This window comes from Ornithorhynchus anatinus, chromosome 2 (assembly GCF_004115215.2).
Source record: "Ornithorhynchus anatinus isolate Pmale09 chromosome 2, mOrnAna1.pri.v4, whole genome shotgun sequence".
NCBI classification, from domain to species: Eukaryota; Metazoa; Chordata; class Mammalia; order Monotremata; family Ornithorhynchidae; genus Ornithorhynchus; species Ornithorhynchus anatinus.
Window position 1 is genome coordinate 37,491,043 of NC_041729.1, and position 72,089 is coordinate 37,563,131.

Here is a 72,089-nt window from a genome sequence, read left to right on the forward strand (position 1 = left end):
AGCCATTGATTTTAAAGGAAAGCAGGATCAGAGTCGGACGCTGAGCCTTCTTTCTTGTCATGTCTATTTTTTTCCACGTCATTACTGTCCTAGATGTCAGAGATACAAGAATTCATTAGCTCCAACTATGATAAAATCCATTTAACATTCCAAGCCAAGTTAATTGCTCATAAAACACGTCTATGTCTTACACAGTGACTCACATAAACAAAGAGTCATGTATAAACACGGTTGCACGCACTCAGGGAAATACCCGCAGACACCGGCAAAACACTTCAGGGCAGGAAACAAACAGGAAGATACTTCCAGAGATTGTTGCGCACTGCTGCGATTGATTGGCATCCATCACAATTAATTTGCATTGATTGCTTAACTCAAGACTCTTGATTAAAGCTTGGCATAATTAAAAAAAAGACAATCAGCAGCAGGAGCAAGGGAAGAAGCCACTAATCAGAGATGGAGAGACGGCATCTTGATGGGAGCCGAGCTCAGTTGCAGAAACGGATTACCCCCACTGATCGTGGCTCTTTGAAGAGGTAGACTCAGGTGAGGCTCTTAGCTGCAGTGTGGTAATAAAAGGCTCCTCTAGCATGTTCCCATCATCAGGGGACATCAGGACATCACCCCTAGTTCGTAGCAGGAGACCCCAAACTCCTGGGTTGATGGCATGAGTAAAGGTTTTCCTCCTAGAATGGACGGATTTACAAAATATTTTTTTTTAAAGGAAAAAAAGTCCCCATTAGAAATTTACATACCTTTTGGAGGATTTGTCTTCCTCCGATAAAGAGTGAAGTCTCCATCAGCTGCCAGCTTAGAGGCAGGGTAGAACTGAGGGAGTGTCAAAGTCGTGGTTGGTTGCTCCAGGCCCAATGTCCAGTGTATAAATGGGCAAGGGGAAAGCATCGGGGCCTAGTGGATAGAGCTTGGGCCTGGGAGTCAGAGGACCTGGGTTCGAATCCCAACTCTGCCACCTGTCTATTGTGTGACCTTGGGCAAGTCATTTCACTTCCCTGTGCCTCATTTACCTCACTTGTAAAATGAAGATTAAGGCTGTGAGCCCCATGTGGGATATGGACTGTGTCCAATCTGATTAGCTTCTATCTACCCCAGTACTTAGTACAGTGCCTGGCACATAGTAAATGCCTAACAGATACCATAAAAAAGGGTGAATGAGTGAAAGTCTCTCTCATATTCACTTCATGTGGTGTTGGTATCTCAAACAATTTGTCTTAAATTGAGCTTCTCATAGCCCCTCCTACACTCATTCCTCCTCCTCCTAACTTTCCCACCTCTGTGGATAATGTCACCATCCTCCCTGTCCCAGAAGCCTGCCACCTTATTGTCATTCTTGACTCAATTTTCTCCAGCTCTCGCATTCAGTCAGGTACTGAATCCTGGATATCCTGAATATCTCAACAATATTTCTCAGATAAGACCCTTTCTTTTCACCCAAATGGCCACTAACGTGGTTCAAGCTTTTCCCATCTCCTGACCAACCTACTGTATCACCCTCCTCATTGGTCTCTTGGCCTTCAGCCTCTTCCCCCTTCAGTACTGCCTCCATGCTGCTTCTGGATGATCTTCCTAAAATAGTTACTTAGAACACATCTGTCCTCTCCTTCAGTGGCTATCCATCTCCCTCCGCATCAGGCAAATACTCCTCACAAGACTTCAAGTCTCTCCACCAGTTTTTTCCATTTTACATATTGGCTCTCTTCAGCTGTTATATGCTCTTGCACTCTTTGCTCCTTCCAAGTTCACCTAACGGTACTCTCAGCTCTCTTACTTCCAACCCAAATCTGCCAGACCACAGCTCTCTTCACCTTCAAAGACCTCCTAAAATCCCCCTCCTCCAAGAAGCCAACCCTGATTAAATTTCCATCACCCCAAGTTGCATCAACACAACAACCATTAGTTGTACTTTTGATTGACTGGAAGTCTGGGAGCTCAGCATCACAGTCCAACCATAGTTGAGGAATTCCAGGCAGTGGTGGAAATAGGCATGTATGGAATGAAAAGAATTCCTCCATCTCATCAATATTCAAATTATTTGAAAATGATTAACAGTTAGGGTGTCCAGATTTAATCATCCCCACATCAATCACTGCCATCATTGCAATCTAGACTCAGGGGTACAAGCAGAAGCAAGCAATAAAGATGAGGATTCTCCCACTTAAGCAGAAAAATTCTCTCTACTCCAAGGAATATTGAGGTTCTCCTTTCTTCATCATCATCATCAGTAGTTTTTTATGGCATTTGTTAAGCACTTACTATGTGCTAAGCACTGGATTAAGTGCTGGTGTAGATACAAGCTGATCAAGTGGGACACAATCCATGTTCCATATGGGGCTCACAGTTTTTATCCCCATTTTAGAGATGAGGGAACTGAGGCACAGAGAAGTGGCTTGTCCAAAGTCACCCAGTAGACAAGTGGTGGAGTTAGAATTACAACCCAGGGTCTTCTGACTCCAAGGCCTGTGCTCTATCCTCTAGGCCAGGCTGCTTCTCTATTTACTGAATGCCTGCAATGTGGAGAGCACTGTATTATGCACTTAAGAACTTTCTATCAAAATAAAAGGCATGACCCAGCCCCAGTTATTTCCAAGTTCAAGTGTAAGAACAGAGGAAAGTGATGGAAGCAACTACCAACCAACCCATGGGTTGAGAACACATTTCTTCTGCCTAGCCCTGCAGACTATCTTGAGCTTATAGAATTGGAATGAGGTGGCTAAGCTGTGTGACTTTGGGCAAGTCACTTAACTTCTCTGTGCCTCAGTTACCTGATCTGTAAAATGGATTTGAAGACTGTGAGCCTCACGTGGGACAACTTGATGACCCTGTATCTACCCCAGCACTTAGAACAGTGCTCTACACATAGTAAGTGCTTCACAAATACCAACATTATTATTATTAGGACGAGCATCTCTCTGAATGGCAGTGATGGGAAGAGACGGCTCTACATGCCAAATGATATTAACTGGGAAGCAACGTGGCTCAGAGGAAAGAGCACAGGCCTGGGAGTCAGAAAACACAGGTTCTAACCCCAGCTCTGCCACTTGTCTTCTGTGTGACCTTGGGCAAGTCACTTCACTTCTCTATGCCTCAGTTACCTCTTCTCTAAAATAGGGATTAAAACTCTGAGCCCCATGTTGTTCATGGACGGTGTCCAACCTGATTAGCTTGTTTCTACCCCAGCATTTAGTTGAGTGCCCAACACACATTAAGCACTTAACAAATACCATAAAAAAATCACAATGGCAGCTTGCTGATTCAGCACCCCACTTCCAGGATCTGAGATATAAGTAGGTATTACAGGGAATCAGCATAAGGAGAATGCCTTAGAATTAATTAATTCTCCAAAGCAGAGAATGATCCCCCATGGATCTCCATGAGCCCTCAACTCAGGAGAGCAGCTCGCTACTCCAGTCACCACTGTGGAGGATGTCTTTATGGTGACTGGAAAGGAATTGCTCTACCCTCCCAAGAGGAATCACTTGCAGGGTAAATAGCCAGAGGCTAGAACTTGGGTGTGCAATATTAGGGAGGAAGAGATATGCCAAAGTGCAAAGCAGTGATGCCATATAGAGGCTGGTCGTAGGTAAAGCCAAGCTACCTACTTAACAAACCCAGAGTAGTAGCAAATTTCTTAGAGAAAATCACCGTCTCTGTTCCCTTCACCATAGTTGGACTCTCTTTTGCCCACTGGTAACCTGGCTTTACCAATCTTAGGGGGAGAGTGGAGTTGTGACAGAATGGCATAGTGGACACAGCTCGGGTCTGGGAGTCAAGAGGTCATGAGTTCCAATCCAGGCTCTGCCACTTACCTGCTGTGTGACCTTGGGCCAGTCAGTTCACTTCTCTGTGCTTAGTTACTTCATCTATAAAATGAGGGTTGAGACTGAGTCCCACACGGGATAAGGAATGTGTCCAACCTGATTTGCTGGTATCCATCCCAGTGCTTAATACAGTGTCTGGCACGTAGTAAGTTCTTAACAAATAGCATGATTATTATGGGTCACCCTGATCTAATTATGATCAACGGTCTGGGCATGTCACTCCCCTTCTTAAACAACTCCAGTGGTTGCCTATCAACCTCCGCTCCAAACAAAAACTCCTCACTCTAGGCTTCGAGGCTCTACATCACCTTGCCCCTTCCTACCTCTCCTCCCTTCTCTCTTTCTACCACCCACCCCGCACGCTCCACTCCTCTGCCGCCCACCTCCTCTCCGTCCCTCAGTCTCGCCTATCCCGCCGTCGACCCCTGGGCCATGTCCTCCCGCGATCCTGGAACGCCGTCCCTCCTCACCTCCGCCAAACTGATTCTCTTCCCCTCTTCAAAACACTACTTAAACCTCACCTCCTCCAAGAGGCCTTCCCAGACTGAGCTCCTCTTCTCCCTCTACTCCCTCTGCCACCCCCCTTTACCTCTCCGCAGCTAAACCCTCTTTTTCCCCTTTTCCCTCTGCTCCTCCACCTCTCCCTTCCCATCCCCACAGCACTGTACTCGTCCACTCAACTGTATATATTTCCATTACCCTATTAATTTTGTTAATGAATTGTACATTGCCTTGATTCTACTTAGTTGCCATTGTTTTTACGAGATGTTCTTCCCCTTGACTCTATTTATTGCCATTGTTCTCATCTGTCCATCTCCCCCGATTAGACTGTAAGCCCATCAAACGGCAGGGACTGTCTCTATCTGTTGCCGACTTGTTCATCCCAAGCGCTTAGTACAGTGCTCTGCACATAGTAAGCGCTCAATAAATACTATTGAATGAATGATCACTGAATTATGCTATGACTAGAAAAGCAAATACCCAGATTTTATTATCCAAATCCATTCTTGGGATCCCTGAAAAATTCCTCTGGCTTTGTAATAAGATCAGGATGTTCTCTTCTAAACCTTCTGCTCATTGCTTTTGCTCCTGCAGGGCCAGTATTTCCTGCCTTGCTCCTGCCCTCTCCTAGAAGAGAACTTTCCCATGCACAGTAATGCCTAAGCCTCTTAATACACACAACTGGCCTCCTTTGGTCTTTTCCAATACCTGAGTGACATACCAAGAAATAGGCCCTGACAGTTTTGGCCTTCACTGGTCCCATATTGAAATTCCTTGATATATCTTTAAGATTAAACTTCAAGAGAAAAGGCAGCACACTCATGCCCCCCAAAAAAGAAACGATTGTGCTTTCCAACTGAGAGGAACTCAATCAGAGGTCCCATTGGCTGTGTCAACCCAAAGAAGGTAGAAATGCTCAGGGGAAGAACACCCTTTCCCTGCCTCACAGCCTGCACTCAACCTAATTAACCAGGACATGCATGAAACCCAGGGTTTTAGTGGAAACGTCACTGCCATTGACATATGTGGTGCATTAACTGCCTTCTAGGGGATTTATATTTGCCTAAGCTTGGGAATGGGGGAAGAGCTTTGAAAAGGATTTCACAATAGCGGTCTAAATGCTCTAAAGTGCTTAAACTAAAATCTGGTAAAGGGACAAACCAGTTAAGAGAAGACATGATTTGTCCAGCCATTTAATGAAATCCTGTATTAAAAGCAAAAATCCTCTTAAACATAGCCAACTGATTGTACGTGAAACTGTTAATTAAATAAAGCTCATTCCCTTTCCTAAAGCAATATACTTGCCTAGAAATCTGCTTTTGCACTCATGTAATAATTTAGAGAAGCTCTTAATGTATTTCCCAGATGAATTCTCTAAATGTTGAAAAAAGGGGAGATGACGTTGTCATCCTTCCTCTGCCCTTGGGAGAAGAGAAGAACGGGGAGATAAAGTGACTTGCCAAGGCCATGCTGTGAGCCAGTGGCGAGTGCTGGCAGAAGAACCCAGGACTCCTGGCTCTCCATCCAAGCCTCACCCTCTATACACCTCACAGTTGGTATGGATTGTCTATTTATATTCACATGCCCATCTGGAACTTATCCCAGCAGACAATTAGCCAGCTAGAAAAAAATAGTCTGAACTCTTCTGGCCAAGTTGTAAATAAGATGATCAAAGGCGCTGGTTGGTGGAGGCAGCCAGAATTGAATGGAAAAAGCCAGGGACCCGGGCGGAGAACACGACATCTCACCTGTGCCAGTACACGAAGGAGGCAGGGACCTACTCTTCCATAGGCTGATCCCCTGGCATCTCTCAAACTGCCCAAGCCGCTGGCCTGGGAAAGGGATATTTCTTCTCCTCCTCAAATCACCTCATCTCTTGGGTCTGTACTCCTTAAGCACTTTGATTCGCAACCTGCCTCCAGCACTCATGTACATCCTTATACTCTGCCATTTCCCTTATCTGTAATTTATTTTTATGTCTGTCTCTCCAATTAGATTATGTCTATCAACTCGTTTATATTGTACCCTCCCAAGAGCTTAGTGCAGTGCTCTGCACCCACAGTAAGTGCTCAATAAATTCGAGTGATTAACATCTGTCCTCGGTGGCACTCCACCCCTCCCCCTCTCCAAATGCAGGCAGTGGTATGATTGGAGGAGCAGGCTTGGGCTGAAATAAATCTGTTCTCAGCCCCTAAAAGCTGTGCATTCTGGGGGCAGTCTATCTCCACCTCTGAGCAGGCCTTAGGCCAGAACCTGTATTTAACAGCCAGGAAACAGAGCCTGCCAAACCCATCTCCGGCTTCCACCTTGGTCCCCCGCTCGGCCTGGGGCGTGCGGACGCAAAACCAACAGGCGTAACTCGGCCAAAAAAATAAATAACGACCATCAGTTGAGCAAAGGGCGGTGCTGCATTTATTTCTGTAAAACGGGCATTAGGAGAGCAAGGGCTAAGTAAGCCAAGTAAGTCCTTCAAAGTACTCTGGCAAGCAGCCAACCCTGCCGAGCACTGGCTTGCCAGGAACAGTCTGAATCTCAGCCCACTGACGGCAGCCTGGAAATGTGCACAGACTCTCCTGAAACCCTGCGGCCCTGGGTGAAGAAAGAGACCTATTAGGAAGCAGCATGGTATAGTGGTTAGAGCACGGGCCTGGGAGACAGAAGGTCATGGGTTCTAATCCTAGGTCAGCCATTTGTCTGCTCTGTGACCTTGGGCAGGTTGCTTCACTTCTCTGGGCCTCGGTTACCTCATCTGCAAAATGGGGGATTGAGTCTGGGAGCCCCACTTGGGACAAGGATTGTGCCCAACCTGATCTGCTTCTACCCATCCCAGTGCTTAGGACGGTACCTGGCACAAAGTAAGTGCTTATCAAAGACCCCAATTATCATTATTATTATTAGCCTCCAGTGGGACCTGGGAAAGAGCCCTGGCATGCATAGTTCTTAAAGGAATCCCCCTTCCAAACCCTCTCCAGAGGGAAAATAATGATGATAATACTTATCATAACTGTGGTATTTGTGAAACACTTACTATGTGCCAAGCACTGCACTAAGTGATGGAGCAGATACAAGATAAGCAGGTTGGACACGGTCCCTATCCCACTCCAGCCTCACAGTCTAAGTAGGAGGGAGAAGAGATATTGAATCTCCATCTTGTGTAGTGGACAGAGCACGGGCTTGGGAGTCAGAAGGTCATGGGTTCTAATCCCGGCTCCGCCACTTGTCTGGTGTGTGACTTGGGCAAGACACTTCACTGCTCTGGGCCTCAGTTACCTCATGGGGATTGAGACCGTGAGCCCACATGGGACCGGGACTGTGTCCAAGCTGATTTGCTTGTATCCACCCTAGCGTTTAGTACAGTGCCTGGCACATAATAAATGCTTAAAAGATACCACAATTATTATTATTATCTTACAGAGGAGGAAACTGAGGCACAGAGAAGTTAAGTGACTTGCCCAAGGTCACATGGCAGAGCCAGGATTAGAAGCCAGGTCCCCTGACTCCCGGGCTTGCACTGTTTCCTCTAACCCTCACCAGGTTAATTATGATTTCTTAGCCTGGGGTCTCCTGAGCAGGGGGTAAAGAGTCAGTTTCATTGGCTCTCAAATTGCGGAATAAACCACTGGCATCAGTGAAGGGGAAATGCCATCATATAGGAGCCTAGGCTAAGGGCGGAGGGGTGAGCACAGAGGGAGGAAGAGGAAGGGGACACATGCAGAATGGCCCCCCCACCCCCCCCAGGGACTGGTTAGACTGTGAGCCCGTCATTGAGCAGGCAGAACTGTACACTCCAAGTGCTTAGTACAGTGCTCTGCACATAGTAAGTGCTCAATAAATACTACTGAATGAATGAATACTAGTCCAATCCCCGCTCACCTCCCTGCTTTTTCTCCTCCATAACGCCTCCACTTCCGTGCCACCCGGAGAAGCTTCTTCTCTGCTCATGGGAGGGAAAATAAAATAAAAATCCACATCAACTCATTGAAATGCAAACAGTCCTTCATGCTGAGATGACTTGAAAGGTTTGTTTTCTCCAAGTGCTTCAGTTTGTTATCCTTGCTTCACCTTAGCACTCCTGGTGTCCTTTTTACTGTGCAAACCAAACCTAAGCAGAGATGCACCCAGGAAGAGGGTGGATAGATTCCTGAGTCTTCTGGGGTGGGAGTGGGGCTCAAGGAAGCCTTGAGAGTCACAAGGCCCTGCCTCTCAGCTGGCCATTGTGGAGCAAGGTGCTTCATTCCAATCAAGCCATTTGGCCAGACTCTACCCCTTCCTGGACCCATTCAGTTTGGATGGGGTCAGGTGCCATGCACTGCATTTAGATGTTGCTGAAGCAGTTACATGCCACTGCACTTGCTGGAAGCAAATACCTTCTTTTAATTTTATGGTATTTGTTAAGCGCTTGCTATGTACCACGAACTGTACTAAGCCCTGGAGTAGATACCAGATAATTAGGTGGGACACAATCCATGTCTCATATGGGGCTCAATGTCTTACAGATGAGGTAACTGAGGCACAGAGAAGTTGTGACTTGCCCAAGATCACACAGCAGACAAGTGGCAGAGCTGGGATTAGAACCCAGGTTTTTCTGGCTCCCAGGGCTGTGCTCTATCCACTAGGCCATGATCTATCCACAAGGCCAAGCTCCTTCTCAATTCAGCGGTTAGAAGGGTCACAAGGCCTGGGCTTAACTCCCAAGTGATCACTGATTAGCTGTGGTCTCTAACTCTCAATCCCATTTTCCTCATCTCTCCTATTGTCATGCCTGCCTTCTTACCCCCTGAAGGGTTGGGGAAATGAAGGTAAAATCCACTGAGCCCTTCGGATGAAGAGCCTGGTACACGAAGGCTTCATTAGTCGCCCTTCTCTCTAATCCCGGGGCAGAGAGTTGGGGTTCCTTTCTAAGGATGATAGAAGCAACAGCGGAGAATGCTGGGTTCACTTTTCCAGCCTCCCTTCCTTACAGCAATTGCCAAATACCCGTTTTCTGCCTCATGGTACCTTTGACTTTGACATGACCCAGGACTAGTTTAATCCCCATCTGCTTTGCAAAATGAGATACAGGTGCAGAGCTAAATCACATCTGAAGGAGATCACCACAAACAACAAAGGGACAAAAGAATGAATTCTGTTTTCACCTTTAAGCATGAATAATCTGAAGACACATTGTAAAGTAGCAATGTAAGTGAGTTTAAAACTATTTCCTACCCACCCATGAAGCCCTCACCCTCCAGCAGGCATGCTGAGAGTGAACTACATCAGCATTAACCATGGAGAAGCAGCGTGGGCTAGAGGAAAGAGCCCAGATTGGGAGTCAGAGGACCTAGTTTCTAATCCCAGTTCCACCACCTGTTTGGGAAAGTCAGACTCTGCCCCTTCCTGGACTCACTGCACCTGTTGGGAGCAGATAACTTTTAAAAGAAAATTATGGTATTTGTTAAGCGCTTACTATGTGCCAGGCACTGTACTAAGCATTGGGGTAGGTACAAGCTAATTAGGGTGGACACAATCTGTGTGCCTCAATTTCCTCACTTGAAAATTGGATATTAAATACCTGTTCTCCCACTTAGACCGTGAGCCCCTTGATGGACAGGTACTGTCTGACATGGTGCTTTAGCCCAATCCTATTCATTCCATCATATTTATTGAGCACTTACTGTGTGTAAAGCACTGTACTAAGCACTTGGATGAGTACGATTCTACAATAAACAGACACATTCGCTGTCCCCACTGCTTGGCATGTAGTAAATGCTTGATTAATACCACAATTATTATTATTAATAACCACCCCATCCATAATATAGTTACCCACCATTGAAAAGTGAACAACTACTTGCAAGGCTGTCAGAGAGTCCTTTAGAGAGAGGCAAGAGAGGGTGGACCCTCAGTCCTGTCCAATTTCTTTTTATCAGTCAGTGGTGTTTATTGAATGCTTGCTATGTGCAGAGCACTGTACTAAGCAGTGGGACAGTATAAGACAATAGATTTAGGAGATACAATTCTAGTTCTCAAGGCACTGACAGACTAGTAACATTCTTAAGGTTCAGCTTTTAGTTGCTGAATCCTTTCAAAAACCTCCAAGCAGCGTGGCTCAGTGGAAAAAGCACGGGCTTGGGAATCAGAAGTCATGGGTTCGAATCCCAGCTCTGCCACTTGTCAGCTGTGTGACTGTGGGCAAGTCACTTAACTTCTCTGTGCCTCAGTGACCTCATCTGTAAAATGGGGATTAAAACTGTGAACCCCACATGGGACAACCTGATCACCCTGTATCTACCCCAGCGCTTAGAACAGTGCTCTGCACATAGTAAGCGCTTAACAAATACCAACATTATTACCCCGACTCCCAACCCGCTCAGCGGAAGGGACAGGGATCAGATCTAGTCTGGTCTCGTCTATCAGGTTGCCCCAGGCTTGCAAGTAACTCCCAGCCCCCGGCAGGGAGGCCAGCACTCTCATCAGCCACAGCCAAGGACCAACAGGCAGGAGACTGCTGGGGAAGGGAAGTAAAAAGTCATGATGCTTGATATTGCTTTTCACTTAAATAAAATGAAATGCAAACCCACCTCATGACCATCACCATTCAATTGTTCAGTGTTGAGATGGGGCAGAAAGAACTTCTCTATTACTGGTAGATTCTTTTTTCTTCTTTTCTTTTAGGTTTAGAGCGAGAGCCCTGGTTTTATTGTGGTTGGATCCCAAAGTGCTTTCTGCCAACAGAGGAGTAGGCAGGGGATTTTGACAGGCCCATTCCTGGGAAGGTTTCTCTGAAGCCCACGCTTTAGTGAATAATAAATTACAGAGAAAAGGATTTCTATTGATCCTGCCCCCCATTGCCTTAGAGGAATGAGGGAAGCAAAAGACGGAACATGAGGAGGATTCACCATAGGTGGAGGCTGCGGAGGAGGGGGTTAGGGGAAAAGCCTCAAAATGCCAAAATTTTCTGTCCCGCAAGATTCTTCTCCTTCACCTCACGTTTCTCAGAGGGCCTCTTTCTTCAGTCTAGGGAATCCCAGCTCCTTTGGCCAAAACAGGAAAGAGACATTAGACAAAAATCACAGCCCGAACATATAACCAGGAAGACTGTGGCAAAACTAAGAGCACCATAATTTTCCTTCCTGGACAGACCAGCTGCATGAACCTTTCCAGGTTTCTTCATTTCTTCAATGGTTAGTTTTTCCAAGCCCTTCCTACAGAGGCAGCCCTTTAGCACCTCAGAGGTCACTGTTTTCTTGCATGGGGGTCTTCCCTGAATGTGTCTATTGTTGTATTGTTCCAAGAACTTAGTATACTGCTCCGCACACAGTAAGTATTCACTAAATACCTTTGAATGAATGAATGAGTGGCTCCCTCACCAAACCATCCAAAGAGAAGCCATGCAACCAACAAACTGGTGGAATAATAATAAATGATAATATTTGTTAAGCACTTACTATGCTTCAAGCACTATACTAAGCATTGAAGATCTAAGGTAATCAGGTCAGACACAATCTTTGTCCTAAATGGGACTTGCAGCCTAAGGGGGAGAGAGAACAGTTCTTGAATCCCCATTTTACAGATGAGGAAACCGATGCACAATGACAATAAGCAATTTGCCCGAGGGCACACAGCGGGTATGGCAGAGCTGAGACAGAGAATCGGTGTGGCTTAGTAGAAAGAGCAAGGGCTTGGGAGTTAGAGGCCATGGGTTTTAATTCCGCTTGCGCCACTTGTCTGCTGTGTGGCTTTGGGCAAGTCACTTAACTTCTAGAAGCAGCGTGGCTTAGTGGAAAGAGCCCGGGTTTGGGAGTCAGAGGTCGGGAATTCTAATACGGGCTCCTCCACTTGTCTGTTATGTGACCTTGGGCAAGTCACTTCACTTCTCTGTGCCTCAGTTCCCTCATCTGTAAAATGGGGAGTAAGACTGTGAGCCCCACGTGGGACAGCCTGATTACCTTGTATCTACCCCAGCACTTAGAGCAGTGCTTGGCACATAGTAAGTGCTTAACAAATACTGTAATAATTCTTATAATTATTGTTAGAACCCAGGTTCTCTGACACTCAGGTCTCGGCCCTTTCTAGTAGACCACGCTAAATTATGAGAACTAAGAGGTATCTTCCTCCCTGCATCTCATACACTGCGGTTAGATGAAGCAAGCGAGTGTTGTGGACTCCCCTCTCTTGCCCCCACTTTTCCGGGAAGTGGCTAACGGTAGACCTTCAATCCAACACAAATGGCCAACCTTGTCCTCACTGCCTTCTAGGCACTACAGTGACTATATTCTCTATTCTTATTCGGGGCCTGAGGTTTTGTCCCTTTTACCTTCTGTAAATGTCCTAGCCTTTTCCCTGACTTTCTTTCCTGACCCAGATCTCCTAGAGGCCGCTGTCATAAGTGAATGCATTGCCAGATCTCCTGAAGTTGAGCAGGGAAGGAGGAAGCTAGTGTTTCAAACCACTTCTATGTGCAAAAGAAACAGACAATTATAAATAGCTAGAAAGAACTACCCCCACACCACCCACATTTCCCCGCTACCAAATCTGGCAGTTGGTTTTAGCAAATAGGAAATTTTTTCCTCTCAAAAAGCATAACGTACAAAGAAGATAATCTGTCCATCACAGCCGTGCTTGGCATATATGCGTGCTTTAAACAAAGTAGCTTCATTACTACAGCAGGATTTTGCATTTCTATAGCTTAGTGCGTAATCAGATATCCCAGGGTGCATCTGCTAATGCAAACTCAGATATAAATAATAGCTTGGGTTTGAGGAGAGAGTATGTGCGAGCACATACACATACAGAGCAAGAACGTTACAAGCAGGCAGGTAGATAGATAGAGCAAGCCTGAATCTCTGACAAAAATCACCAAACCCTCTCCCTCTGCGAACACTAAATTACTGGAACTAAAAACAAAAGACACAAAGCAGGCTGGAGGCAAGTAAAAGCGTGTGCTCACTTTTTCCTCCCTCCCCAAGATCTTATCACAGCAGAGATGATGCTGCAGGCTGCCCATGACTCTTCATATCAAAACATAATTGGGTCATCTGAAATACAAACAAGACACCTTTACAGCACTGGGGGCTGCCAGCTACCAATCAGGATGGATGTTCATGTTCCTGCTGAACCCAGCTCTCACATCCACCCCCAAATCTCGGTGTAGGAGAAAGTGTTAAGGCAGAGCCAGTGTGAAGGGCTCATGTAGGAGGAGACTCACGTGCCAAGGCCACAGGACTTTTGATCAGTGGTAGGCATTTGAGCTGGGGCTTCTCAGAATACCAAGAATGGAAATACAGCGATCCCATTGGTCCAGAGTTTTTGAACTCTTCAATTTGAGTCTTTTCTTCATTGGAGCCTGATGATCCACCAGGATAGGGTTGAGCACTCTCTCTCTCTCTGCTGACCACTTATCCTCAGCAGCAACAAGCCTCTTCATCATCAGCTCGTATCTGAGGGTGTAAGTGCCCAGAAAATGCCACTTTGCTTCCACTTTATACATGTCCCAGCTGGAATTCTAGTTGTGAAACAGGGTAGTTTGTAAAACAATATATCAACCTCCTCCATTTTCCCATCTCAGTTTCACCACACTCCTCCCCACATATTGTTTTCTTGGTCTGCTAATTCCAACTATTAATATCTTGGATTCACAGGTACAAGTCACGCACACACACACACACACACACACACACACTCCAAGTGTTTGACTTGCAAACATTAAGGGGAGGAATATTTTTCTATTAGGAAGCCATTTACTTGTCATTTGCTCTAGAGCTGTCGAAAACTAAGGAGCTCTGAATCAGAATTAGTCTTTATCAGCTCCTTAGCTCTGGCAAAGCTATTCAAATAATCTTCTGGGACCATAGTGGGGCCATAACAGAATGGAAATATTTGGAGATGGAGTGGGAGAAAATAATCTTTTCCCAGATTGATCCCCTGAATGGACCAAATAAAATTGCAGTGAGATATAAGAAATACTCATCTGTTAAAGGTGGCAGAAATGACAGAGAAAAACACAATTTCCCTGCCCACTGCTGCTTTAGCTCCTTCAGGGCCTCTACTCTCTTTTCACCCTTGCTCATCCTCACGGCTCTCCTCATTCAACTCAGCATGTATCTTTCTATGCCTCTTTGTCTTTCTTTCAGCTCCTCCATTTTTAGTTAAGGGTCCACTTCCCTGCTGTATGGATCTAAGAGATTTGCACATAGGAATTAAAACTTTACTTTCTCTCCCAGTGGGAGGCTACCGCACAGAGGGAAGTGGAAAATGCCTAGACCTGATGACATTTTTGCTTGACCTAATCTCTCTCTGGATCTCAAAAACCTAGTACTATGTCTTTGTGGAGTCCCACAAGGGCTAACCCTGTGTGGCCTAGATGGGTTGAGTCTCTCAACAATGTAAAAAGTCTGTCTCCTCTTTGCCAACTCTCTCTCTCTGTCTCTCTGTCTCACCTCTCACAACCAACCAACACATGCACACTCCTACACCTCCCCCACCCCCCATACCTTAGTCTGTAACACTAAGTAATGTCAGTTTTGCTGCTTTTTTATGGTATTTGTTTGGTGCTTACTATTTGCCAGGCACTGTACTAAGCACTGGGATAGATACAAGCTAATTGGGCTGGAAACATTCCATGAAATAATGATAGTATTTGTTAAGTGCTTACTATGTGCCAAGCACTGTTCTAACTGTTAGGGTAGATACAAGGTAATCAAGTTATCCCACATGGGGCTCACAGTCTTAAGCCCCATTTTACAGATTAGGTAACTGAGGCACAGAAAAGTTAAGTGACTTGCCCAAAGTCACACAGCTGACAAATTGGGAAGCTGGGATTAGAACCCACAACCTCTGACTCCCAAGCCTTTGGTCTTTCCACTAAGCTTTCCCCATGCCTGATGAGAAAATGGGCTAAATTTATCTTTCCCAGATTACTGGGGGTGGAGAGAGAGTGGAGCACTGTGGGAAAGGGTGAGATGGCGGAGCAACCTTACCTGTCTGTGGCAGATTGGTTTTGGTTGGGATTCTCACTGGGTACTGACTTTGATATCGGTGTCTCTTATGCAGTAGTTCTCTAGGTCCGTCCGCACTGTGGTAATCAGACATTGTTCATCACCTGTACTGAAATCTTAGGGATGCTCAAGTGACAAAGGTAGACTTCTTCTAGAGCCATGTGTTAGATTTTAAAATGTATTTAGATGAAAAAAAATACACCATTGAAATGCAAATAGCCTTTCATCCTGGGGAATACATTAAAGGTATTTTAAATGATAAAAAGTAAAAGGCCTTCGCCTCACACCCTCTTCTCTTTTGAGTTAAAAATGCTTTCAAGATGAACTACTGTATGCTCTCTGGGGTCAATGGGGTAGGGAAAGGAATTTCTCTCCCAGTGAATGTGTCCCCCCAAGAACTGAGCTCAAAGGGAGAGGTGGTGAGCCTTCAAATCCCCACGGATCCTTCCTTACCCAATATATCAGTGTTTCCATCTGGTGGTGTAAACACCTAGGAGAGGCAGGAGGAAGTAGGTAAGAAAAGGAGGGCTGAGGAAAAGAGTGTAAGCTCACTTCTACATTGTAAGATAGTTGAGGGCAGGGAATGTGCCTGCCAACTCTGTTGCACTGTACTCTTCCAAGCACTTAGTACAGTGGTCGCCCACAGTAAGTGTTCAATAAATACCATCGATGATGATTAGGAGTAGGGGAGATGTGAAAACTGATTCAGGATCTACTTGGCTCTTCCCAGATGATCCAGAAAACACTAAAGCAAGACTTCCCTCCAACAGGACTAAGAGGAAGATGACTAAACTGCTACCAAAGGTAAACTGTCTCAGAACAAATGATGTGCAAAGGCAATTCCTGGGAGTGGGATGGGCAGAAATAATGCTCTTATCTACCAGAAGTTTTGCTTGATGTAGAAAGGAATGGGCAACTTTTGAAGAGAGGAGAGATGTTGGCAGAATGTCATTTTAAAGAAGTTAGCTGGGCATTGGAGTGAGCTGGAGGCAGGAGAGATCAGAGGCAGGGAGATTAGAAAAAGAGTTGCTGTGGTAGTTAAGGGGGGATATGACAAGTGCTTGGACCAGCAGTGTGATTGCCTGGATTGACATAAAGTAGCCTAGCAGAAAGCACGGACCTGGGAGTCAAGAGAATTAGGTTTTCCATCTGACTGCTTGGTGACCTTAAAACCTATGCCAGGTTAATCTAATAGATTACTTAACCTATTTTGTGCCTCATTTTCCTCATCTGTAAAAATGGGGATAAAATACCTGTTCTCCTTCCCTCAAACTCTGGGATGGGGCTGTACCTGATCTGTTTATCTTCCATCTACCCCATTACTTTGCATGTAGTAAGTGGCTTAATAAATATTAACATTATATTGGAAACGTTATGAAGGACAGGATTTGGTGACATTGAATATGAATACTAAGGTTACAGATGGGGAAATGGGGAGGGTGATGGTGTTGCTGACACCAATAGGAAAGTAAAGTGGAGGGAGATGGGGCCATAAGTGGATGCTGCAGTGTAATCCGGAGGTTTTGTGTAGGTGAGAGGAGACATTGGTGTGTTTGAGGGCAGCGAGTGAGCTGTTTAAAGATGATGGTCATGGAGGAAGAGTGAAAGCAATTTAGCTGAGAAGGGAGGTGGGTGGAGAAGTGGGTGGATCGGGTAGAATTTGAAACAGGTGATCGCTTGAGAAGATTGAGTGTGGAGATAGGGATGGAAGGGATCTAGGAAGCTTGAGGAGGAGATTTTGGGGAGATTTTTACATCAATAAAGGCATCCTGAGAGAGAGAGGAGATGGGGCACAGGGAATTTCTGGAGGGAGTTTAAGATCTGAAATAACTGGCACAAGGCAGTGAACTATGGAGGCACCAGCTCTGGAATGGTGAATGTTTTGGGGAAAGGAAAATAAGGCAAACCTCTCCCTCCCTCTAAAATTCACCCCCTCCCTGACAACAAAATCTAATACAGAGAGAGGAGGGCAGCCAACCTGAACCACAGGACAGAGTTCCAATATTGATCTACCTGGTGTTAGATTTACCACTCAAACTCAGTGATTTCTTTTTGAAGTTGTCTTCACAGCCTGTCTGGTTATTTCAGCCACACTGGAGTCAATCCTGCCCCTTGCCCCCACCTCCCCCTCCCAACACCTGCGGCCCCCCAAAATAACTAAAGGTTAATAAGTGCTGAAGCCAAGTTTTCAGGTAGAATCAGTGTATCTTCTCGGAGGATATTTCGGAGATCTTAAAGATCTCTGACTCCAATATGCCTTACAAACAGATTTCCTGGGCCCACGATATAGGTGTTATCCTTGCATAAGAAGTACTTCCAACTGAGACATGATGACCTCGCTCTCCTTCCTTTATACTAGTACTTTAAAATAGTGGAGTGCTGCACTCAGATGGACTCTCTCTGTCTTTTTCTTCTGTGAGAGCAAGGGTTCCACTTGCCTGTTTCAAGTCTGAGACCTAGTGTCTGTCTGGCAGAGAGGGTGATAGGGAAGGGCAGTGAGAAGGTCTGAGTTGTCATTCTGGCTCTGTGACCAACCTGTGAGATGCATAATTAATAACTTCTTAGTGTCTGGGTTCCTAAAATATGGACAATAGAGATCTACATCCTATATATATATATATATATATATATATATATATATATATATATATATATAGGATGTAGATCTCTATCATATATATATGATCAAGAAGTGCATGGACAACAGCGTGGCCTAGAGGAAAGGGAATGAGCATGGTCCTGGGAGTCAGAGGACGGGGTTCTTCTACTCCAAGCTCCACCACCTATCTACTGTGTGACCTTGGGCAAGTCACTTTACTTCACTGCTTGGTTACCTCATCTATAAAATGGGGAAAAGACTGTGAGTCCCACATGGGATACACACTGTGCCTAACATGACTATCATGTATAATAATAATAATGTTGGTATTTGTTAAGTGCTACTATGTGCAGACCACTGTTCTAAGCGCTGGGGTAAATACAGGGTAATCAGGTTGTTCCACGTGAGGCTCACAGTTAATCCCCATTTTACAGATGAGGTAACTGAGGCACAGAGAAGTTAAGTGACTTGCCCACAGTCACATGGCTGACAAGTGTATCTACCCCACCACTTAGTACAGTGCCTGGCACATAGTAAGTGCTCGACAAATATCACTAAAAAAAAGAGCAGCTAAATGACAGTGATTAACCTGAGGAAACAAAACAGTAGGATTAAACCGACAAGGCAGGGGGTCCTCTGTTATTCAGAAAATGGTATATATTTCAAACCCATAAAATTGTGTGGGCAGGGAGGCCGTCTCTCAAATACATGCAAATTTTACAAAGCAACTTTAAAAAAGCTTCATATGACAATCTAGATCTCCAAAAGATACTCGGCTCACTTCCGTTTGATAGGAAGAATGCAACCGGTTCTCTTGCAGTGATAATTCTGGGTTTTTTTCCAAAACCAACCTTGTGTTTACTGGCTGACTATATCCTTTCCTACTGGGTTTTCCTTTTAAAATCTGCGGTGGGGAGGACTCTTCTTTAGCTCCTCTTTTTCAGAGTGCTCACTAATAACCCGAAAACTACTCTTTCCAAGGACAGGTGGCGGATCCTGTAGATGCTGCTTAAAATTGAATTTTGACACCATCTAGTGGCTAGCCAATAATGCGGTTTCTGTTAGAGTACAGGGTCCAACGAAGCCTAAATGCAGTTCTCACCTTGAAGAATCTGGAGGTCGAGTTTGTGATAAAAAGTATCCTGCAGGACTCATATGTTATTCATATTTCTTTTTCCTTCTAGCATGAATCATCTTGGGCTGCAGCTTACAGTTGTGGAACATGGGGTAAACGGGTCACCCCTAATATCAGTATAAAAATAGCATAAAGAATGAAAAGTATATGCTGTTGCTTCCCCTTCCTGTCATTTATTTTAATGTCTGTTTCCCCTACAAGATTGTAAGCTCCTCGAGGGAAGGGATTGTGCCTTGGGACTCTCTTGATGTACTCAGCACATACTAAGCACTCAAGTACCATTGATTATTATTAATAATTGTGGCACTTGTTAAGCATTTACCGTGTGCAAAATACTGTGGGAGCTACATTACAGTCAGATTAGTCACAGTCCCTGTCCCACATCAGGTTCTGGGTCTCAGGGGGAGGGGAAACAGGTATTTCAATCACTCATTGGTATTTATAGAGTGCTTACTTTGTGTTAGGGAGGGTTCACTATAGTTGGTAGACATGGGCTCTGCCTCAAAGGACTTATAGACTAAGGGAGGACCTTACATTGTATTTAACCCCCATTTTACAGATGAGGAAACTGAGGCATGTAAAAGTTAAGTGACTTACCCAAGGTCACAAGCAGGCAGGTAGCAGAGCCAGGATTAGAACCCAGGTCCACAATCCAGAATAGGATTGGAGAAGATGAACCAAGATCTCAGTGGTATTGAAAAGATATAGCATAACATTAAAATCGACTGCTTTTTAGCCAATCTTTTCCAACACTTGTCCCCCCCTCTTTGCATCCTCAAACTAGCCAAAATGAACATGATGGGTCTTCTCATCATTTTAACCTTCTGGCTAAAAGGAACTGCTGCAATTGAAATAGCAGTCCAACCCAAAAGGTGATCGATTACCAACTTTCCTTTCGCTCAGGCCTGAAATAACACATTCAACAGCATTAGAACTCTGAGGTTTGACCCCTGGCAGTTACCATCAAGGCACCCTGGCACAATCAGGCCATGCTATGGGCAGGGAATGTGTCTGATAATTCTCTTGTATTGTACTCTCCTAAGGGCTTAGTACAGAGCTCTGCACATAGTAAGTGCTCAATAAATACCATTGCCTTCCATCTCATCAGCATTATAATCGTCACTGATTGAATACTCATCCAAGGAGTACTCGGCACTGACCTAGGCAACAGAGGCATTTGAAAAATCTTGCAAATTAGCACTGATGTGGGCCCCAGAACAAAGTAGGATAGGCCTAAAATAAATGAGGGTTGGGGTAAACAAGAATTTTGAGCTAAAATGCAAATTCTGACCCATAGAGCCGCTACTGCATACCTTTCTGAGCCACTGATTCCATTATCAACTGCAGTTTTGTTCTACATTGGTATGAGGCAAATGAGAAATTTAAAGAGCAGATAATTTTTTCATCTATCTACCAAGCTGGGTTAGATTAGGACATCCTAAGGACGTCCTTTCAAAAGAAAAAGGCATAGCTTCAGTTTAATATGCATCGCACTGTTCTACCCTTCTCCTTAATCCCCTGCAAGAGCTCAGTTACAGATGTAACCCAGTACTGGCAAATGGACTAATTTACATCCTCCAGTAGTTGTTCTGGCCTTAATGGATTTCACCTTGAACTCTCACAAGTCTTTGAGCTCAGACGAAGTCAAAGAACTACATATACCACAGAAGTTCAGGGAAGGAATGCGAGTAAAATCTGCTGCGGAAGGTGAGAGAAAGAAAAGACTGAAAATATGGAGCCTTTCCATGGAGGAGGGTCATTCGGCCTGTAATTTCCCATCAGATAAGATTTAGGGGGCAATTAACTAACTCTTAAGTAAAGTTTTACTTCACTACCTTGAGTGCAATTCTCCCTGCTTGTGAAGGGTCAGGTATGTGGGGGTATGAAGGGTCATGTAGCCCAAGGCATTAAACTAGAATATTATGGTGATTTGTCTTTACAATACTTTTCTCTATTCTGAACTTAAACACCCAACCTAATAAAGGAACATCAAGGAGGTCATTAAAAGAAAAGATGACAGAGCTAAATCATATTCTCTCATTTTTACAACAGCAGCTGAATCTCAACATGGGAGATGATACTCGTATTGAAGTTTTACACCTCAATATAAACTTTCATATATATATATATACATATATATAGAGAAAGAGAGATCAAGAAACATCCATCCTCAGGATCATTGTAGTTCTATTAAGTATTCCGGGGGGGCGGGGGGAGGGGGGTTTGTACTACAACTTGGAGTAAGGAAAAGATAAGACAATGAGGGCCAATAATGAGTCTGTGAGACCTTTTAGGTCTCCAAGAGAGGATGTCATTCCTTCGGTACAGTTCAACCAAGCTCTCAATCAACTTGCTCCCGGAGTTCACAAAATTGAGGAAAATCTAACTTCAAAATAACACACTGTATGCTTGGCTATTACTTTTAAGGGAGTCACCAATCCATCAGAGCATTCAGGTTAGGTCTTTTCTTGAGGAATATGGATGTCAGCGATACCAATAAAAATAACCCCTTTGGCTTTCCAACTAGCCAGCCTAATATACTCTGTTGGTGTTAGACAAGTATTTTTCATAACTGCTAATGAACAACTCACTTTAGCCCTAGGCAGCTGAGCCAAACAAATGATCTCAGCCCCAGGAAGAAATCAGCAGGCATACGATGAGATTCATATTTCTTCCTGTCTTTTAGGTCAGGCTTAGGCCCAGAATCATGGTGGTCTGAATTAAGTAAACAGCTTTCTGCACATGAGAAAAGATGGATAAGATGCAACTTATTCACATTTCTGAAAGCCCAGTAAGATTTAGCCGGCTTCAGAATTCTGATGGTACTGCTATCACCGTTTTTGAAATATTTAAATGGGTATGAGTTTGGAATAAAGTATCAGTGTTGCCTGTGATCATGCAGTGAACAAATGAAAAAACAAAACACATATCACAACACAGGTTTAATTTCATATGCAGTTATAAAATTCTAACAGCAATGGGTTTTTAATAAGCGCTGGATAGTTCAAGTGTGGAATGTAATCTGTGAACAGATTTTCCACTATTTATATACACACACTTACACACACGCACACATACACACACATAAGATACTAACATATTTGCTACAGATGCTGCATCTTCATCCAATAAATCTGAAAGGGAGAAATTAAAATGAAAATTTAATAAAAAAATGTAGCAGACAATAATGGATTTCGTGGCTCAGTGGAAAGAGCATGGGCTTTGGAGTCAGGGCTCATGAGTTCGAATCCCAGCTCTGCCACTTGTCGGCTGTGTGACTGTGGGCAAGTCACTTAACTTCTCTGGGCCTCAGTTCCCTCATCTGTAAAATGGGGATTAAGACTGTGAGCCCCACGTGGGACAACCTGATTCCCCTATGTCTACCCCAGCGCTTAGAACAGTGCTTGGCACATAGTAAGCGCTTAACAAATACCAACATTATTATTATTATTATTAAGTCTGAAATGCTCCATCACATTCTCAGTCTTGATAAGATTGGATTTTTCCAGATCAAATTCTTTCCCCATCCGTCAAGTAGGGAGGATTAAGGTAGAGAGAGGGTGGTAAGAAAAGTCTGTCAGGTCTGTTCAAAGTAGCTTCATAAGTGCATCCCCAAATATACACTGAACTGGCAGCACACAAACAACATGGCAACAGCACAGATCTGAAAGATCCATGTGGATTTGGAGGAGCTGTTAAGTCATTTCTGTGGCCTGGGTCAGGTAAGTACTAGATGCTAAACAAATGAGATTTAGATGCTGAGTAAATGCCTCCAATTGTGCCATTTCAACTTGAAATAAGTTAAGCACATACCTGGAGCCAGAAATGATTTCCAAATTGCATCAATGGCCTTATGAATGCCAAGAAAACTGTTAGAAATTAAGTTTCTCTTACCTCAGGAACAAAGACCTGTTAATATTGATTTTGGTAACCATGAACTGCAAAATGATTTGCTCAGGGCCAATGGCTAAAATCGTGCCAAAAATAGACCCTCCAAGCAAGTGAGCAGTTAGTCCTGCTTTTACGTATATAGATTGTACCCACAAAAATCTACATAGTATAAAAAGGAAAACTTGTTTTGCAAAACTTGTTGGTGCCAATTTGTTTTTAAAAATCAAGAAAATTACAAAAGGAATTTAGTTCACAGAGGGTTGTTCACCAAACTGATTGTCTTGACCTTTGCTTAAGGTTCCCAATATTCTAGGGGACTAGACTTCTCCATGAGATTTTCTGAAAGCTCCAGTGCCATTTTGTTCTGCCTGACAGCATGTATTTCCTTTCAAAGGTAAAATAATAATAATAATAACTATTATTGTGGTATGTTAAGCACTTACTAGGTGCCAGGCACTGTACTAAGCGCTGGGGTACATACAAGATAATCGGTTTGGATACAATCCCTGTCCCACTTGGGGCTCACAGTCTTAATCCCCTTTTTACAAATGAGGAAATTGAAGCACAGAGAAGTTAAATGACTTGCCCAATGTCACACAGAAGACAAGTGGTGGAGCTGAGATTAGAACCCAGGTCCTGACTCCCACTCCCACTCTTTCCACTAGGCAACACTGCTTCTCTCATTTACCTAGGGAAACAGGGAATAGGAAAGGCACAGATAATGAAATCCTCAAATCCAAAACCCTGACTTTAGCCAAGACTCCTCCGCTTTATCATATTACACCAAAGCTTCAGTCTAATAGAAGTATTTTCTCCCTTTCTCCAGTTTGCGCCTCTCTGGAGGGGTGCTAATGCACAGTGAAGTGGCCAAAAGTCAGAAAGAAGGAGAGAGAAGGCCAAGCCAAGAGTATACAAAGGAAAACATACTTCAAGGTTTCTTTTTAATCAAAAAATGCTGAATTTTCCTTTCAGAAATATCCTCAAAACTTTGACCTTCCACTACGTTTTTACTTTTTTGCGATTAACTCATTTTCTTCTTCCTTTCCCTATTCTTTTTTGTCCCAGCTGCTCAATACTGAGAATTTCTGGAACTATTTGTGCCTAAGGATATAAATATTCATCTGCCAGTATACTTGTGGAGCTATTCAACTAGCTGATGAAGCAGAGTTGGTCCAAAAACCATCACAAATAGAAATACCCTAAATCTCCCAATTAGTGACAATATCATAAAATAAAGGAGTTTGAAAAACAATTCCTAGCTGACTTGCCCAGACCCAAGTTTAGGGTTCCAAGCCCACATGTCATTCATGCATTTTTGGTTCTAGTTCAAAAGAGTATTTCTCACTTCTGGAAACTCAAAATGAGAGATTCCATGCAATTCATTTCAGTACGCCACATCGACATAAAATCCAAGGCAATGTTTTGGAAGGAAGAGAGAAACAGACTTTTAGGTGCCCTGTCCTTTAATTCAATTCAATTCAATAGTATTTATTGAGCGCTTACTATGTGCAGAGCACTGTACTAAGCGCTTAGCACTGTACTTTAGAAATATATACCAAAAGTTTCCCTTTGCAAAAAGATAATAAAGAGCTTTGAATTTTCAGCTGAAAATTTAACTGAATTTCCTCCCTTTTCCCATTCAGGAAAATTCAACTAACAGATCTTAGGTGACTAGAAACTCTACCCGCCTATCCTCAGATCTGCAAGAGTGAAATCAGTAGCAAAACCAAGAAAACTAGTTCAACCAATCTTTAGTTTTGCGTCTGAGTTTACAACAATTCACCTCCCACACTCAAAAGGACCTAAACCTGCCAAAGTATTAATTTTCATATAAATATATCCTACACAACTAAAACATCAAGTTTTGGAATGCACAGCTTGAGGTATTTCAAAGTATTTCATTCTCTCTCCCATGTCAGAAGAAAAAAAGGAGGATATCGAACCAGGCAAATTTTGAGGCATATAACCACCTGTCCTAATCCCGTCTGTTGCTTGCTGAACAAACCTTAAAGAATAAGAGACAAAAGGCACATTTTTCAACCTAGTAAAATAGGTGCTTTACTATTCCTCCTTCCCCTATTTGGGGCCACTCCTACCTGATAGTATGATTCATTTCTGCCAACTAAATGGCTTATACAAGATTCCCCCTCTTACAGTTGGAAATTTGACTTAAGTTATAATTCTTCCCTTGCCTTTTTCAAAGACAATTCAACTAGCATGTCCAGATCAACAGGAATTCCACTCCTCACCTCCTATGCAAAAATCTGGTCATACAGCAGCTGCTCCCCACTGGCTTTAACTTACATTTTCCACAGAAATCAAAGCAGATGCACACTCTCCTGAAGCCAGCATATTGATTTACCAGAACCCCAAAGTAAAAGGACAGATGATTTAATAAGACAAACCCACTACTGCAATCCTTTGCCCAGATGTTTTATTCACTGGTAGAGGGGAAAACACTCCCAATCTGGGAACAAACCTCCCCTAACCAATTCCTACTAAGACCAGTAAAAAATAAAATAAATAAGAATAATAAAGCCACCACAGAAAAAAATCCCACAATCAAGCAACATTCAGAAGGAATTTAATTAACAAAACAAGAACAAAAAAAAAAAAATGGTCCATGAATTGGGATCTGAAGAAAGGGGGACGAAACTCAAAGGTCACATGTCAGTCACTAAGCACGCCTTGTAAGCCCATGCACGAGAAACATTTTGGACCTTTGTCAGTGCAGAACTAGCCTCAGTAATCAAAACCACTTCTTCATACTTTCCTTATATATGCTTACTATTATATACATATATAAAAAAAATTACAAACTCAAGTTTGTTATAAAGTGGCTTCTATGTCTCCTATGCTAGCTTGGCACATGAACGAATTTCATGAATGCATGCAAAGCGAGGAGGATTCGAGGGCTTTCAGCAAAGCGTTGATTTTGGCAAGAAATGAACAAAAACCAAATGAACAAGAGAGCTAAAATCGATATGCAAGATTAAAAGCCACTGAAATGAAAATATATTTTCTCCATAGTATAGATTGAGACTACAGCTATGACTTTTTTTTAAAAATTGAAGTCTGCCATCCTCTCTCCCTAATTCAATCAAAATTCATAGCAGCAAAAACACAAGAGTCCTCAAAGAAGTGTCAAGCCAGTGTTCTCTGCTTCCAAGGGTTAAAGTTCACAGGTCAAAATTCAGTCAGTCCGAAGAATCATGGGAGGATGCTCATTATCTTCATTATCTTCATCCAATCGCAGGGCACTGGTTTCATCTTCCAGACAAGCACCACCTACTGCCCCCAGGTCATCTGTGTACGCTGCATCACGAGAAAGAATAGAACATTCAGAGAACTCCAAATTTAGAAATTGAACCATAAACTAAAATTCCTAAATCACAATCCTTCTGAGATGGATATCACTGAAGCCATGGGTGACCCAAACTCCTAATCTGTCAACTTGGAAGAACAGTTACCATTCACATAGGTGCCTGGGCGTCACAAACTAAAGATATAAAATGCATATCTTCAATCTCTACGGCATAAGAATGTAGGGACTACGGTTTGATTTTTTTAAAAAAAAATCACAGTTGCCTTCAGAACCCATTCTATCCAGACAAAAGTGGAGGTAGCAATTTTCATCTTCAGAGAGAAGATGATTTTGATCTTCCAACTGTTCGGTCAGCCAGCTGCTCAAAGGAATGCAGGGGCAAATGGAGCCATCTTCATGTCATCCCTGGTAATCTTAAGAGGGAGCCCAAAGTAGTGGGATACATTTAACAGGTCTGGAGCAGAAGCCACACATATTCCTGTACTACTGGATAGAATTTGGTGCTCTGGGGCAATTCTTGGACATGTAAGTGCAGAAATCTGCAGAAATATGGAGAAGCCCAACACCTGTGAGGATGCAAAAGAAAATGAAGAGATAGTGGAAATCAGACCAAGGAGATCTGATTTCAACACACCATCTTCCAAATGTTTAATCTATAGTTGCCACTTTCCTCTCCCAAAAAAGAGTTGAGTAAAGGCTCTTGGCTAGGTAAAATAGTAATGGAAGGACCTTTCCAGGGCTTAGAACAGTGCTTGGCCCAGAGTAAGTGCTTAACAAATACCATAATTATTATTTTAAGAGCAGATGCCACGCAGGACAATCTTGTCAGCACCATTTCCCTTATAAAGACAGGAATGCTTCTTTAGCCAAAACCTTACCGTGTCTTGTGGGTGATGAAGGCACATAAGTACCTTTTGTTACAGCAGCACTATAGGTCTGAGCTACTAGAGGACGGTCGTGTGATGCAGACTCTAAGATTTCATTAGCTGGCTCCATACTTCCGTCTAACCTGGAGAGTGGAAGAGACAAAGCAAAACAAAGTGGTTCTAATAATAGTTGCCATGATGCAATAAAAAAAAATCTCTACAGGTCAAATAGTTCAAGATCTGTAGAGGAAGAAGACAAAAGATACCACAAATAAAATCATAGCTTAAAACTAGTTAAAATTTGCAAAGCATTGGTTTTCTCTCTTTTCTCTCCATCCATCCATTCTCTACTACCCTTCTCTCTTTTCTGTTTAGCTTTCCCCCTCATCAGTCCTCCACACAACTCACTCTGACCCTCTATCTCACTTTTCTTGGCCATCTCAGTTCTTTTCAGCTATACTTGTTCACTTTGTTCTCTAATGTAAGGGTGCACATACCCACTAAAACTTTTTTCCTCTCCCTTGAATCCTGCTCTGCTGAGCGCTCATGCCTACTTGACTTACCTCACCAGTATTACTTTGAAGCTAAAGCAAGTCCAAAATCTCTGATATTCCCTATGTGCAGGCCTAAACTCTCTGGAGTCTAGCCTATATAATGGAGTCTCTAATTATATGTATTCTTGTCCAAATTACTGAACTGGCTCAGAGGTAGGTCAATCAATATAATAATAATAATGTTGGTATTTGTTAAGCGCTTGCTATGTGCCGAGCACTGTTCTAAGCGCTGGGGTAGACACAGGGGAATCAGGTTGTCCCACGTGGGGCTCACAGTCTTAATCCCCATTTTACAGATGAGGGAACTGAGGCACCGAGAAGTTAAGTGACTTGCCCAAAGTCACACAGCTGGCAAGTGGCAGAGCCGGGGTTTGAACCCATGACCTCTGACTCCAAAGCCCGTGTTCTTTCCAGTGAGCCACGCTGCTTAATATCACTTACTGAGCACTTACTAGGATTACAGCACTGAACTAGATGCTTGGGGAATATACAAAGTGAAGAAGTGGCATGGCCTAGTAGATAGAGCATGGGCCAGGGAGTCAGAAGGACCTAGGTTCTAATCCCACCTCTGCTACTTGTGTGCTGCGTGACCTTGGGCTGGTCAGTTAACTTCTCTGTGCCTCAGTTATCGCATCTGTAAAATGGGTATGAAAATGGTGAGTCCCATGTAGAACATGGACTGTTTCCAATCTAATTAGGCTGTATCTACCCCGGGGCTTAGTACGGTGTCTGGCACATAGTAAGCGCTTAACAAATATCATTAAAAAAAAAAAGGACAGGAAAAAACAGCCTACTACTTAAGCCAATGGAGTCTCAGCATAGGACAGCACTAAATTTTTACTCTGGGAAAAGTGATGTTTAGAAAGGGCACCACTGTGCAATTCTGAAGTTAATTCATGTTAATGAAGTTTAAGAAAAATTATCCCTATCACCAGGTGAGATGCAATCAAAGGTCTGTATTTAGTACCATGAAATGTCTTTTGCGCTCTTTTTTTTTTAATGGTATTTGTTAAGCGTAAGTCCCAGGCACCGTACTAAACGCTGGGGTAAATACAACCTAATCAGATTGGACACAGTCCAAGTTCCACTTGGGGCTCACAGTCTTCATACCCATTTTACAGATGATGTAGTTGAGACACAGAGAAGTTCAGTGACTTGCCCAAGGTCACACAGTACACAAGTGGCGGAGGCAAGATTAGAATCCAGGTCCTTCAGACTCCCAGGCCCATGCTTTAACCACTAGGGCACGCTACTTCTGACAGAGAAAAACCTGAAGAAGGGCAAGGAACCTAAATATTAAGAGCAGAAATGGAAAAACAAAAAAACAAGATGTGACCAAAATGTAAAAGGCTACCTGGGCAGACTTACTTGTGTTGCTTCATCAACGTGCACTCGCCTCCTTCCTGGGGATCCAGATTGTACATATAAAGGTATCCATCAGATGCCCCCACAAGCAATCGGGGAATCTTCTGAATTCTAGCAAATGTGCAAAAAAAAAATTAATAATAATGGTCTTCACCTAGGATTGTGCACCTTATGAAAAGCATATGTTAAAACTGAGAGTTTCCAATTACCCTCCACCACAACGGCTCCTAAATCTCCAGCTAAGACCGCCCCCCCAGCAAATGGTTACATGTTCAGTCTCCTTGCTAAAATTAAATACATCGCTGCATTTATTAATAAACAGGAGACAAAACACTTCCACTGATGCAAAGAGAAGTTAGGACAGTACTTATATCTTCAGAAGTGGCTCCTCTTTGGAAAGAAGCACACAATTACAAATGAGAGGCTCAAAATAGAGTTATCTACCCAGCCTCAACTCTCATTTTCAGAAGAGGCTATTTTAAAAGAGCTTCTTCAACTAGGGCAGGCACTGGTCTAAGAGGGAATGAAAACGTTCAGCTGTTTACATGGCATTTGGACCTAGCTGGATCATAAAGCAGGTATAGCATTACCAAAGTTTAAAAGATGATCTCAAAGTTAGAGAATTTTGCGTCTCCGACTACATACCCTTAAGTGTCTTGCATGCCTGGGTGCCGTACAGACTTATACAAACCAAATAACTAACTTATTGACACAAAGTGAAACGGCTTCAATGTGGGCCCCGGGACCCATCTGGCACTTGGACGATAAGTAACTTCAGACCAATACACCAACAAGTTTCAGATCAAAGACACGGTCTCATTAAAACACTTTTCTCAGTAAAAAAAACAAAAAAAAGGGAAAGATTTATGGGAAATGAACATACTATACCGTTAAAAAAAATGGTATTCAATCCTAAAACCTCCCCTGAAGGGTTTTATTGTCCTTTCTGCTTTCCCATTACACCGCATGAGATCAAAGTTTTACCATCACACATGGCTCTTGAGTCAGGAGAAAGCCTTCAAATGATTACAAATAATCCCCTTCTGGGTTCTGTGCAAAAACCACTTAAGTGTAAACAGCCCGTACTGTTTGGCTGAGTAGTCCTAACAAGCTTGGAATGCCACACAGTCAAAGACTGAGGATATTTTACTACACACAGGCTGTTTGGGCTGGGGCGATGCAATCTCAGTCTCCATACTCACGTAGCAAGAGCGCAGATGTTTTTGTGACCGCAGAATGGTAAGCGGACCGTAGCAAAAGCTCTACCCTGATTAAACATTTCTGTTACTTGCGAGGGCAAGTAGCTGGTAGAGGCCATAAGAACTTTTCCAAAGTAACCGGTCCAGGTAGTGGGTTCCTCCTGAGGCCTAGAAGTAGAAGACATCATTAATACCAATTTTTTTTTCACCCAGCTCACTTGAAATGAGCCTTCCCGAAAACAAACCCCTTGATAGATATCATATCTGCCACACTACTCTATTTAAAGAATTCCTCAAGTTCCACCTCCTCACAAATGTTAGCTTGCACGTCTTGAAATGGTACGGCTCCCTGTTTCCAAGGAAAAAGAACCCAAAAAGATATATTCATCTGTCACCCTTCTCCAATTCAACTTTCTGAGAATATTCAAGAATAAAGGGAAGTGATGGCCTTCTTCCCACCAAGAAAACAAGGATTCTGCACACTATACCCTAACGAAGCTATTTAAGGAACACCAAGGCCAACGCAATTGTAAAACTTGGCTTTATAAAAGATCATTCCATTTTGGCAATACAAGGACAGGGGCAGGTGTCGATAACCCGCCCTCCTGTTCCAGAATGGAGGAAGGATGGAAGACAGGCAAGAGTGTGGAGAAGGAAAAGAAAATTTGGATTAGTGAGTGATTCTGTCTAGAGCGAAAGGGAGAGAGGACTGGGGTTTCTCCTTTACTTCCTGCCACCATCCAATCAACTTTTCTCCCACAATAACTGAAACCGAGTAGTTGGACTGTAACTCTCTAATTTTGGAGTTTTAAATTTTAGTTTGCCTGCTGAATATTCTCAATGTCTATTCTCCCCATTTTAAACTGTGAGTCCCTTGGAGACCAGGACCAGACCACCCCCTTTCAATTCACCATTTTTCCAAGTCATTTCAGGTCCAGAGGGTTGTATTTTGGGGAACATCACTTTTATTTTGATAGACTGGTGATTTTCCAGGATTTCATTGTCTGAGAGCTCGTCTTATGACAGGTGACCCCACTGAAGCTATCACTCCATAAACCTGCAGTTTGGTCCGGAGCTTAATGCCAGGCTGGCAACCTCTCTTTATCTGCCAGCCCCCAGAGGACAGGTCGGCCTTGTTGATTCAGAGTCTACACAGAGTCTTTCCCGCACATAGTTTCCCGCACAGAGAAGCAGCGTGGCTCAGTGGAAAGAGCACGGGCTTGGGAGTCCGAGGTCATGAGTTCGAATCCCAGCTCTGCCACTTGTCAGCTGTGTGACTGTGGGCAAGTCACTTAACTTCTCTGTGCCTCAGTGACCTCATCTGTCAAATGGGGATTAACTGTGAGCCTCACGTGGGACAACCTGATTACCCTGTATCTACCCCAGAGCTTAGAACAGTGCTCTGCACATAGTAAGCGCTTAACAAATACCAACATTATTATTATTAGTTAGTTCCATGGTTCATACTACATAAGGTCTTAATATGGGTTTGTGATGATGGTATAAGGGCTGTTACAAGATTTTTTTTTTAATCAATGTTTTTTGTTGAAGGTTTATGGTGTTCACAGTACTGTTCTAAGTACTTGGGAAAGCACAATAATCTCGATCCACAAGGAGCTCACAGATTAGAGGCAGGGGACCTATTAAAATAAAGATGGTTAAGTACATTAGTGCTGTGGGGCTGGGGTGACTATCAAAGTGTTTAAGGCATACCAACCCAAGTGCAAAGGTGATGCAGAAGGGAGGGTTATGACAGGAATGTTAGGGAAGACTTCTTGGAAGAGATGTGATTTTAGTTGGGCACTGAAAATGGGGCGTGGTAGTGCTCTATCAGATATGAAAGACGAGTTTCAGGCCAGAGGAAGGACCTGGGCAAGAGGTTGGCGGTAAGATAGATGAGATCAAGTTACAGTGAATAGGCTGGTGAATTGACCAATTTATCCCTCTTACCCATCTGCTCTCTTTAGCCTCCATTATCCAACTTGCTCTTTGGTCCTCCCAAAATAACCTAAGTGTACCTTGTTTGCTTCTCCTTCCTCTGACTCCTCACTCACTCTGTTCCCTTGATAACAACACCCTCCCTCCCTAACTGGACAATGCTAGGTTTCTGAGGAATCATCCGAACTCCATGAGCCATGGCACAAGATATGATATCACTTGTCACTTTTTAACTTACTTTTCTTTCACAGTCTCGAGTTTGAAGATGTGCACGGTTTCAGTGTTACTGGATGCGGAGAGGAACATGCCATCCATGCTGAAGGCCAGGGAACATATGCTTACACACCTAGGAAAGGCATCAATCAGATCAGTGATACAGCTACTTCCATGTTAATGGTAAAATACTGTCCAAAATAACATTGCTCCCTCTCTGGACTGTAAGCTTGTTAAGGGCAGGCAGCATGTCTACCAACTCTGTTATATTGTACTGTCCCAAGTGCTTAGAACAGTGCTTTGCACACAGTAAGCATGCAATAAATGCAGTTAGTTGATTGGCGATTCTTTCCAATTGCTCGCGTTGTTCAACGAATATGTCTATACTGTTCTTTGAGTAACTTCAGGGATAACTACACAGAATGATGGAACCTGAGACATTCCAATAAGAGGTATTACTAGGTCATCTTATTTCTCGGTCATTTCCCCACGCAGTTAGATAGTGGTGAATAGCAACAGAAAATTATCAACATGTTCACATGGTAGTTCTTCACATACAAAGATGATGTAACTGACGGTGATCGTTCCCTGTGGGGGGGAAACGTGGCTGACAGACCCATGGTGATCCAAAAAGCTCCACAATGCATAAGTGAAAACTACCTTTTGGCTTGGGCCTGCAACAGTTATTTGCAAAGGTCAGGGTTGTTTGTTACTCAATCTTGGCCACACAATTTGAACACACCCAAAGCCTCTGCTTAAAGAAGCCATCTTAATGCACACCAGGAGAATTTATCTCCCACTGTTAACTCTCGATAACCCACAACGAGGCTACATTCTTTAAACTTGTGCTTCAAGTACTCATTTGAACCATTCTGTTTGCCTACCGCTTTCTGCATCCCCTTTCAATTCACCATTTTTCCAAGTCATTTCAGGTCCAGAAGGTTGTATTTGGGGGAACATCACTTTGATAGACTGGTGATTTTCCAGGATTTCATTGTCTGAGAGCTCGTCTTATGACAGGTGACCCCACTGAAGCTATCACTCCATAAACCTGCAGTTTGGTCTGGAGCTTAATGCCAGGCTGGCAACCTCTCTTTATCTGCCAGCCCCCAGAGGACAGGTCGGCCTTGTTGATTCAATTTCTACTTCTCTGTCAATTATGGCATCGCTAACCATTATACTGCTTAAGAGGCAATTTAGATGGAATGCACCTACATGTACCTTTAACAGCCTCTTCTTTTCTATGCAGAATTGGACTAAGGCCACAAAGGATATTAGGCCCAACTTGTGCCACTTTGCAGATGAATTAAGATATGTCTTTTAGCCTGAAAATGAATTTCAAAGCTCAAGAACTGTTGATGCTACTTAGAGCAGGCCTCAAACATAAAGGTGGTAAATCAATGACTTTTACAGTTTAAAAAATAGCGTAGCATGCTAAGAATTGTGCTCCAACAGTGCAATTTACGCTTTAAAATGCCAATGTTGCCATCACTGAACCTTTAAATGTTTTTTAAAAAAAGAAATCTCTCTAGATCCTCCTACTAATCTCATTACCAAGAAACATCTCCTGTAACATCAAAATTAGTAATGGCTACTACCAGTATTTCACCATATGACTAATTGTGTTGGGAATAGTGGATATTATTAGCATACTCATTGTTTTCAAGCAGTATTTCAGAGTTTTTGATGAAATGGCAGCTGTTGGAAAGTCAGAGTTCTGAAATGTAAAACTAACTCCTACATTTAGTTAAAAAACCTGTTTATAACCACAAGAATGCTTACAACAGGATGCTAGCTTTATTGGCTAGAGCAGTGGAGTTGGGGAGGGGTTGCAATTCTGGTTTGACTCCAGATTGTAATTGATTCCCAGGGAGATCGGGGCAAGTCACTGCCTACTCTTTGTCAAGCAATCTTGACCTATAATTGTATGCTACTTGTTCAATATTTTCAAGTTATGCTATAGGAACGGCATTGTTAGCAATTTGATGTGCTCAAAATGTACTAATGACTGAAATTACGATGTTATCGATTCAGAACAGAAATCCCATTTCTGAAATAAGTTGACTTTAGTGTAAGTACTCAAGCGTTTAGTACAGTGCTCTGCACACTGTAAATGCACAATAATTACCATTGATTGCCTGATTACCGAGCGAATCCTGAGATTGCAATTAACAATTAGTCATTGTTCATCCTCCTGCTTCCAGGGTAGGAATATACCCTCACAGATGTGGCTCACGTTCATTTCTGAGTCCTCTGGTTTAAGAGTTTCCATGACCTTCCTAGGTAATTTAGTCTAATATCTAACTACAATAACGGTCAGGATCATCTTTCCTGCTTTTGACTGACTTATCATGCTGCTAGAGACTTTTTTTTCCTTATTCTGTCACAGGACACTTTCTGTAATTGAAAGTGGAAATATATCCTCATGAATTTCAGAGAAAGACTTCTATACTTTACCTCTTTACTCCTCTTCGGAACTCAAAGAGTTTCTGTCCTTCTGGTATGGAAAATACTCTAATCACAGTCCCCTGCAAAGAAAAAAACCCTACTAACTTAACTGTTAGGTAATGCTAAGTAATCTGTCAACTTCTCTCTTATCAGGAGTTGAGTGAAAGTTGAACGCAACAACCAGGGTGTTTAAGCTTTTGAATGGCTGTACAACATTTGAGAGAGAAATCTTTTTACTTCTATGTGTTTTTGATATTTTCCATTCATCTTAAAGAAATGAATTGGAAAGAAAATGTAATAGTTTCACTTCCACCAAATTACAAGTACTCTTTGCTTCCCCTGAAGGCTGTGCTCTGTCCAGCAAACATTACACTATTGTGGCCAAGAAGAATGACTACTCCTGACTTTTTTTGGTCTGCAACTACACACAGAGAAAACAGAGAGAGAGAATGAAGTCGTAACCTTAACACAAGGGAATTGTGCTGTCTTAGGGATTTCAACATCTGTGTCTGCTGAATACAGATGCTTAATAAAGTTTTTTTCTATATCTTACTGCGTGTGATAGACTTTGGGATTTGTGTTACTTATTTCCCATTAATGATCAGGTTGAGAATTTCTACTTTAAAAGAAATTTTAGATCAAGATGGGAGATATTTTAAGATTTGTGATTCAGATAATGGAGTTTGATTTCATTTACAAAGGATGTTTACTTGTATATTCTGCAGGACAGAAAAATTGTCCATCCTGATTTTATCAGTTTCTTTGCCAGGGCCATATTTTTGACTCATGGGAGATCTTCTTACCAAGGCCAGAACTAGATTAAATGAAAATCTTCTTCTCTATTCAGTTACACAGCTTAGCTCAACATTCACCTTAAATTTATTTCCCCAAATGGTTTAAGCAAAAGAATGTTACCTTATTTCAAAATATCCCTCTTATACCATTAGACCTGTCCTAGGGAAAATGCTCTAAATACATTTAGAAAGGTGATTTGATGTATGATGCAAATTATAAATTGGGATTTGTGTTTGTTACTGTAAAACTCTCATTATGATTAGCAACAGAATGCCATGCTAATAGTCTAAAAATGAATTATTACTGCATTTTTGCCTTTTATGTAGGATGCTGACAAGTTAACTTGTTTGGAGTTCCAGGGAGCAACTGAGGCCTTGAAAATTTTCCATTCAAGTTTCCTAACTGCCTCTCCACTGGGCTACAAGCAAACTACAACCCACCTTTTCTGAAGCAGTGGCAAGTTTGGTTCCGCTTGCATCAAAAGCCAAAGCTGCTAGAGGACTGTCATGAGCCGGGATCATATTAGCAGCTCTCTGAAAAGGGCAAACAAATAAAATGTGATTTACTACTATGCAGTGTCAAAACACACCTGTCCTATCAACCATGTATGACGGAGAAGCCAATTGGTTGAGTGCAAGCACCAACATGATTACTTGTACAAAGCCTGACAGGGCAATTTATTGATGAAATTTTCTCTCTACCTCCAAATGGTATTTGGAGGTTATAGGAAATGGACAAACAAGAACTGTAAGACTATCTAACCTCGCTGGAATCCACAATAATGTACTAGGCACTAATGGGCAAGGAATACAAAGCACAGAGAAGACTCAATTTCTGTTCTCCTGGATCTCACAACTGAAGGCCAGCAGTTCGGTTTAAAGATAGGCAATATATTATACACATTAGAGACCTCAAGGAATCTGGGTTTCCTATACATTCCTGGATGTAGACTCACTGCTATTTTAGGAAAGAAATATTCTTTAAAGAGTCAATATGCAGGGACCCTCACCAAATTAATGGTGTCGAAGACTTGCACTTCTCCAATGGTTGCGCTCCCTGGATAGGCCAAGTAACAATTGTCATTGTTTATTGACAGTGCACACAAACCTGTAAAGAACAGGGGGAAAATCAAGAATTGGGGAAGGGAAAAGGCAGAAAAAACCCACAGTTTAAGACTAAGAAACTTTTCTTTTCAACTACAGCAATCAAATTAGAAAATGTAAAAGTTGGTAAACACAGCTGTCATTTAATATTTAGTTTTTATGGTATGCTTAAATATTTCAATCAATCAATTGCATTTATTAAGCATTTACTGTTTGCAGAGCACTGTACTAAGTGCTTAAGAGAGTACAATAAAACAGAGCTGGTAATCACGCTGTCTGCCCACGAATGAGTGACTGTTTAAAAACATAGCTGAGGAAGAGGCTAGGCATCACAACTACCTATATTATACGCAACAATTTGGGCCTTTAGGAATCCAAAGACTGAAAAGGCCACATTGGTCTGATTGACCAAAACCAAAGTGAGGTGAGAGCAGGGGTTTGATGATACCCAGACAAACGCTTTCCGAGAGCTAAAAAATGGTCCCTGTTTTTCACAAGTTAAACCTTGCTCTGCCTTTATTCCTACCCATTAGCATAAGATGCCTTGACTTTTGTGATTTGCAAGGAATTTTCCCATCATGGCAAACAGAAAATTTCACTGAAAGCTAAGTGGAAGCAGAAACAGTCAAAGGCACATTTACCTTTAAAAGGCAAGTTGGGGTTCCCATTTGGCATTGCAAACATTTCAGGATTCATGAAAGCCAACCTCTTTAGCTTTTCAAATATGTGGGATTTTACAATAAGAAATGGAGACCATTACACAGGTAAAAAGAAACAAATTTTCCTGTTTACTTTTAACGAAAGGAGTTTACCTGCAGGATTAGGGGGTGTCTCCCTGATTGTATGCAGTACCTTCATGTCTCGAATATTGTGTATATAAAGAGATTCTTCTAGGCACACTATTAACCTCTAGAGACAGAAGACAATAAACGAAAACAAAAATAAATAAATAAATGCTTTGGTCCGAGTAACGTCTCAGAGAACCTTTGTGGAGAATTGATTATGCTCAACCCACAGTAGTCTAGTTAACTCAGATGTGACAACCGAAAATTAGAATCATTTAAACAATGTGCACCTCTTTCAACATGGGGTAGGCTAGGGCAACACACAATCACTACCCTATCTGGACTTGTCACTACACTTGCATTTGTTCCTAAAACTTAGTGCTGATTCTACTGGGTAATTAGCCTTCCTTGCTTTGAACAGAAAGCTTTTAAGGTTCCTTTGGGAGTTACTTCCCCATCAGTTACTATTCATCTTCAGTAAGTGAATGGGATGCTGTTTAGGGAAATCTCCTGAGAGTACTATCAAAACTGCTGGACAAAAAGTCAAAACAACAACAGTCAGTATTTCAAAACTGGGGGCCTGAACCTGCTTGGTGATTTCATTTAAATCATCTGGAGTTTTGCTGTGAAGGCGATTCCACAGAAGAGGTTACTCACCTGCCTATTCAGTTTGACTGCCAATATTGTATTGGAATAGCTGTAGTTGCAGATCTCAGTCCCCTTCTTAAAGTGGCAAACTTTCAGCTTCCTTGGGGCTTTGAGACTAACAATGGCCACCAAGCTGCTTGAAAAAAGTCTCTCCACAATGCAGACATCTTCTGTATCAGCTGGAATATAACCAGAAAGGGAGCAATGTGGGGGGGAAAAGAGAAAGAATGAACAGACCGCATTAATAAGAAAGCACACTAAGCTACTCAAAAGAATAAATCAATCCCAAACAGGACTGGCAGAGCACTGATATTTACAATGACGAAGAGTATCCTGTAAGTTGCAAATAGCATTTCTAGCTAGCTTACACCTAATCAAAAAAAAAATTACCATATTCAACTTTAATGAAAATATACTGAACACACACACACACACACACACACATTCAGAAAGGTTGAGGGAAGTCAATCTTTCATTCTGATGTATAAATAGAAAAATCTATTATTCAAATATACTCCAGTATTTTGTCCACTTACAATATTTATTTGCATTTGCCCCATTTGATATGATTAACCTTATTATTACTTCTACACACTGAGCTTACTTTATGTAACATACTGCGCTGTACATGGGGAAAAGGTATGGATATTTAATCTGACACCGTTCCTGGCTCACAAGGGGTTCAATCAGTCCTATTTATTGAGTGCTCATTGTGTGCAGAGGAGTATACTAAGCTCTTGGGAGAGTACAATATAACATTGTAGGCAGACATCTTTCCTGCCTGCAATGAGGTGGAAGAGACCCACAGGTAAATTCAGTACGAAACGGCATTATATCAGCGACAGAAAAAAAAAATCAATAGTAAATGATGCCTGGGAAGGAAACAGTCTTCGGGCTCCTCACCACTTCATCCGAAGTAGTCCTTGGTCGAAAGAGGTGACAGAGTCCCCATGTTCTAACAGGTAAGACGGCAGCAGCATGGCCTAGTGGATAGAGCATGGGCCTGAGAGTCAGAAGGACCTGGATTCTAATCCCTCTTCTGCCATTTGTCTGCTGTGACCTTGGGCAGGTCACTTCACTTCTCTGTGCCTCAGTTACCTCATGTGGAAAATGGGGATTAAGACTATGAGCCCCGTGTGGGACAGGGACTGTGTCCAACCTGAATAGCCTCATCCACTCCAGTGCTTATAACGTGCATGACATACAGTAAGCGCTTAAAAAATATCATTATTATTATGCTTCTGTCTGGCCCACTACAGTGAGACAAGTCTCCTCCCTGGTGACAGCAGACGGGGAGGGAGGAGGAAGATGCTGCAGTTTTGAATACCGCCTTACAGATGGTGGAATACCAATGGGGACAATACTTGAGGCCACAGGGCCGTCTCCAGTTTCTGCCGGCCTGGTCCTCAAGGATAGAATTTCTCTTCAGCAAAGACTGGCAGGAAGGGAAAAGGAATGGGCTTAGTGGTCTCAGATGCCCCCCTTTTAGTGATGATACCACTGATTTGCTTAGCTAAGGATGTGTAGGTGGATGTAGAGGTCCCTGTGGGTCAATCAATCGCAGTATTTATTGAGCACTTACTGGGTGTACAGCGTGGTACTGAATACTTGGAAGAGTACAATAGAGGTAGAAAAAAAATCCTTGCCTTGAATGAGCTTTCAATCTAATGGGAGTGACAGTTACATGTTTACAGAGAGGAAGAAGAAAATGGAAATACAGATAGATTCCTAAGTGCTTAAACAGTAGTGACAGTAAATCAATTTGGGCTTAAGTGCTCTGACATGCATAAAAAGATTATCCTTTGTTGCACTGATGTACTTCTTGTCATTTGTGCCTGACCTGTTTTAATTTTTCCCTCTTTCATGATCCTCTTGAAGTTAGTACTCAAAAAGAACCACTCCTGTCTTGTTTGCCAGTCTGTTGCAGTTGCCTCCTAGCTTTCAACTTTAATACTTCTTTGTTGAGGCCATACTTTGATGGGGGCTTAAAATGCTTCTCCTACTCTTTCTACTTTCAGTCGTTCCATTTCAGCTTATGTTAGGGTATCCTTCTCAGTTCTCCTCTCATGCTCCAGTTAAGCTGAGATGAGCTTAGGATCGATGCAAGTTGGGTTTGTTGGCTGTGATCCTGTCTTGCCATGGGATGCCAAGGCCTGAGAGTGGTGCTGAAGGAATTGCTCAAGAAATGGCTGTGGCATATGTGGTAGGCCCTTGTCTCACAATTACATAGAAAAGTGTCAAAATATTGATGATTTTTTCACAGAAACCAGATTTGCTATGTATCTGGTGGCCACCCAATTTTCTGATGGCATCTAATATTTTGATAAGGTCTCTGAAAAGTGTGTAGAGGTCTTGGCATGATGTGGTCTGAAGCCTCATTATGACTTCAGGAGGTGCTGGGTGCCACTAGCATTTCTCGTGGACCCCCACAGTCACTAGGCTTAGGAGCTGCTGAGTTAAACGGCGGCAGAGGAGGAATTAAATAACCTAACACAAGTTCAGCTCTATCTCCCCCTCTCCCATTCTCCCCCTCATTCGCCGGGTAGTATACGTGCCAATTTTATCCAAATTCCCCTACACTTCTCACTCAGCTTCTTCTGCTAGTGCTAAAGTGGGCAGAGAATTTCCTTAAATCAGCTCTGTGGGCCAGGAAGTGTCCTCCCACTTCCCTCCTTCTTTCCCAGCTTGGCCCTTTTTGGGGGTTGTGGGGGGGAAAGGGGAGTCAAAAGTGAAGGGGGAGTCATGGCAGGTAGAGGGAACTTAGGAGTAAGGGGACAGGGGACTGCTAGGAGTGAAAGCAAGGACGGAGAAGAGCCATCTGAAAAGCTGCTGAGTGCGGACACCATTCAGGATGGGTGGATCCCCTTCCCTCCTGCTGAAATGATGGGTGGAAATGTCCTCCTGGGCAGGGCGGGTTTCCCAGCCAGGGCCGTAGAATGCAGAAACTAGGGTCTCAGGAGCTTCAAGGCAAGGGACCAGGTTCACGGCTTTGAGCCCCTACCTGAGGTTCCCAGGCAAGTCGCCTATGGCTGAGGTCTTCTTGTAGGGGGAGAGACACGAAAGAACAGGACAGACTTCCTCCCCCTGCCTGCCTCCTCCCCTCCTGGCTCTGGAACTATTTGAAGCACAGAAGTAGGGAGAGAAGGAAAAGTAGCAGGGGATACACGGAATCTTCAGGCAGGTACCACCCTGCCCTCATCCCGGGCAGATCAAGGTGATGATTCCCCATTGAGAGTACTGTGAATCTGAACCTCAGAACACATCAGGGCCTTTCCACCCTACAAGGCTGTGGTTATGGGGCCAGATCCTGGCAGAGGTCTCTGGGTTTGCTGCTTGATGCTGAACCCCTTCCCTGCAATCTCCCTTTTTCACCCCTTCGCCTTTCTGTTTCCCTTCGTTTCCTCCCTTTCCCCATCCCTTCCAAGAGTCACAGCAGTTATGAAACAGGCGAGCAGCATAATGATGTCATCACTCCACACCATGACAGAATACCACCACATGTGGGGAGAGGGGCATAGATTACATGACTGCGCACCAATAGCTCAAAGGATTCCTTCTTCTGGCTCATCTGCTGACACCTGCTTTACTGTATTATTCCCCAACACTCACTCCAGAGTTTTGCACAGCGTAAAGTGCTCAGCAAACATCACTGAATGAAGGAAAATGATAGGACAGCTCGGCAGGTGTGCCATCGCACTCAGGTACCATGTCAGTGGTGACTAGATAGCTGAGGCAAGTGCCACTTTGCCAGAAGCAGCGTGGCTCAGTGGAAAGAGCACAGGCTTTGGAGTCAGGGCTCATGAGTTCGAATCCCAGCTCTGCCACTTGTCGGCTGTGTGACTGTGGGCAAGTCACTTAACTTCTCCGTGCCTCAGTTCCCTCATCTGTAAAATGGGGATTAAGACTGTGAGCCCCACGTGGGACAACCTGATTCCCCTATGTCTACCCCAGCGCTTAGAACAGTGCTCGGCACATAGTAAGCGCTTAACAAATACCAACATTATTATTATTATTATACCTTGCAGGACCCCAGTTTCAACAGTAAAAGGGGTGATCAGGAGAATACTGAAAACACAGTGGCTACTTCTTCAGGATTCTCTATTTGCATGTGATGAGACTGGAGCAATCCTCATTCTTCAGAGGAGCTGCGATGATATTTAAGGAGCCACATAGCTTCTTTAGTAATGCCCAGGCATGCTAGGCTTGGTGGCAGCCTGCACAGCCTTGGCACTCGCCCAAGAATGTGCCCATCCCTCAGTGATTTGCCCATCGTGACATAGGTGTTGATAAGCCTCTCTCGGCAGGGACGCAAGGCGCCTTGAGGCACTGCTGATGAGTTTGTTACCTGACTGGTGCTAAACACTGTCACTCCTGCATCCGTTAGCTGCTCTGCAGAGGCTGCTGTTGATGGCAAGACTGCCAACTGAACTATTTTAAACATCTTTTTCAGACCTGTTACTAAGTTCTAGTGCAGCATTTCAACAATCCATATATTGTACTTTCAGTCCCAAGGTTATCTTTAAAAACAACATATACTATCTCCCTACAGCAATCACTTTCCCTACCACTGAAATAAAGCCACCCCTAGGCTAGTACAAGGGAATCTTTGGACAACAATTCTATACAGAAAGCAGATGATACTAAAATTAACTGAAATGCAAGGGAAAGAGAGAAGCACAACGTAATTATTCAAGAAGGCATATTACCAAGACACCAGACCCAGAGCTCTCGCCAACACGCAGAGTTCCAAAAGGCTCTTCAGTGACCACTAGAGTTCAAGATTGCTCTTTTAGAGTTCACCTGAGCAGTTTCTGACACTAAACTGAACCACCGTTATGGTTTATTATACTAGATGAAATCTAATAGCCCTTCCTAGTTTTTAATAGAAAGCCTGCATCTACGGTGGATCTGGCAAATCTCAGTTTGAGCGTTAACCCTCTTCCCTGATAATAAAACATAGCATGGAGGCAGGTCTAGCAGATGCCTTGTGCAGTTCTAGAGCTGTAAATAAAACTCTGCTGAAAACCTAGTTTTCCACTCTAATAGACTTGGGAGCAAGACAAGCTACTCACTTCCTATATAGATCCATTATTATAAACCTAACATTTTTAGATCATTCTTCTGAACAATATGATGCTTGCCAAATAGGAAAGGTGCCAGAAAGAGTCATTTCTCAGGGCTACAGATGCATCTGTTGGCCCGATAAAGTAATTGATACTGTTCTCATTAGCCAAGCCAAAAGCTCTCTGAAAGATGGTTATCTATTACAATGCATCTCTAGGATGAAAGAAAACTCCAGCATGCTTTTTTGCTGAGCATAAGAGAAACACTTTGCCTTAGAACTGTTGGGGGATATATTCTGACGTATAAAGGTCTAACATGAAATGAAACATTTAGAAAGAAAAGCAAACATGTGCATGCAGTCCCTAAAAAGAATCCATTTTAGAGGCAGCTTATCCAAGCAGGGCTTTATCCGTTTCAAACGACATTTTAAAACAATGGATTCAAGGACCGCTATGTTAGATTCTGCTTTCTGATTGGTCCAAGCACTTCAATACCTTAATTTATTTCTGCTGCAACTGTACTAAAGAGCGAGGCAGATCTATGAAGGAAGAGAAAAATAGAACCCAGATTTGTCAGTTCCAAAGCTTCCAAAATGAACACTGAAAATCCTCAAATATTGCTGGCTTTCAAAAGAGTTGTAGAAAAAAAAGAACAATTTATTAGAGAGAGAAATGGCCAATCCTGTTTCCCCAGGACCATGTTACAGTCATTTCTGGCTATGATGGCTATTGTGACTTGATATAAGACTCGGTTGTGATATGGCCAAAAGGCTACTATCACAATCCTTACAAGAGTTCCCATTTGACTACTTCACCAATTCTTCTTAGGAGCCAGAACACCCGAGTTCTGCAAATAGTCTCATCTCATCAGACAGTAATAATCAATAGAAATCTCAAAATGCTGGGTAAAGATAGCTGGGATGTTGTCTCTCTATCACGAACATTTAAAAAAGACTAAGGAAAATGGCCTTGCCAGAGAACTAATGCACTAATCTGGACACTCTGAAGGGAAAATAAAATAGAGACGGCAGAAGGAGGACCCTTCTGCACATCAGTGCATTTATGGGTGTTAGGAAAGGAAGGATGCAATCTGCGGGATTTTAAACAGAGAACTGACACAGAAAGTTAGACCTTAGCAGCAGAAAGATTTCAACAAAATATCCAGCTGGCAGGGCAGAGCTTGGGAGCCTCATTTAGGGTTGGATTTGATGAGCACTTCACCCTCCTTCCTACTGCATTAATAAAGCCTACCTGTGTTCATTTCATTTTCCCATAGGCTGGTGCGGCCTTTGACAGTCCTCCAAAGTACATACTGACTGAAGTTAATATTTTCTTTCTCCTACTCCTTTTCTCTCCAACCAACATTTACAAATAAGGGTAAGTAGCAAACTGTGCACAGAGTGAAATAGTTTTTCAAAGATAATTTTTAAAAAAGGAGTTTAATACAAGAAGAGGAGAGTTAACTGACTTTTCCAATTCTGCGGAGTAATTTTTGATAAAGTGACATATTACAGAGGAGGGAACCCACTCTGAAAGTGAAGAAAATTGGATGATACTGGGAAACACAATGGATTTAAAAGGTAGGAAACATAAATTTCCCACAACTCCATGCAGTGCACATCTCAAGATAAGAAAAAAGAAACAAACACCTAGGGTCTTTTAATTTCACTCATTTTGAGGAACTAGGGCTTAACTATAATAAAGAACATTAACACCAAGGAAATCATTTCATTTTTCCAAAGATACCGGCTGGGCCTACAAAATACATAGCTTTGCAAAATACCAAAATGGCATAACATGATTACAGGAGGAAATTATAGTCATCCATAATAAAAGTCCTTTTTAGTGGAGGCACACAATTTTCTAAAAGCATTTTGGACACCATAAGGAATGGTTTAATCAGCCAGTCCTTAAGTAACAAAATGAAGAGGGAAAAAAATGCATAAGGAGAGTACTTACTGCATTCATAGATCTGTTCCAGCTTATCCACAGAAGAAAGGGAGAAGAATTTGTAACCGGATTTACTACCAACAGCTAGGGACCTGGAAAAGAACCATCGAATTATTCTGAAAGGAATAATATGAAATTAAAATGCTGATTCCACATAGGCTGACACAGCTGACTTCAAAGGTAGCTCCCTGTATTCAGTATGCACAAATAACCGATATTATTTATCAAAAATTATAACAGCAAAATATTAATAACTTGAAAGTATCTACTCTTCTCAGGGCCAGTGGCAAAGATAAAAGAGAATGAAGGAGCTGGGGGAAGAAAATGAATGCATAGTCACAAAAAGAAGTGTGAACAATCAAGATAAATATAGATAGGTAGAAGAAGATGAAGAAAGACTTGCAAGAATGGCTGCACGGAGTGTAAGGTGACATAATGGAAAAAAGGGCTTCTCTGAGGATAACTTAGTGCTTCATTTCAACTACAAAGCCAAAGCTAAGTGCTGCATGATGGTTTTCCCACCCTTTCTGGACCCTGACCTGGCTTATCAGAACAGAGAAAAGTCTCCTTAAATAGAACTCAAAGAGCCAAACAAACTCTACCTGACTTTTCAAAGCAGGTAGAGAAGCAGCGTGGCTCACTGGAAAGAGCACGGGCTTTGGAGTCAGAGGTCATGGGTTCGAACCCCGGCTCTACCACTTGTCAGCTGTGTGACTTTGGGCAAGTCACTTAACTTCTCGGTGCCTCAGTTACCTCATCTGTAAAATGGGGATTAAGACTGTGAGCCCCACGTGGGACAACCTGATTCCCCTGTGTCTACCCCAGCGCTTAGAACAGTGCTCGGCACATAGTAAGCGCTTAACAAATACCAACATTATTATTATTATTAAAGTCCTTACCACTGCTGAAATGATTCCAATTTGCCACAGACATATTCAAACCCACCCTGCCTCACCACCCCGTTCAGGCAGCGAAGCTCTCATCGCCCTGTGTGTGGAGGAGAGATGGGACAGTAGAGTAAGGCTCCAGAGGCTCAGTGTCTTGGGAGCTTTCAGGCTAAGTCTGTTGACTGTGGCTGTGAACTACAGCTCTGATTTTATGACATATGTAGAGAAAAACATTAATCTTTAGTTACAATTAATCTACAAATGTTGCTGCTTTTTTTAAATAAAAAAGCCTTTCAGCATAATGAACCTAATTGTAAAAAAGTTTTTTGGGGGGTAGTCTGGGTAAATTAATGCCTGCAAAGTAAACTGGTGTTCTGAATAGATTAATCCATTGGTAAACAAGGATGAGTCAGTCGGTACTATTTATTTCAGCAAGACTTTTTACATTGTGAATCAATCAGTTGAGTAAGACAGAGATACAATGGTTCAAAAAGCTTGGAATCAGAAAGTAAAGGACCAATTTGGCAGGACTGCGCCTGCTCCAGACAACCTGTACCTCAACCCATACAGGAAAACTGCCTAGTGAGGAATATCACTGATATCAAAACACAGCTTTCTTTGAGCAGATCCTACATTCCAAGACATAACAATAAAGGAAAATGAAAGAAAACAAGAACAGGGAAGGAATCTGCATGTAAGACGAGGGGATAGGGAGAAGGAGTGACAGAATAAAGAAGGAACAAGTGAAATCCAATACACCTTGTCATCACAAAAACTGAGATCTGAGCTGTGCCACTGGCCTGCCTTGTGACCTTGGGCAAGGAATGTAATCTCTCTGTGTCTCAATTTCCTCATCTGTAAAATGGGGATAAGATAACTACTCTACCCACCTCTTACACTGTGAGGCCTGTGTGGGACAAATAACATGTCTGATCTATTTACAGCACTGTAAGTCATTTGCATTCAGGTTATGGTCATCTCAACTCAGCTACATTGGGTGGGACATATGAGGAGAATGAGTGACTGTAGGATACCCAAATAACTGCTGTATGGAAAGCTGAAATTGGGAAACAGAAAGCTAGGAGAATAAAGGAAACAACATTATAAAGGACATAGTGAAATAAAGCCTTAGACAAAGCTGCATCCCAGATGAAAACTGGGGGTCAACTGCCTATGATCAACTGGCAAGGCATACTGCTATCCTGAAAGGAGTGTCTCAAAATTTTGTAAAAAGTGAGAAATGAAGGGAGGAAAAGAGAAAACAGGCCTCGTGCTAAAAACATCAAACATGACAAGACGACAAGAGATCATTTTGGGGGGTACACAATGTGACCAGAATTGAGAGTCATTTGGTCTTTTCAGTCACACGTGCACTTGTAGGTGAATTTCACCATCAGTGTCAACTTTTTCAAATACCGTAGACAAACAGAAGCAGCAAGATCTAGTGGATAGAGTACTGGTCTGGGAGACCGAAGAACCTTGGTTCTAATCCTGGCTCTGCCACTCTTCTGCTGGGCAAGGTGCTGGGCACCTTGGACAAGTCATTTAACTTTTCTGTGCCTCAGTTACCTCTTCTGTAAAATGGGTGTTAAACTGTAAGCCCCACGTAGGACATGGATTATGTCCAATCTGATTAGCTTGTATCAACCCCAGTGTTTAGTGCAGTGCCTGGCACATAGTAAGTGCTCAACAAATCCCATAAATATATATTGTGTGTGTGTATATATATAAGTAGATATTTGCTTGTATCTAGCATAGTACTTGTCACAAAGTAAGTGTTCTATAAACAGCAGTACTATATTGCTATATACTGCTATAGTAATAGCAGCTATTACTACACAGCAAACAAGCTATTTGGTATGAGAATGATGAGGAATGATGGATGTTTCATGGAACACTGCATACTAGAAACACACATATATGTACACATACAAACATATATATAGTTGTCATTTGTATAATATAAATAAAAAGAACATGCTGCTAATGGGGAAGTCAATCTGCGCTTGTGTGTGTGTGAGACTGAAAAGACCAATGAGAGACCCACAGTACTGGCCGCATCACACACACACAAATGTTGACCTTTGTTGCATTGTATTGCTTGTTCCTGCAGAGTCTCATGCTATTTTCACTTTTGCCTCCTTATTTCAAGATTCAAATGCAATCTCTGATCCCCAAGAGGAACTGCTTTCCAGATTTCAGTGACTTATCTGTATCTTATGGCAGCGTGGCTCAGTGGAAAGAGCACGGGCTTTGGAGTCAGAGGTCATGGGTTCGAATCCCGGCTCCGCTGCTTGTCAGCTGTGTGACTGTGGGCAAGTCACTCAACTTCTCTGTGCCTCAGTTCCCTCATCTGTAAAATGGGGAGTAAGACTGTGAGCCTCACGTGGGACAACCTGATTACTCTGTATCTACCCAGCGCTTAGAACAGTGCTCTGCACATACTAAGCGCTTAACAAATACCAACATTATTATCTGTAGCAATTGATTCCCAGTTTTCAGCTGGGGTTCAGCGTTATCTGAAGATGTGTTTTACCAGGTCCTTAAACTGTTTCGTCTAGCTTTTTCACTTTCAGTTTCCCAATTTCAAATGGGTCAGTGTGCTGTCTGTCATTTCTCTGCCTAGGAAACAGAATTCTGTGACAGTGTTTAGTTCTGTTAATATAGATTTCTGATTGTGCATCTGACTTCCCTGGTGCAGGCTGATATACATCACTTCTTTTCCAGGCTTACTGTTAGTCCGTACTGCCCGACTGAATTCAAATAAATAGGATTCATATTATTTCCATGACATTAAAACTTTTGCCCCACATTATATCTGTTGTGCAAACCTAGTTTTTACTATGCTTGTAAATAGTCTATTAATTACTACTACAGTACGAGTTGCTCTACTAATGAACTCTTTGGAAAACAAAACTCTACATCACGACCCCCAGTTCATAAAAGGGGAGAAATCCCAACATTAGTAGACTGAGAAATGCAGGGAAAGGTGTAGACACCCCCTCTAAAATTAAGCTAAAGGCTGACCTTTTTCAAGCCCAATATTTCTTCCTATGCTTAGAAAATGGCTTTAAAAAAGTTTTAAACATAGTATTACGAATGTAATTTTAAAAGTTAAATTACATATGCACTTTCAATGTTTGGCCTGTTCAAAAGGTGGTCAAAAAGATGCAAGACCTTCCACATACCTTCGTCTTGATCTTCAAAACCCTTTGCCATTCCTGTCCTAAACCAATGTAATCATGTCAACTGTTATCCTGGTAAAGTCTTAAGAGACAAGGCAATGTATCCCACTAAACCATTACTCTGAGTTCCACGACTTTTGAATTTCCTCTTACTACAATTATCTCCTATTGATTCTTGGAAGAGACTATGAAGGGAGACACTCAAAACCTTTGAGACAGAGTTGGTAGAGACACCTTCCCGGCCCACAACTAGCTTACAGTCCATTCATTCAATCGTATTTATTAAGTGCTTAGTGTGCCGAGTACTGTATTTAGCTCTTGGGAAAGTACGAAGAGAGGGAGACAGATAATATAAATCAATTACAGATTGTATTTAAGGCCTGTGGGGCTGAAGGTGGGGTAAATATCAAGTGCTTAAAAGGGGACACAGAAGAGAAAGTGAACTGGGGAAAAGAGGGCTTATTTGGTGAAGGCCTCTTGAAGGAGATGTCTCCTTAAACCTCATAAGTGAAATTCTCAGGATGGTTTTTCATATATGAGTTATTAAAGACTTCACAAGAGGAAATTTCAGAAGAGGGAAATGAAAAATTAATATATTTAGGAAAACCCAGAAAGCAGAACCGCCTCGAGGGCTTCTATTAGATGACTTTTGCAGCACTAATTTAAACTTGGACTACTAAGTACTGTACCCAAGAGACTGGAATCTAGTTCTAACTTACAAAAGACAGTGAGTCCAAGTTCTGCTTCCAATATTCCTCAACAGCTCAAAAAGTCTTCCCTTCATTTTTCTCAACAATTGAAAAAACATATAGAGTAAATTTATTTTTAGTTTCATTCTGAAAAGCTTAAAAAGGTATAATGGAAATAGCCTGGGAAGTTCAGTTGAGAAATAAGTGTTAACAACAACCTCAGATAAATCTCTCCTCATTTCCTTTACTTCTAATTTTCTTACATTTATCAACAAGAACATCGCTAATTTTGTTGATAATTGTGCTTATACACAAAGCTAAGATAAATGCATCCCATGTTCTCATTTCCAGTAGTATGATCAATTTTGTTTATCATATTCATGGATATGTCCCTGACATCCATAAGAGTTGGAAGCAGCACTTATCAACATATCTTTAAACTGTTGCTTTCTCCTACCCATAATTAATTTTAGTGTCTGACTGTCTCTACTAGACTGCAAGCTTGTAAGATTGTAAGGATCATTTCTGCTAACTCTATTGTACTCCCCCAAGACTTAAACATTCTGCTCAGCACAGAGTAAATGCTTAATAAGTACTGATTAACATGTTCAATGGCAAATTTAACCTCCCAAAATTTAAATTTATATTTGGTGAATACCTTGCTGTTTGTTGGTACATCTAACTTGTCTCAAAGCAAAAAGTGAATTCAGGATTTCAAATCTATACTGCAAAACTTGAGTCAGAGCACAGAACAATACTCAGTTCTTAATGAAATACTCCTATGCCGAGAGGGTTTAGGCCTTTTCTACAGATCCAGTTGAAAACAGCAAAAAATAAAAGCAGCACAACCAGTGAAGTCCACTGACAATTTTGGCAGATGTTCAGCAACACAGAAGATAAACAAAATGATTCAGGCTCTTGAGGGTAGAAATTATAAAGAAATAATTACTCAGATTCTGATTACAGAGCTAATGTAGACAGAAAAAAGGAAAAGGTAGAAGTGATGCAGGTTATGAACAGTTCTTCCTTATTTTTAAATCCCACAAAATCTAATGCTAGAATATTGAAAAATATGGCTTAAATCCATTGCTTACATAGACCAAATGAAATTGGCCCTGAACAAGTTGCCCAATCTGGAGAGAGTACATGAATATATATAACGAATATGGGTGACTGAGATGAACTCTACACAGATAAATATTCCCTGACCCTAAGATCTGATCTTTTCCTGGAAATTATAGGACTACAAAGCTATTTCCTTGAAAGAGATTTAAGGTCCTTCCACAGCCAGCTATTTTTGGATACCTTTATCAACTAAACAAATTAAACAAACCAGTTTCAAGACACAAACCCTAAAGCAAAGAAATTCAGGGGTAACAATGACTGACTACTTTCCATTTCTGAAAACAGACAGATGATTCTTTGGCAAGGTAGAAGCACAAGAAATGAAATTTTTTAACATCTTTTTCTTTTTTTTTTAAAGTACATGGCCTGAGAGAAGGAAAAAAGATGCAGGCCAAGAAACTGGAGACCACACCTCTAATTTAAACTTCAAGAAAAGGAAAAAGAATGCTTTGCCACTTATGTATTTTCTTTTGAACTAAATGATGAAATTGGTGAAAAATGGTAGAAGAATCTGAATTTGCTATCTAACTCTTCAAAAGTGTCTTAATGATTATGAATGATAATAATAATTGTTATTAGTATGGTATTTAAGTGCTTACTACATGCCAGGCACTGTTCTAAGTGCTGGAGCAGATACAAGATGATCAGGTTGGACACAGTCCCTGTCCCAGACAGGGCTCACAGTCTCTATCCCCACCTTACAGATGGGGGAAATTGAGGCATAAAGAAGTCAGGTGACTTTCCCAAGGTCACTCAGTAGACAAGTGGCAGAGCTGGGATTAGAAGCCATGACCTTCTGACTCCCAGGCCCGTGCTCTACCCACTAGGCCATGCTGCTTCTAACATGTAACATGTCAGCCAGGATATACGGTAATAATAATGCTATGTTTTAAGTGCTTACTATTGGAGAAGCAGCGTGGCTCAGTGGAGAGAGCACGGGCTTTGGAGTCAGAGGTCATAGGTTCAAATACCGGCTCTGCCACTTGTCAGCTGTGTGACTGTGGGCAAGTCACTTCACTGTGCCTCAGTTCCCTCATCTGTAAAATGGGGATGAAGACTGTGAGCCCCACCGGACAACCTGATTCCCCTGTGTCTACCCCAGCACTTAGAACAGTGCTCTGCACATAGTAAGCACTTAACAAATACCAACATTATTACTATGTGTACCAAGCACTGTTCTAAGCGCTGGACATGTATGTGTTTCTCACTCGACTCATCGATGACTTCAATTTTTACCTTCAGCAGGATTTGAAACATGCTATTCCGCTGGTGGAATTTCCATTATTATTAACAATTTTATCCTCAAAGCTCAACTGAAACCTCACCTCCTCCAAGAGGTCTTCCCTATCTCCCCACTTTTTATCCCAACTCCCAATTCAGCACTATAATTCCCACAACCCTGTAGACTTATGTACATATTTTTATACACTATAATGTGTCTTAATAATAATAATGTTGGTATTTGTTAAGCGCTTACTATGTGCACAGCACTGTTCTAAGTGCTGGGGTAGACACAGGGTCATCAGGTTGTCCCACGTGAGACTCACAGTTAATCCCCATTTTACAGATGAGGTAACTGAGGCACAGAGAAGTGAAGTGACTTGCCCACAGTCACACAGCTGACAAGTGGCAGAGCCAGGATTTGAACCCATGACCTCTGACTTCCAAGCCCAGGCTCTTGCTTCTCTTGTCTTCTGTCTCCCTTGCTAGATTGTGAGTTTCTCTAGAGCTGTGACCGTGTCTTCTAACTTTTTTGTTCTCTCCCAAGAACTTAACAGTGTTCTGCACACAGTAGGCACTCAATGAATACTACTGATTTCATCGGCATCCAATTGTCCAGCTTCCAAATTCCCTGTTCTGAAACACTACTTTTAATGTCCCTCGCGGCATCTCACTTCTCTTTTCTTAGAATGTGCTTACATAGCATTTCCAGTCATTTCACAACTGCAGCAAGTGCATTTCTTCCCAACTTCCAATAGTGCCCAAAGAGAAATCCAGGAGCTAACTCATTTTAGGGGAAAATGAAAATTTAATTTTGAAATGTCTACTTTTTGAATTCCACTCATTGGGATAAACCCAACCCAAGGACCAGCAATTACTCAAGATCCGGCCAAATGACACACTCCTCCTCCACCCTCACATCATTTCCTCTTACTCATTTGTCAAAATGACCCTCCTCCTCCCTTCTCAGCTCCCTAACTCATCCTTCCCTTCTTTAAAAGCCTCATCCCTTAACCATGCTCAGTAGAGCCTGATAAGCTAACCTGCATAGATGCAAAAGAGCATCATCCCTCCAATTTGGGTGGATTTTCCCTCCCACTCCTCCTAACTCTGTGGGTTTGTTTCATCAGACCTTTCCTCTCTCTTCACTCAACTCTGTGGCATCCTCTCAAGGAATTCCGATGCGCACTTAACCCCACACTTCTCAGCGATCCCTTCATCCTCCCTTTCTCTGGTTCTGTCCCAAAGATAATACCTTCCCCTCAAATCAAGGGAAACGTTGGTTGCTTCTTGCCTTTTACATATCTGAAATGCAAAGTCAAAAATGCAGGGAGGATTGTAAGCTCCTGGAGGGCTGGGATTGTGTCTACCAAATTCCCATGAGCTTAGTACAGTGCTCTTCATACATTAAGCCCTCAAGAAATACCATCTACCACAAACAAGGATTCACACACTGAGCTCCTGAAGATGTCAAACTGTGAAGCAACGTGGCCTAGTGGATAGAGCATGGGCCTGGGAGTGAGAAGGTCCTGGGTTCTAATCCCTGCTCCACCACTTGTTTGCTGGGTGACCTTGGGCAAATCACTTAACTTCTCCGTCCTTTGGTCACCTCATCCTTAAAAAGGGAATTACTACTGTGAGTCCCATGAGGGACATGAACTGGGTCCAACCTGATGAGCTTGCACCTACCCCTAGGGCTTAGTACAGTGCCTGGCTCATAGTGAGCGCATAACAAATACCATTTAAGAAACTGGCAGCTCCAATGAAAAGATGGGGCTAAACTGGATAGGAAGCAAGTACCACTGGTTAGTGGCACTGAGGAAATGCTCTCCAGTCCTCCCCCTAAAAAATGTCACCTTCCCAGCCATTTAGGTCATCTCACTCCCCCAGGAGAAGAGACGTGATTGAAATGCAATAAGGGGCGCCTCCATGACCTCTGGGGCACCTCTCCTGGCTTTGGTCCTTTGGTTACCTCATAGCGTATAAAAATATGTACATAAGTCTACAGGGTTGTGGGAAAAAGGGGATTACTACAGTTGGACATGAACTGGGTCCAACCTGATGAGCTCGCACCTACCCCCAGGGCTTATTACAGTGCCTGGCACATAGTGAGTGCATAACAAAGACCATTTAAGAAAGAAACTGGCCGCTCCAATGAAAAAATGGAGCTGGATAGGAAGCAGGTACCACGGGCTTGTGGCACTGAGGAAACTCCAGTCCTCCCCCTAAAAAATGTCACCTTCCCAGCCATTTAGGTCATCTCAGCCCCTCAGAAGAAGAGATGTGATTGAATGCAATAAGCGGGGGGGGAATCTCCATGACCTCTGGGGCACCTCTCCTTGCTTTGGTCCTTTGGTTACCTCATCCTTAAAAAGGGGATTACTACTGTGCGTCCCATGAAGGGCATAAACTGGGTCCAACCTGATGGGCATGCACTTACCCCCAGGGCCTAGTGCAGTGCCTGGCACATAGCTCGTGCATAACAAATACCATTTAAGAAGAAAACTGGCAGCTGCAATGAAAAAATGGAGCTGGATAGGAAGCAGGTACCCCTGGCTTGTGGCACTGAGGAAACTCTCCAGTCGTCCCCCTAAAAAATGTCAGCTTCCCAGCCATTTAGGTCATCTCACCCTCCAGAGGAAAAGAGATGACTGAATGCAATAAGGGGGGTGTCAATGACCTCTGGGGCACCTCCCCTTGTTCTGGTCCTTTGGTTACCTCATCCTTATAAGGGGGATTAATATGTACATAAATCTAATTGTGGGAAAAAGGGGATTACTATTGTGAGTCCCATGAAGGACATAACCTGGGTCCAACCTGATGAGCATGCACCTACCTCCAGGGCCTAGTGCAGTGCCTGGCACAGAGTTCGTGCATAACAAATACCATTTAAGAAGAAAACTGGCAGCTGCAATGAAAAAATGGAGCTGGATAGGAAGCTGGTACCCCTGGCTTGGGGCACTGAGGAAACTCTCTCCAATCGTCCCCTTAAAAAATGTCAGCTTCTCAGCCATTTAGGTCATCTCACCCCCCAGAGAAAGAGAGGTGATTCAATGCAATAATGTGGGTCTCCATGACTTCTGGGGCACCTCTCCTTGTTCTGGTCCTTTGGTTACCTCATCCTTAAATGGGGGATTAATATGTACATAAATCTAGATGTGGGAAAAAGGGGATTACTATTGTGAGTCTCATGAAGGACATAACCTGGGTCCAACCTGATGGGCATGCACTTACCCCCAGGGCCCAGTGCAGTGCCTGGCACAGAGGTCGTGCATAACAAATACCATTTAAGAAGAAAACTGGCAGCTGCATTGAAAAAAATGGAGCTGGATAGGAAGCTGGTACCCCTGGCTTGGGGCACTGAGGAAACTCCAGTCGTCCCCCTAAAAAAAGTCAGCTTCCCAGCCATTTAGGTCATCTCACCCCCCAGAGGAAGAGAGGTGACTGAATGCAATAAGAGGGGGGGGTGTCCATGACCTCTGGGGCACCTCTCCTTGGTGTCCCCGGGCCATCGTCCTTCAGGCCCCTCCACACCACGTGAGGGGGGAGGCTGAGGGAGGGCTGAGGGGTGACCAGAGGCGAAGCGACGAGAGCCCCTTTCCCGCTGAGGGCTCCGGGCCCGCCTTACGTGTTGTCCTGGTTGAAGTTGGCGAAGAGGAGCTGGTTGGAGCCGGCCTCCCCGCTCTGACTGGCGAGGTTCATGGCTGGGAGGGGGGAGGGGGCCTGTGTCCCCCGCCCGGGAGGGAGGACGAGCTCAGGGGCGGCTCCGGGCCCGGCTGGTCTTCGTCTCCTCAGCGGGGACCGAAGCTCTCCGCTCCCGCCGCCTCATCCCTCCGCGTCTCTTGTTTACGCCGCCGCCGGGAGCCTCCCCGCGCGCATGCGCCGCCCCTCCCCCCCTCCCGCGAGGCACGCGACGCCGCTCGCGCGCAGGCGCGCTGAAGCACCTCCCAGGCGACCCCGCCCTCCTCCCCGCGCGCGCGCCGCCGGCTCGGGAACCCGCGCACGCGTGATAGGGGAGACGACGCCGCCGTTTCTCCAGCAACTCCGCCACCGGCCTTGCGCCTGCGCACCAGAGCGGGGCGCTCGCCCCGTGTTATTTTAGGCTGGGCTGGCTTGAGGATCTTCATAGTGGCCTTTGTTAATAGTAATAAAACTGTATTGGTATTTGTTCAGCGCTTACTATGTGCACAGCACTGTTCTAAGCGCTGGGGGAAATCCCGGTTCTGCCAGTTGTCAGCTGTGGGACTGTGGGCAAGTCACTTCACTGGGCCTCAGTTCCCTCATCTGTAAAATGGGGATTAACTGTGAGCCTCACGTGGGACAACCTGATTACCCTGTATCTACCCCAGCCCTTAGAACAATGCTCTAATAATAATACCAACACTATTCTCCAGAGTCATTCATTCATTCAATAGTATTTATTGAGCGTTTACTACGTGCAGAGCACTGCTCTAAGCGCTGGGGGAGATCCAGGGTCATTCATTCATTCAATAGTATTTATTGAGCGCTTACTATGTGCAGAGCACTGTAGTGAACGCTGGGGGAGATCCAGGGTCATTCATTCATTCAATAGTATTTATTAATGTTAGTATTTGTTAAGCGCTTACTATGTGCAGAGCACTGTTCTAAGCGCTGCGGTAGACACAGGGAATCAGGTTGTCCCACGTGGGGCTCACAGTCTTAATCCCCATTTTACAGATGAGGTAACTGAGGCACCGAGAAGTGAAGTGACTGGCCCAAAGTCACACAGCTGCCAAGTGCCAGCGCCGGGATTCGAACCTATGATCTCTGACTCCAAAGCCTGTGCTCTTTCCACGCTTACTATGTGCAGAGCACTGTACTGAGCACTGGGGGAGATCCAGGGTCATTCATTCATTCTATAGCATTTATTGAGTGCTTATTATGTGCAGAGCACTGTACTGAGCGCTGGGGGAGATCCAAGGTCATTCATTCATTCATTCTATAGCATTTATTGAGCACTTACTATGTGCAGAGCACTGTACTGAGCGCTGGGGGAGATCCAAGGTCATTCATTCATTCATTCTATAGCATTTATTGAGCACTTACTATGTGCAGAGCACTGTACTGAGCGCTGGGGGAGATCCAGGGTCATTCATTCATTTATTCAATAGTATTTATTGAGTGCTTACTATGTGCAGAGCACTGTTCTAATCGCTGGGGGAGATCCAGGGTTATCAGGTTGTCCCACGTGAGACTCCCAGTCTTCTTCCCCATTTGACAGAGGAGGGAACTGAGGCCCAGAGAAGTGAAGTGACTTGCCCACAGTCACACAGCTGCTAAGTGACAGAGTCGGGATTCGAACCCATGACTTCTGACTCCCAAGCCTGCGCTCTTTCCACTGAGCCACGCTGCTTCTCGATAACGTTGGTGTTTCTTAAGCGCTTACTAGGTGCCGACCACTGTTCTGAGCGCTGGGGGAGATAGAGGGAGAAGCAGCGAGGTTCAGTGGAAAGAGCACAGACTTGGGAGTCAGAGGTCATGGGTTCTAATCCCGACTCCTCCGCTTGTCAAATGTGTGACTTTGGTCAAGTCACTTCACTTCTCTGGGCCTCAGTGACCTCATCTGGAAAATGGGGATGAAGACTGTGAGCCCCATGCGGGACAACCTGATTACCTTGTATGCCTTCCCAGCGCTTAGAACAGTGCTTTGCACATAGTAAGCGCTTAACAAATACCACCATCATCATCATTACAGGGTGCTTAGTACAGTGCCCTGCACATAGTAAGTGCTCAATAAATAGTATTGAATGAATGAATAATCAGGTTGTCCTACGTGGGGCTCACAGTCTTAATCCCCATTTAACAGATGAGGGAACTGAGGCCCAGAGAAGTGCAGTGACTTGCCCAAAGTCACACAGGTGGCGGAGCTGGGATTAGAACCCATGACCTCTGTTCCTAAACCCGTGATCTTTCCACTGAGCCCCACTGCTTCTCACTTACTATGTGCCAGATACTGTACCAAGCACAGAAGTAGATATAAGTTTATAATAATAATAATAATGTTGGCATTTGTTAAGCTCTTACTATGTGCCAAGCACTGTTCTAAGCGCCGGGGTAGACACAGGGTAATCAGGTTGTCCCACGTGACGCTCACAGTCTTCATCCCCATTTTACAGATGAGGTAACTGAGGCACAAAGAAGTGAAGTGACTTGCCCAAGGTCACATAGCTAAGTGGCGGAGCCGGAATTAGATCCCATGACCTCTGGCTCCCAAGCCTGGGCTCTTTCCATTGAGCCACGTTTATCAAGTTGGACACAGTTCCTGTCCCACATGGAACTCACACTCTTAATCCCCATTTTGCAGATGAGGGAACTGAGGCCCAGGGACTGTGTCAAACCCAATTCGCTTCTATCCACCCCAGCACTTAGTGTAGTCCCTGTCCCACATAGGGCTCATAGTCTCAATCCCCACTTAATAATAATGTTGGTATTTGTTAAGCGCTTACTACGTGCAGAGCACTGTTCTAAGCGCTGGGGTAGATACAGGGGAGTGAGGTTGTCCCATGTGAGGCTCACAGTCTTCATCCCCATTTTCCAGACGAGGGAACTGAGGCACAGAGAAGTGAAGTGACTTGCCCACAGTCACACAGCTGACAAGGGGCAGAGTCGGGATTGACAGATGAGGGAACTGGGGCACAGAGAGGTTAAGTGACTTGCCCAAAGTCACACAACTGATAAGTGTGTGGAGCCCAGGATTAGAACCCACAGCCTCTGACTCCCAAGCCTGGGCTCTTTTCACTAAGCCATGCTGTGCAGTCTGGCCCTCATCAGGGACACGTTCCAAGGTGGCAAATGAAGCCGTATCTCTCCTCTCGCACCTATGGGAGGTAAGGTGGCAGTGCGGCTTAGTGGAAAGAGCACGGGCTTTGGGGTAAGAGGTCACGAGATCGAATCCAAGCTCTGCCACTTGTCAGCTGTGAGACTGTGGGCGAGTCACTTCACTTCTCTGGGCCTCAGTTACCTCATCTGTAAAATGGGGATTAAGACTGTGAGCCCCACGTGGGACAACCTGATTCCCCTGTGTCTACCCCAGCGCTTAGAACAGTGCTCTGCACATAGTAAGCGCTTAACAAATACAAACATTATTATTATCTCCCTCACTCACCATGGGAAGTGAAGAACCTCAGTCAGAAACAGTGTAGCCTACTGGAAAGAGCATGGGCCTGGGAGTCAGAGGGACCTGGGTTCTAATCCCAGCTCTGCCACTTGATTGCTTTGTGACCTTGGCCAAGACACTTGACTTATCTGTGCCTCAGTTTCCTCAACTCTAAAATGGGATTCATTCATTCATTCACTCAATAGTATTTACTGAGCGCTAACTATGTGCCGAGCACTGTACTAAGCGCTTGGAATGTACAATTCGACAACAGATAGAGACCGTCCCTGCCCAGTGATGGGCTCATAGTCTAAACGGGGGAGACAGACAGCAGAGCAAAACAGAACAAAACAGAACACAAGACAACATTATCAAGATAAATAGAATCAAGGGGATGTACACCTCATTAACAAAATAAATAGGGTAATAAGTAATATATACAAATGAGCACAGTGCTGAGGGGAGGAGAAGGGGGAAGGGGGAGGGGAGCAGAGGAAAAGGGAGGCTCAGTCTGGGAAGGCCTCTTGGAGGAGGTGAGCTCTCAATGGGGCTTTGAAGAGGGGAAGAGAGTTAGTTTGGCAGAGGTGAGGAGGGAGGGCATTCCAGGACCGCGGGAGGACGTGGGCCAGCGGTCGACGGCGGGATGGGCGTGAATGGGGGGCAGTGAGAAGGTGAGCGGAAGAGGAGCGGAGTGTACGGGGTGGGCAGTGGAAAGAGAGAAGGGAGGTGAGGTAGGAGGGGACAAGGTGATGGAGAGCTTTGAAGCCAAGAGTGAGGAGTTTTTGTTTCATGCAAAGGTTGACAGGCAACTACTGGAGGTTTTTGAGGAGGGGACTGACATGCCCAGAGCGTTTCTGTACGAAGATGATCCGGGCAGCGGAATGAAGAATAGACTGGAGTGGGGAGAGACAGGAGGAAGGGAGATCAGAGAGGAGGCTATCGCAATAATCCAGTCGGGATATTATGAGAGCTTGTACCAGCACGGTAGCAGTTTGTATGGAGAGGAAAGGGCGGATCTTGGCGAGAGACTGGCAGGTGTTGGTGACGGATTGGATGTGTGGGGTGAATGAGAGGGCTGAGTCAAGGACGACACCAAGGGCCTATGAGACGGGAAGGATGGTCATGCCGTCCACAGTGACAGGGAAGTCAGGGAGAGGACTGGGTTTGGGAGGGAAGATGAGCTCAATTTTAAACATGTTGAGTTTTAGGTGGAGGGCAGACATCCAGGTGGAGACGTCAATACCTCTTCTCCCTCCTTCTTGGACTGTGAGCCCCATGTGGGACAGTGTGTCCTACTAATTGATCTGTAGCTACCCCAGTGCTTGAAACAGTGTTTGACATATAGTAAGTGCTTAGCAAATACCCTTTTCTTTTTTTAAAAGAGGAATAGAGTGCTGCTAAGTCCAGTAAGGAAGCCAGGGCCGAGGATGCAGCCAGTCCAAGTGGAAAGAGCTAAGGGAAATGAGGACACTGGAGCCCCGCAGTCCAGCAAAGGAGCTGCGGTAAGGGGACTTGAGCTTTTCTAGAGGAGCTGAAGTGTTCCCTGAACAAAAACCCATGGCCTAAATTCCCTCTTTATCCTCCGTTCTGGAACCTCAATCAAAGGTCTTTCTGTTGGGTGTTGGTACACAATAAATATTAACTGTTGCCAAAATAGGAACAAGTAGCAGGTTAGCAGTGTCATAATAATAAAATAATAATTATGGTGCTCTTAGTATGTGCCAAACACTGTTCTAATTGCTGGGGTAGATACAAGTTAATCAGGTTGGACATAGTCCCTGTCCCACATGGGACTCACTGAGTAAGAGAGAGTAGGATTTAATCCCCATTTTAGAGATGAGGTGAGTCACAGAGAAGGCCAAGGTCGAACAGGATACATGAAGCAGAGCTGGAATTAGAATTCAGTGCCCTGATTCCCAGGCCCATGCTCTATCCACTAGGCCATGCTGCTTTTCATCTTCTGGAATATATTCCTGAATGTCCAATCTAAAGATAGTTGAGTCCTTACTCTTGAGGCAAGCTGAGGCTGACCTACCTCTAGAAATGTATGGCCCAGAGCAAAAAATTATTTTGGGATATTGAATTTCCATGGGGCTGAGGGTTGGAAGGTGGGAAGGGGAGGGCATATAGGTGGAGATATTGCAGAAACCAGCAAAAATTATAGTGCTCTTCACCTCTGATTTTGGGGTCCCTCAAAAGCATGGGATTCAGTCCTGCAAACTAACCCCACAAGAATTCTTGATCTTATTGAGCTGATTGGATCACCGGAATTAGAAAAATATTTTTTTCATGTAAAAACTAATTATCCAATCACTAGTATTATTGTGCACCAAATGAGTGTAGAATACTGTACTAAGTGCTTGGGACCTTAAGGAGTTTACTGTCTAATGGAAGAGAGACACAAAATAAATTACAGATAGGAGGTAGGAGTGTTTAAATAGTAAGAGCATGTGAATCGATATGCACAAAAGCGCTACGGAAGGATGTGAGTGCTTAAGTGCTGAGGTGACGCAAAAGGCAAAGCAGATAATTACTGGGAGAATGTGACTTGGGAAAAAGAAAAACGAACTGGGGAAAATCTCCTGGAGGAGGTAAAATTTCAGACAGGCTTGGAAGATGGGAAGAGCTGAAGCCTGGTGTATTCAGGGGACTTCCAAACAGGAGGAAGAATGTGAACCAGAGGTTGGAGGTGGGAGAATTGAGAAGGAGGCTCAGTGAGAAGGTGTGTTGGGAGGAACAGAGTGGAAGCTGGGATGAGGTAGGAAGCAAGAGTGGATAGGAGAGAGGGGGAGAAAGAGAGAGAGAGAGAGACAGAAAGCTAGTTGAGGGAGTCCCTTAAGATCAGTTACCAGCAGTTTCTGCTTTAATAAGGGAAGGAATGGATAACCATTTGAGGTTTCCAAGGAATGGAATGACATGTGCAGAACATTCTAGAAAAATGATCTGGGCAGCACATAAAGTATGAACTGGAGAGGAGAAGCAGGGAAACCAGGGAGGAAGATGATCCAGAATATGACAAGAGGGGCAGTGTGACCTAGTGGAAAGAGCACTGACCTAAGAATGAGAGGACGTTTTAATCCTAGCTCCGCCACTTGTCTCATGTGTGACCTTGGGCGAGTCACTCAACTTCTCTGTGCTTCAGTTTCTTCATCTATAAAATGGGGATTTAGTACTTAGACTGTGAGCCCCTGTGGGATACATGGACAGCATCCACCCTGATGACCTGTATCTACCCCAGAACTTAGTGCTTGACACATAGTAAACACTTAACAAACACCATTTTTCCTAAGGGCTTGGATGAGTTATAGTGGCTGGAGAGGAAAGGGTGGAGAAAAATGCGGTAAAATGTGGATACAAATCTGGCAGAATTTAGAAATAGAACGAATGTGTGAGTTGGAAGAGCAAGGACTCAAGACTATGGGCTTTGAAAGCAGGGAAGATTGTTATTATTAACTGTGATGGGAAGGTTAGTTGGAGGAAAGGGTTTGGGAGGGAAGATGAAGAGTTCAATTTTAGATATGTTGAAGTTAAAGTACCAGTGGGAAGTCCTGAAGGCAGAGAAAATTACAAGATTGCAGGTGGGAAGAAGGGTCGGAGCCTTTGAGTTCCGTTTGAGAGCCATCCTTCTCATAGGAGTGAAAGTTGAAGCCATGGGAACAGGTGAGTTCCTGAAGGAGTGAGGATAAAGTGAGAAGACTAGAGGAATAAGGAAAAGAATGGATAAACAATTTGAGATTTCCAAGGAGTGGAAAATATGAGTAGAATGTTCTAGAAAAATGATGATGGTATTTGTTAAGCACTTACTACATGCCAGGCACTATAATAATAATAATAATTGTGGTATTTGTTAAGCATTTACTGTGTGCCAGGCACTGTACCAACTGCTGGGGTAGATACAAGCAAACCAGGTTGGACACAATCCCTGTTCCACATGGGGCTCACAATCTCAATCCTCATTTTACAGATGAGGTAGCTGAGGTACAGAGAAGTTACATGACTTGCCCAAAGTCACACAGCAGACAAGTGGCAGAGTTGGGATTCAAGCCCTTGACCTTCTGACTCCCGGGCCTATGCTCTACCCACTATGTCCTGATCTGGGCAGGGGAATGAAGTATGAACTGGAGATGGGAGAGGCTGGAAGACCAGAGAGAAAGTCTAGCCAGAATATGACATGAGGAGCACCATGGCCTAGTGGAAAGAACATGGGCCTGAGTCAGAGGACCTGGGTTCTAATCCTAGGTTTGCCAGCTGCCTGCTGTTTGATCTTGGGCTAGAGCTTTGAAGGCCACCCAGAGTTGGGAGTGAGAGTCATTAGAGAAGTCAATGAAAGAGACTGATAAAAAACGGCCAGAGAAGTAGGAGGAAAAACCACTAGGGAACTGTGCAATTGAAACCAAGATTAGATAGTGTTCTCAAGAGGAAGGAGTGGTCCACAGTGTGATATATTGCAGAAAAGTCAAGGAGGATTGATATCATGACCATTAATTTTGGCAACGAAGAAGTCATTGGTTATCTTGGAGAATATGGTCTTACCCAGTTCATGTATGTTAAGAACATATATATGCCTCCTGAAGCAACCAGATAGTATTCTATATCAAAGATTATACAAAGAGTTGCATATTTCCAGAGTTGATAAAGTTAAGAAAAGTAAGACGCCCCAATCAGCAAAGGGTTGGCTTAGGATTTTGGCTGCAATATAAGCCTCAGGAAAGTCAGATATATTCTCTTAGATATGTGAGAATCCTTCAAAGATGAAGCACTGAGGTTACGAAGCCAATCAGTTAGGAGGAATGTGTCACCTGAAGCTAAGGGTTAAATTATAAAACTTGGCTGGGTTTATCTTAGGCCAAGAAAGGGTATATTCTGACGGCTTGGGGGAATGAAATCTAGGAGGAAGCTGAGAAATCAGAGGAGCAATATAGGAATAGATTAGTGAGGGTTTCATATATGTGTTGAGTGTTTTTATTTCACCATGAAGTCACTTTGATGTATATATAAAGAAAACACTGCTGACTGTGAAGTTCATCTTTTAAAAAAGTGCATATGTGATTGAAAGGGCCAATGCAGGAGCCACAATTCTAGCCACACTGGGGACACAAAGGAAATGATTCCTTGTTGAACCTAATGTTTTTAGTGCCCCCACCTTATTTCCTTTTGCTTCCTTGTCTCTCTTTGCCTATAAAGCCTTTTGCTCAAAAAGAGCCACTGCCTTCTTGGTGGTGGTGTGCCTTGCTGGTCTATCTTCAGCAACTGACTCCCAGGGCATGGCAAAACTAAACCTCGGAAAATGCTGCATCCTAGCTGAAAACTGGAAGTCAATCTTAGTTCAGGCAGACCAACTTAAGATGTTGCACATGACAATATGCAGCACTTACGGTATTTTTAAGTTTACATCATTTTTCAGTTTTGATTTTACGAAACTTGCTTACTTTACGGCAGTAGCTCTAGGGCCGTGGCGATGGAGCGCAGGAAAGGAGTCATGGGAAAAAGGGGGAGACAGTTTTAGGCAGGAAAACTTAGGGAAGTGAGGGGTTGAGTGCAAAGGGGTAGGGGATAGGATTAATCTGCTTCCCAGGTGGAGTCACCAGGGAGAGTGGTCAAGTCCATTTTACTTCCGATGAAATGAAATTTGGCGACCTTATCATGGAAGCTCTCTGACCCATTATAAATGCATTTAAGTTGCCAGCGCTTAAAACAGTGCTTGGCACATAGTAAGTGCTTAACAGATATCAATATCATTATTATTATTGTATTATTCATCTACAATTGATTGGGCAAACATTTGAGAGATTTTACTAAAAATAAGGTGACCAGGAAACAGACCCAATAGGTAATGTTTCTGTGAGAAAATTAGTTCTAGCTTAACCTTTTGATTTATGACACAGTTTTCTGGAGCCAGTTGTGCTTAGAAATCAGAGAAATGCTTGAACCGAATTTTGGGATGAAATGATATAATCTTAATGACACATTCTAGTTTTGTGTTGGATTGGGAGACTTGTTTGTATCAATAAACTCCCATGCAAATAGTATATAAGCAATAATAATTGTGATATCTGTTCAGCACTTACTATGTGCCAATCACTTTACTAAGCGCTGAGGTGGTTACAAACAAATCAGGTTGGACAAGGTCCTTTCCCCCATGGAGCTCAAAGTCTTAATCTCCCTTTTACAGATGAGGTAACTGAGGCACAGAGAAGTTAAGTGATTTACCCAAGGCCACTCAGCAGACAAGTGGTGGAGCCAGGATTAGAACCCAAGTTCTTCTGACTCCCAGGCCTGTGTTCTGTCTACTAGACCATGCTGCATGCTGCTTTTCTAAAGAATTGCACCCAATGTGGGGCACGAACCCGTAACTCTGAGCAGTGTTGGCCTACTATGGCTATGGGGCCTCAACTTGTCCATTATGGACAAGGGGAAAAATCTAAGATCCCTTACTCCTCCTCCCATCTGGTGTCTACCTCTTGGTGACTTTGGTGCTCCTTAGCCTCTCTCTATCCAAGAGTGAGCAGGGGATATATGGGAAAAGCATGGCCTAATGACAAGAGCGAGGGCTCTGGAGTCAGAGGATTCTAATCCCGGCTCCACCAGTTGTCTTGCTGTGTGACCTTCGGTGAGTCACTTAACTTTTCTGCGCTTCACTTACCTCATCTGTAAAATGGGGATTAAGATTGTGAGCTCCATGTGGACTGTGTCCAACCTGATTACCTTGTATCTACCCCAGGGCTTAGACCAGTGCTTGGAACATAGTAAGCACTTAACAAATACCATTAGTATTATTATGAAAAAGGAAATTTCTTGGGATTTTGCTATTAAAACGTTGGTATTTGTTAAGTGCTTACTATGTGCAGAGCACTGTTCTAAGCGCTGGGGTAGATACAGGGTAATCAGGTTGTCCCACATGAGACTCACAGTTAATCCCCATTTTACAGATGAGGTAACTGAGGCACAGAGAAGTTAAGTGACTTGCCCGCAGTCACACAACTGACAAGTGGCAGAACCGGGAGTCGAACCCATGACCCCTGACTCCGAAGCCCAAGCTCTTTCCACTGAGTGGTTGGAATCTCCAGGATCAGGTTTAATCGGGGAAGAATTAGAGCCAATAGCTAGCAGATTTTAAAATTCCTGTTGGTTTCATTTATTCTGCTATCTTTGTTCTCCATTATTACAGATAGCCAAGAGTTAGCTATGTGGAACTGTGTATACGAGGCTCTTAGCTACTGACTTCTGTGTGACCTCCAGTAAATCACTTAACCACCCAGTGCCCCAGTTTCCACCTCTGTAAAGCTGCAAACTACTTTACAGGGATTTTTGTAAGAATGAGCTAATGACTTTAAATCCCTCTGAAAAAGTAAAGAGTTGCATAAATGTTTAAATTAATGTTAGTAGAGTTGGGTGAGACTTTACTGATGTAACACTTCTTGAAACCCTCAGATAAAAGACTCTGAAATGGCTGAGAAGTGGTGGCGTTTACTAGCCAGATGGCTTTAAAGAATGTATTGTTGTTGGGGGTTTTTTGTTCATTTTTTTAATAAAAAACTCTTTGTGAGATCCATACATTACATATATTTCTGTTTCATACAGAGGCAGTGTTGGGTTCTTGTTTTCTTGTGTGCCGAGGCTTTGGGCTCAGAATGCTAATTTTTACTCTGTTCTACATGAATTTGATTGGTATTCCATCCACCAGCCCTCTAACTCCAAATATATGAGCTAACCTAATGTTTTCAAATCTAATATTAAGGGCACTGTACACAGAATGGCATTTGAAAGTGGATTAAATCACAGGCAGATAATAGCAGGCAGTGCACTGGGTTGAAGAATGATTGCCCTAAAGTTATCGTGATGGTCTCTACTCTCCCTACACCCTTCTTTTCAGAATTATGAGTTCTGTAACAATAATAATGATAATAATCATGGTATTTGTTAAGTGCTTACTTTGTCCCAGGCACTGTGCTAAGCACTGGGTGGATACAAGCAAATTGGGTTGGATAGGGTCCCTGTCCCACAGAGGGCTCACAGTCCTAAACCCCATTTTACAGATGAGGTAACTGAGGCAAAGAGAAGTGAAGTAACTTGCTCAAAGCCACTCAGCAGACAAATGGTGGAGCCAGGAGTTGAAAGAGCACGGGCTTTGGAGTCAGAGGTCATGAGTTCGAATCCCAGCTCTGCCACTTGTCAGCTGTGTGACTGTGGGCAAGTCACTTAACTTCTCTGTGCCTCAGTTACCTCATCTGTAAAATGGGGACTAAGACTGTGAGCCCCATGTGGGACAACCTGATTCCCCTCTGTCTACCCCAGCGCTCAGAACAGTGCTCTGCACATAGTAAGCGCTTAACAAATACCAACATTAACCCATGACTGTGACTCCCAGGCTAATGTTCTATCCACAATGCCATGCTACTGTTGTACTATTGTCCCAGATCCAGTGTTTGTCAGAAACTGCCATTTCACCTGATATTGTAAAAATTAGTGGATGACTGTGAAGCATTTTGCAAATATAAAACACTGTAGAAATATAAGTCCAATATGGGACAGACACCGCGTCTGAATTGACTATACTGTATGTACCCCAGTTCTTGGCACATAATATGTGTTTAATGAATACCACTATTATTATTATGCTTAACAATTGAAAATGAATATCAATCAATCATTGGTGTTTATTGTGCACTTATATGAGCAGAGCACTGTACTAAGCACTTGGGAAAGTACAATTCAAAAATACTGTGAGACATAATTCCTTCCTTCAAGGAGTTTACAAGCTAGAGGGGAAGACAGACATTGAAAAAAATTGCAGTTAGGGAAAAGGGCAGAATATAAGGATATGTACAGAAGTGCTGTGGGGCTGGAAAGGGGTGCGTATCGAAGTGCATAAGAGTGATATGGTGTGGGAATGAATAAAAGTTCTTAAGGAGTAAAGATCTAAGTGCATAAGCAATACAGAAGGGAGGGCAAATAGGTGGGGAAGTTAGGGAAGAACTCTTGGAGATGTGATCTTAGGAGGACTTCGGAGATAGGAAGAGTGGTGGTCTGTAGATTATGAAGCAAGAGGGTGTTCCAGGTTAGAGGGAGGACATGAGAAAGGGTCTGTTGGTGAGAAAGAGAAGATTAAGGTACAGTGAGCAGGTTGGCACTGGAGGAATGAAGTGTGCAGCTTGGGTTGTAGTGGGTGATTACCAAAGTTAGGTAGGAAGATTGATTTCTTTAGAATTGATGGCAAGGAGTTTTTGTTTGATATAGAGAGGGATGGACAGCCATTGGAGGATTTGAGGTGTGGGGAAACTTGGACTGAACTTGTTTTTAGAAAAATGATCCAAACAGCAGAGTGGAATGGAGTGAGGAAACACTTGGGGAAGAGAGGTCAGCGAGGAGGCTGATGCAGTAGTTGAGGTGGAATCTGGTAAGTGCTTCGACCAGGGTGGTATAGTTTGGATGGAGAAGAAGGGGTGGATTCTAGAGATATGTGAAGGAAGAATAAAAAAGGTTTGGTGACAGATTGAGTAGGTGGGTTAAATGAGAGAGATGAGTCAAGGAGAATGCCAAAGTTATGGGCTCGTGAGGAACAGGAGGACAGTGGTGTGTTTAAAGTTATGAAAAAACATGGGGAGGTCAGGGTTTGGGCATGAAGATGAGGAGCTCTGTTTTGCACATGATACAATTGAGGAATCAGTATGGGATAGCCAAGAAGAGATGTCCTGAAAGCAGGAGAAAATGCAAAACTACAGAGAAGGAGAAAGGTTGGGACTGGAAAGTCAGATTTGGGAACAAATAAATTTTTCAAGGGAATGTGTCTGGGGTCGGATGGACCTGGGTTCTAATCGTGGCTCTGCCACTTGTCTGCTGCGTGACATTGGGTAAATCACTTAACTTCTCTAATAATAATAATGTTGGTATTTGTTAAGCGCTTACTATGTGCCGAGCACTGTTCTAAGCGCTGGGGTAGACACAGGGGAATCAGGTTATCCCACGTGGGGCTCACAGTCTTAATCCCCATTTTACAGATGAGGTAACTGAGGCACCGAGAAGTTAAGTGACTTGCCCAAAGTCACACAGCTGACAAGTGGCAGAGCTGGGGTCTGCCTCAGTTATCTCATCTGTCAAATGAGGATTAAGACTCTAAGCCCCATATGGGACACGGACTGTGTCTAACCTGATTAGTTTAGCCATAAAAAAAAATAGGCAAGGACAATGTCAGTGAAGCCAAGGATCAATAATTTTTCCAGGGAAAAGGGGTGATCCATAGTGTCAAAGGCAGCTATGAGGTCTAGGAGGATTATGATGGAATAAAGGATGTTGGATTTGGCAAGAAGGAGGTCACTGGTGACCCTAGAGAGAGCAGTTTCCTGGAGTTCAGGGAGTAGATGTCTGATTCCAGGTGTCAAGGAAAAAATTGGAGGAGAGGAAGTGGAAGCAAGGCATGTAAACAGCTTGCTCAAGGGGGTTGGAAAGGAAGGGTAAGAGAGAGATGAGGTGATAACTGGGGGGGGGGGGGGGCTCTGTGAGGTCAAGGCAGGGAATTTTTTTTAGGATAGGAGATAGACAGATATGTTAAAAGGCAATGGAGAGTCATTGGAGAGTGAGCAGTAGAAGATGGCAGTCGGATGGATGAAGAGAGGGGGCAAGTGTTTTAATAAGGTGTGAAGGGATGGGTTAAGAAGTAAAGGTGGAAGGCGGAGATTTCAAGAGGAGACAAGAGGTCTCCTCTTGAGATTCTGTCTGGGAAAGATGAGAGAGTCCAAAAGAGGGCAGGAGGAGTGTGGTGATAGAGAGGCAAGGGGGCAATTTTAGTGAGATCACCCCTAATAGTTTCAATTTTATCAATGAAATAGGTGGCAAGGTCATTAAGGGCAAGAGATGGGGGAGGTGGAGAAACAGGGGGTTTAAAGAGGGAGTTACAAGCCCGAAACAGCCAGTATGGACAAATGGACTTGGGAATCAGTAAGGGTGGAGAAGTATCGTTGCTGGGCGGAGAAGAGGGCAGAGTTACAGCCGGTGACAATGAGTTTGAGATGGATGAAATCAGCCTGGTATCTAGATTTCCGCCAGCGCAAAAATGGAGGAAACATACTATGGAGGTGATCCAGGGCTGCAGATTAGTTGTATGAGATCAATGAAGAAAGGAGGGATCAAAGGAGTTGAGCTCAGTGGAGAGGGAGGATTTGAGGGTGTGGATTTGTGCATCAAAAGAAGGTAGGTTGGGTACCAAGAAATGAGTTATGAGGCTTGGCATAATTGGAGGGGGTTGACAGATTGGAGGTTTCTCTGGAGGAACAGGACAGTTTTACGAGGACACGGGTGTGTGGGAGTGAAAGCAGATGAGGAGGTTTTGGTCAGAGAAAGGAATTTCAAGGTTAGTGAAGTTAGAAATGTTGAAAGAGTGTGTGTGTCCAAGTCGGTGAGTGGGTAAGGTGGAGTCGAGTAGGAAGTCTGAGGTTTGAGCAGTGAGGTGTAGCCGGAAGTGAGAAGTGAGAGGAAGGAAGTGAGAGACAGGAATGAGAGAAATAGATATTTGATTGATTCATTAAAGCCAGTTTCTCTCTGTCAATCTGTTTGAAGCCGAATCAGCTTTAGCTAAGAATGGGCCGGAATTTTAAGACAGTATTGGAAATATTTTAATACCTTGGAGCAAACCTGGATGAAAGTGCAATTATTTACCTTCCAGCAGTTTTTAACATATTGACAAGTTCACTGGCCAATAATAATGGATCTGCTTGCTCAGCAGATTAAGGTTGATTGTGGTCTAACCCTTTTAGGACAGCTTGGTGAAAGATTAGAGGCTAAGTTTCTTTTCCCTCTGAACGTTCAGGAGATGTCAGCAATCCATTCAGCCCATAAATTTACCCTTGCTAAAAGACCACAATATGTCACCCTCAATGCTAGCCTGCTGAAGGGTTATGGAAGATGGCAAGTCAGCAACTGAGCCCTTCTAGAGTCCTGGGGCCAATTTTAAGAGAGGAATTGGGGAAAGAGAAAGACAAGGAGATTCAAGTACTTCACTCTACCTGGCTGGATTTATTTGACTGCCATCTGAGAAGGAACAGAAAACATCACAGTCAACAACTGTCAGGTAATCAGGCAAAATTACCCAACAAATTTTTGGGCTGCTTCAAATATTTGCCTGCCTTGAAGGAGGAAAGACCACGGGCCTTGGAGTCGGCACACCTGTCTGAATTCTAATCCCAACTCTGCCACTTGCCTGCTATGTAACCTTGGGCAAATCATTTCACTTCTCTATGCCTCAGTTACCTCATCTGTAAATTGGGGATTAAGACTGTGAACCCCATGAGAGTTCTTCAAAACCCCTTCTTCCCCTCTTCAAAACCCTACTTAAAACTCACCTCCTCCAAGAGGCCTTCCCAGACTGAGCTCCCCTTCTCCCTCTACTCCCTCTACCACCCCCCCCTTCACCTCTCCGCAGCTTAACCCTCTTTTCCCCCCATTTCCCTCTGCTCCTCCCCCTCTCCCTTCCCATCCCCTCAGCACTGTACTCGTCCGCTCAACTGTATATATTTTCATTACCCTATTTATTTTGTCAATGAAATGTACATCGCCTCGATTCTATTTAGTTGCCATTGTTTTTACGGGACGTTCTTCCCCTTGACTCTATTTATTGCCATCGTTCTCGTCTGTCCGTCTCCCCCGATTAGACCGTAAGCCCGTCAAACGGCAGGGACTGTC

The 72,089-nt window shown here is 43.5% G+C and overlaps 1 protein-coding gene across 1 annotated transcript; it reads right to left on the reverse strand.

The window, feature by feature from the left end:
- Nucleotides 1-25,355: 25,355 nt before the first annotated feature.
- WIPI2 (WD repeat domain, phosphoinositide interacting 2) lies at nt 25,356-56,172 on the reverse strand. Its single transcript, XM_029057586.2, has 12 exons — nt 55,926-56,172; nt 45,200-45,282; nt 38,187-38,356; nt 37,557-37,653; nt 36,651-36,748; nt 36,082-36,174; nt 34,856-34,926; nt 32,424-32,531; nt 30,251-30,415; nt 29,052-29,159; nt 27,142-27,272; nt 25,356-26,253 (listed from the first exon to the last, which is right to left on the reverse strand). Exons 1-12 carry the CDS (start codon nt 55,997-55,999, stop codon nt 26,132-26,134), a joined length of 1,320 nt encoding a protein of 439 aa, XP_028913419.1. The 5' UTR covers nt 56,000-56,172; the 3' UTR covers nt 25,356-26,131.
- Nucleotides 56,173-72,089: the final 15,917 nt, after the last annotated feature.

Excerpts from the sequence above, each read along its gene's own strand:
- WIPI2 (XM_029057586.2), bottom strand. The coding sequence starts at position 55,999 with ATGAACCTCGCCAGTCAGAGCGGGGAGGCCGGCTCCAACCAGCTCCTC. Across the intron at positions 38,357-45,199 it reads GGAACAGATCTATGAATGCA|CTGATACAGAAGATGTCTGC; the intron begins GTAAGTACTCTC and ends GTTATATTCCAG. Across the intron at positions 26,254-27,141 it reads TTCATCACCCACAAGACACG|CGTACACAGATGACCTGGGG; the intron begins GTAAGGTTTTGG and ends CTCGTGATGCAG.